Genomic DNA, 72089 nt, shown 5'->3' on the forward strand with positions numbered 1-72089 from the left:
GGTATCTTTCAACCATGGTCTTACACATTTTCTATCGAGAGCACACTCCATGAACCTCATTCTTACAAAGGGATTACCGGTCAGGCTAAATCCTCAGAATATAAACTCATAGAGTATTGTCGATTACCACCCAAAGCTAAATCCTCGCAACGACAATTACTCTAATGAGCTTGGATCTGAATTACCACCCGAAGCTAAATTCAGATCCTAATTCAGATTACCGTCCGGCTAAATCCATTTTACACATATTCTTCTGAGGGCTATATCAAGATAGGATCACCCATCCGGTGCTAGATCCTTTTACCGTCAATTCCTTTTCGAGATCCATCGAATTTTCCTTTCATTCAAACGGATTTCTTCCCATTTTATCAAATATATCAATGTTTCATAAATTTCCATATAATGAACATTCAAATCATATTCACATCAATAACATACAGTCTCAAGCATTTAAGAATATAATTCAAGTTACACGAACTTACCTCATTGATTGTTCGTGTTTATGATTTCATTATTCTGATATATTTTCTTTTCCATGATCAAGTCTCGTATTTGTGTCGTCCGGATCTTTATAAATAAATTTGATCATCATTTTCATTCATTTCATATTCTAATGCATTTAATTAATGCTCCAGCAAAAATTACCATTTTCCCTAAACTTTTAATTAATGACGATTTCATCCTTAGGGTCAAGAAAATAAAATTCTTGCAATTTAATCCTTATTTCCAGCTATTATTATCATACATATCGATAATAGTCCATGAATTCTATAAAATATCAAAATTTTCACAATTTCAACACTTTTCAATTTAATCCCTAAAACATGTTTTCCCCGATCTTGAACTGAATTGATAATTTCATTAAATTTTGTAATTTAAATAATAAAATAATCTATTTCATGCAATTTAGTCATTTCTAACATTTTTACAAAATTTCCCATAAAGTTTTACTTTTATTCAATTTAGTCCCTAAGCCTAAAACATGCAAATTAGCCATGCTAGATGAATATTCATACATATTTTCCTCCTCCTCCTCTCCATTCCACATCCTTAATTTATATAACATGCAACAAGTAACATTATCAATAATTTCACTATTTACTTATATGTACATTCAAAACTGTCCATTTGTGTCATAGTCACTAAATTATTTATATATTAAGCTACAGAACTCAAAATTAAGATCCCTTAATTTTTCCTGAAACTAGACTCACATGTATTCTTATCATAAAATTTTCAGAATTTTTGGTTTAGCCAATTAGTACAGTTTATTTATTAAAGTCTCCCCTATTTTGCTATTTGACAGTTCTGACCACTCTTCACTAAAGTTTAATTATCTCTTTAAACAGAATTCAAATGATGTTATAATTTGTTTCTTATAAAAATAGACTCATTAAGGAATTTAACCATATAAAGTATGTAACAAAATTATTTTTTATAATTTTAGTGATTTTTACAAGTCAGAACAAGGGTTCTTAAAATCATTCTAAACCAGTCTCACAAAATATAAATATCTCAGAATAAAGATTTACTTTACTTTCTCTATTTATTTTATATAAAATAGACTCAATAAGATTTAATTCCATATCACCCTTAGCTTCTAATTCAATTTCTATCATTTGTGGTGATTTTTCAAAGTTAGCCTATTACTACTGTCTAAAACTACTTTAGTGCAACATATTGATTACCAAGTTTATAACACTCCTATTTCCATTTTCTACCATATTTCCCATTATTTTCTCTCATTTCCCTTCACTAATATATCAAAAACATGGAACCATATAAAAGAAAACTCTACATTAACATCAATTCCATGTTTTTCAACAATATTAGACTTAAAAATATATTGAAATCTTAATGTTCTTACTTTTTCTTATTAACTTCAATCTTTAACTTGATTTTCTCTCTCCTCCAGCTTCTATTTCTTGAATCCAACTTGATATTCTTGCTCCCCATCATCTCCTTGCTATCTTTCTCTCTTGATGGCTATGGAAATTCTTTCAATTTTAGGTGAGAATAATGAATTTTGGTGAAAGGACTAAATTGTAAAGAAAGAAAACTTCTTTTCTTCTTACTCTTTCTCATGTTGGTTTGCATGGAAAGGAAAGATGATGAAAATTCTTCATCTTTCTTTCCTTATATACTAAATAAATAATAATAAAATAATATTAAATATCTCATAAAATATTAATAAAATAATATTTATCTAATTAATTAATTTAAAATATCATCAACATAATCATTAGATTCTAGAATTCTCTCTCTTACTAATTGATTATTTTTCCCTTCATGATCTTTTAGAATTCCATCCTTGAGTCATCATTTAATTTAGTAAAATTACAATTTAGTCCCTCATAGTTCTTCATTTATTCAATTTGGTCCTAATTTATGTGACAGCCTAAATTGACCCTAGTCGGAAAGTGGTTTCGGGACCACTAAACCGAGTCATAAAAATAATTAGCCATCATAGTGGATGCTCATTATATGTACATATGCATGTGTGAAAATTTCATGTTTGAATTTGTTAATTGTAAGTGAATTTTATCAAATAGGACTTATGTGAGAAAATTTAGAAATGTGCTAGGCAAATGTAAAGTGGCCTGTTAATGCATGTTGTGAAAATGATGGGCTTGCATGTCAAATTTCCCTAAATTAAAGCCTAGTGGCCGGCCATGACAAAGGGTGATGGGCAAAACATGTCATAAAACATGTTGTGTAAATGGGTTATGTTGGAATAAATAAAATAAGGAGTATGGGTAATAAAGAAATGGAAAAAAGAAAGAAGGTGTGTGATCCCCCCCCATTGTCATGAGTTGAGGGAAAGGAAACAAAAAAAAAAAGTGTGTTCATCCTTTTCATTTCTTTTGGCCGAAAATTCTAAGGAAGAAAGAAGGAGTTCTTGCTCCATGTTTGGTTTAGAAGAGGATTAGGAGGAGGTTCGGCCATACTTGTATCAAGATTAAGGTATGTTTGATGTTGTGCCATGAGATTCATGCATGTTTTTTTTTAGTTGCTAGCTTGATGTTCTTATTAGCCCATGGTTCAAATCTTTGCTATGTCATGGGGATGGTATTCGGCCAAGGTGGATTTTGTGTTGATATCATTGCATGCTAAATGTGAAGCTTGTTAATGATGCATGTGATGGTGGATTGATAACTCTTGAATCTCCTTTTTAGCATCCTTGAGTGAGGCATTAAGTTCCTTGTTCAACCATGACCAAAATTGAAATGGTAAGGTGTTGTGATGCATTCGGCCGTGGTAGGATATAGAAGAGAAATAAGGTTGTTGTTAGATGAAGTAGAGTCTAACAAATGAGCTCGTATGTGCATTAGTTGCTAGATGGAGAAGAATCGGCTAGCAAGTTGTGTGCTAAGGCGAATGTAATTTGGTATATTATGGGTAATGCATGTGTTGAATTAGTGTAAAGGAGAGGATGCTTTAATAGTGTATATATGTGTATTAGCCAAGTTTTGAACTTGAAACAAATGGTGTTTAGTCAACACAAGTGACCATACTTGTAGAATGTATTAAGTGTTGCAATCGGCCTTAGCATAGATGTGTATGTTCGGCCATTGGTAGCCTATTGATGGCTTTAGCTTGACTTAGAAAATTCGGCTAAGGGGAAATATTAGCTAGTATGTTGAATTCGATTTGTGATTTCGTACATATGTGACTCTAATGTCTAATGTATATATAGGCTAAGTACCTTGAGCTTCTCTTTTGATGTTCGAATGAATTGTATTAAATTGTTGATGTGATTAAAAAAAGCGTATGATCATTGTGTATTTGAGCTAAAAGGTGGCCATATGACCTATCAAACTCCTTGTCATATTCGGCCATAAGCTAGCAAAATGAGACTTTGATAAGTTAAATTTATTTGAATTAGCTCAAGAGCTTAGGGACCACAGTTGGATAAGGGAAAGGAAAAAGTGATCGAATAGCCGTTGAAGCCGTTCGACAACATCCGAGGTAAGTTTTCGAGTAATGGAACTTAAATTATGATTCGATTAGATTATGTCTTAAGTAAATCAAAATCATGCTCTTTGTATGTGGCTATTGAGCCGAAATTGTAAATATGATAAGTGTCTTGTGTTGAGCTTTAGTAATGAAAATGAAATATGGATGTGTCATGATTTATTGATATATGTGTGCATGGTTCTTCAATGATGTCCGGCTAAGTCCCAAGGCTTTGTGCTAAGTGACTATATCCGGACTAAGATCCAAGGCATTTTTATGAGTTACTAAATCCGGACTAAGATCCAAGGCATTTGTGCGAGTTACTAAATCTGGTTAAGTCCCAAGGCATTTGTGCGAGCTACTATAACCGGGCTATGTCCCGAAGGTATTTGAACGAGTAGCTATATCCGGTTAAACTCCGAAGGTATGTGATTCGGGAATGAATGAACTTGCTGTAAAAATTTCAGTTAATACGCTTGTGAAATCCCAACAATGAGGTATGTTTCGTATGTGCTTTGAATTAGTTGAGCCCTTACAAATAAGTATTCGCTCAGTTGATAAACGAGCTACCGGCCTTTGGCTAAGTTGATCTTTTGTGTATGAACATAAGGGTTGGTAATGTGAAGTAAGTATGATATTGAGAATTTGTGCATATGAAATTATCCGTTTAGCTATATGAATGCTATGCTCTTGTTGTGCTGGAATCCCTTGCTCAAAACTTACTAAGCATAAATTGCTTACTCCGTTTCTTTGTTTCTCTGTTTTATAGATTTTGGCTCGTCACCATCGGACTCGGGATTTTTGAAGTCGAAGTCTCCCACACTATCAAAGCCCCTTTTGGTACAATTTTGGTTGAACTTTGAAATGGCATGTATAGGGCTACCCTTTTGTTGTTGGTCATGTACCCATGGATTTTGTGTAAATTTGGATAGCCATGCGAAAATGGCTTATATATGCTTTTAGCATAGTACTATAATTGTTTTGTATGTTGATCACTAAGAGGTATGGAAATGTTTGGAAATGATTAGCCATTGGAATGGTTAATCATGATTATACTTTGTGCTATGTATGCAAAAAGGGCTAATTGAATCATGGAAACTATGAAATAGGTAAAGTCTACCTTAAAGGCAGATGCCGACAGCAGTAGCGATGTGGATGTGAAAAATCACTAAAAATAGTAGGAATGGAATTAAATAGTTAATAAATTATTTAAATGAACCTTGATGAATCTACTTTCATATGGAAGAAACGAAACGGTCATATGAGTTGTATGTTAAGAGATATTTAGGTTTTCATGAAACAGGGCCAGAACAGTTTCTGGATTCCCTGTTCCAACTTTGGAAATTCATTATAAATTAACCAGAGATAATTAGGAGTCATGCCATATATTTATAGCTTCCTCTTTGAGTATAGTTTCTATAGAAACAAACGGTATCAGTATTGAAGCCCTGTACAGGGAGATATCCAAGTCGTAATGCGCGAAGGTCAGTGTAGTTGATCCCTGTAACATGGGAGACTTTAACTAATAAACTGTACTAATTGGCCCCACTAAAAATTCTAGAAAAAAATTTGTAGATGCATATATGAGTCTAGTTTCAGGGAAAAATCACAAAACTGATTTTCTAGTTGTGGAACTCAAGATATGATTTTTAAGGTGACAGTGACACAGTTAGCCAAATTGTCTGAAATTTTTAAATGGACTGTGAAAATAAATATATTATGTCTGTTAGCACCTCGTGTTCGACTCCGGCCACGGTCTCGGGTACGGGGTGTTACAATTTATCCATTTTCCTTAGTTTCTAGATCATTCTACCCTTAAAATATTTACACTATTGGTCTTTCAACTTTTCATATTTACACTTTAACCCCTTAAGTCTTGAGTATTTACTCTTAGGTAACAAAACTTTTCTGACTTTCACAATTTAGTCCTTTCCTGAATCAAGATATCATAATTTACTTCTCAATGTTACCATAACTCAAAACTTCCCTTTTTATCACTTTATTTCCTTATTTTATTATATCAAGGATAATATATTACTGTAAAGATTTTCGGGGTATTACATTTTAAAATCTTAGGTTGTTTCCCCAAATTTTAGGTATTACTTTGAGTTGGAATTCACAAGTTTTAAACATAAAAAAGCCATACTTTTTGTGAGATTTTTGAGCCTTTTGAGCATCTATTAATTCTTTCATGCTCACTTTTATTATTGCTTTGAGTGCGTCAGTATTGAACTGTTACTCTAGAACTTGCTTGATTATGCATGTCAAGACCACACCATTTGATTTGATATGTCAAAATGATTAAGGCACTTAGGATTAACCACTGATGCCATGAAAAGCCTATTTCTACGATTAACCCCTAGTAAACCCCCTTGACCCTAACAAATCATTTCTTGTATTACCCTTAATATTAACCCTTAGCCCATTATTGTTGAAATCCCCTAAATTAATTTGATCCCTATTTTTGTCGAGATTTGAATTGAAATAGTTGTTTAACTATGTCTTATTCTATTTTTTAATTTAACTTGTTCTTAAAAAAAATGTATACATATTAGTAGTAGTAATCTTTTGTTTTTGAGCTTAAGTATTTAAATTCCATATTCTGAGAAGAAGCTCTGTTGTACGCAAGTGATATTAAATTTTTTTCTAGTTAAGTGATTTTTCAATTAAATCTCGATTTTAACTTTTGCTTTCAGCCTGTGACCACACCCCCTAGCCAAGCCTCACTACAACCCTCTAAAGACCTTTTGATTGATGTATCATCTCAATTTATAGTGGTGGAGATTTGATTTTCATACAAGCCTTTGGTACTGACTTTTCATTATTGACTATTGAGTGCTTTATTTATTGTCCTTAAACACCTCGAGTGATTTGAGTGAATCTTTAGTGAGGATGTGAAACTCTGTGACATTTTGAATCAAAGGTAATTACTTAGATGAGAGGAGACACCTATGTTTGCATGATTAAATACTCAACTTGGAATGTTCGAAACTTTTATGCTCTTTTAGTTGAATTCTCAATGTATGATTACCTATAGATTATTTTGAGATATTTTCGATAAAGATTATAAGTTGAGAAAGATTTATTTTGATTATGAGTTGAGGATTTTGCTTGAGGACAAGCAAATGCTTAAGTGTGGGGGTATTTGATAAACCGTAATATATACATATTTTTACCCCATGCTTAATGCATTTTATAGATGATTTTCCCTTGGAATTGGTGAATTCGATGCTCCTAATGCTTTAATTTCATGTTTATAGGAGAGCAAAAGGAACGAGAAACAGGCCAAAAATAGAGAAAATGGGCCAAATACAAAATCAACTCGGCCTGGACTTCCTCACACGGGTAGACCACATGACCATGTCAATTTGGCAGATTCGAAACATGATTCACACGGGCGTGTCCCTACCGAGCCCAAGTTGAGTCCAATTCGGAAAAGGCTAATTTTGAGGGCTCATAGGCATTCCAAAGCCTATAAATACACCCTAGAAGAGGAGAATAAGGGGACACACAGAATAGGGGTAAGAAATTACTCCAAGGAAGCCGATTGATTCATCTCAGAAGCCAGATTCATCATCAAGACTGAAGATCTCTCCTCAATTCCCCTTCAGGAGTTTTGGGTTTTATTTATGTTTTGTATTCTTTTTTATTCTGAGATGTTTTCTTATTTAGTTATGAACTAAATCCCCTAAATACCTAAGGGGAATGAAACTTAAGACGAATCTTGTTATTATTTTTTGAATTGTATGATAAATATTTAACTTGTTCTTAATTATGTGTTCTTAATTCTTGTTTAGATATCCCAGGATATTGATTCAAGATAAGCTCTTATTCAGAGGAGGAATAGACCTTGTCTAAGAGTACATTTATCATAATTAAGCGGAGTTGATTGCGCGCCTAGACATAGGGTGACAAGATTTTGCCGGATTAGGGTGAAACCTCATAAGGGGATCCATAGATCGAGTTAATACAACCCTAGAGTGTTAATTAGAGAAAAGCTCAGTTAGTCAATCTAGAGATTAGACGTTATTAGCCTTGAATAGGGATAATAACATAACTTAGGGATCTCTACGGAACAAGTTAAATGAATAAATCGTCCGATTCGGAGCCAGAATAACAAGTATAGTCTAGGTGGATTTTTCCTTAGGTATTGTCTTAATTCTATCGTTTTCCAAAAGTAATCCCCCAATTCCATTCTCTGTGAATTCTTAGATTAGTTAATTAGTTAGTTAAAACAAAACCCTCTTATTCTTAGGCTAGATAATAAAAAGATAGTCATTACTAGTACTTTTAGTTCCTTTAGGTTCGACAATCCGGTCTTGCTAAAACTATACTACTGTTCGATAGGTACACTTGCCTGCATCACGATAATAGTTAGTTTCAAGAACGATTAATTATAAATATTTTAAACTTATCACACAAAATCACGCGATCAGTTTCTCGGAAACGGTGCCAAAAACTTGATACATGATATTCGTGACATGTTTTTAAAAATTTATAATTAATCATTCTTGAAACTAACTATTATCACGATGAAGGCAAGTGTACCTATCGAACAGTAGTATAGCTTTAGCAAGACCGGATTGTTGAACCCAAAGGAACCAAGAGTACTAGTAATTACTTTCTTTTTATTATCTAGCCTAAAAATTAAGGGAATTATTTATCTACACTAATGAACAAAACTAAGAGTGCACAGAGAGAAATTAGGGAAAAGCTTTTGGGAAAACTCGATTGATTAAGACAATACCCAAGGAAAAATCCACCTAGACTTCACTTGTTATTTGACTCTAAATCAGACGATTTATTCATTTGACTTGATCCGTAGAAATCCCTAAATTATATTATTCTCTCTCGACACTAATAACGTCTAATTTAAATCTCTTTCTAATTAACACCTAGTGTTGCATTAACTCGATCTATGGAATCCCTTATTAGGTTTCACCCTAATCTGGCAAAATCTTGTCACCCTATCTCAGGCGTCCAATCAACTCCGCTTAATTATGACAAATTTACTCTTAGATAGGGACTTTTGCTCATCTGAATAAGTGCATTAACTTGAATCAATATCCTGGAATATTATGACAAGAATTAAGAACACATAATTAAGAACAAGTCAAATATTTATCATACAATTCATATAATAATAACAAGATCTGTCTTAGTTTTCATTCCCCTTAGGTATTTAGGGGGTTTAGTTCATAATTATAGAAGAAAACATCTCAAAAGAATAATGAATACAAAACATAAAGAAAACCCAAAACCCCTGAATGGAAATTGAAGGGAGATCTTCAGTCTTGACGATGAATCCGGCTTCTGAGATGGATCAATCGGCTTCCCTTGAGTAATTCCTTGCCTCCTACTCCATGTCTCTGTTCTAAGTGCCTCCTCAGGTGTTTAAATAGGCTTTAGAATGCCTAAGAGCCCTCAAAAGTGGCATTTTCCGAATAGGACTATACTTGGGCTTGACAGAGACACGGCCGTGTGACACGTCCGTGTGCGATTGCTCCAGCCTGTGGTTAAGGCTGTTAAATGGGGACGGGCGTGTTGTCTACCCGTGTAAGTCGTGCATCGATCCTTCAAATGGACACGGCCGTGTGGCTTACCCGTGTGAGGAAGTCCAGGCCGTGTTGATTTCCCATGTGGCTCCATTTTCTCCGTTTTCAGCTAGTTTCTTTCTCTTTTTACTTTCCTATGCTCACCTAAGTATAAAACATGAAATTAAAGAATTAGAAGCATCAAATTCACCAAATCTAAGGAGAAACCATCCATAAATGTGCTAATCATGAGATAAAAATATGTATAAATTACGGTTTATTAGTACGATTACACTCTATTATACTACAAAGCGTGGGTTAAAAAACAGAAGGCTATCGATAAATTGCATCACATTTGGGATAGTTCATACAATTATCTATGGAAATGGTGTCAAATGTTGGATCGGTATGTCCCAGGTTTCATAACTGATCTCAAAATGCACCCAGTGTACTTCGACGATCGATTGGACTTTGGAAAAAAAATATTTCATTGATTCTTTTAGACCTTTGAGCAATACAGAGAAGCTTTCCAACACTGCAAACCTTTAATGAAAATTGATGGCACCTGGTTGTGCGAAAGGTATTAGTATCGATTGTTGATTATCATTTCTTAGAAAGATAATCAGAGGATTGTGCCAATTGCATTTGCAATAACTTCTAGAGAAAAGGAAGATGACTAAGATTTCTTCCTGAGTAGGTTGTGTCACCATATTTACCGGTAGCCCTACATATGTGTCATATCAGACAAGGGAACCAGAATTCTATCCACTATTGAGCATCAGGGTAGCCTTTGGGAGCGCACCCATCACAGGTACTGCATACGACATTTCAATCTAACTACCACTAAAAATGGCCTGCAGAAAGTGAACGAGATGAAATCATCGACATGGGTATGTAATTGGCACTAACTGCACAGTCATGTTGTACCTTATTTCATTCATAGTTTACATTCATGGGTATGCTTTTTCTCGAAAGGGTTACGAGCACGTCCAACATCGTTTTCATGAAATTTTGAACAACTTGGCCACCACCAACAGCTATGGTGCGACATACCTCATCAACATACCTTCGAATAGTGGATGCAATCGTATTATGGGAGTTTACTGTACAGGCACATGACGTCAAGCTTAGCCTAGTATATCAATTCCATACGAAAGGGAATGCATCATTTGTCAATAAACTTGGTTGTGAAAGAAACATAGTTTCATCTACCTGGCTTATTTCTCAAAAGGGTATCGGCATACACTGGACAGATAGCAAGCGACTATACTTGGTGTGAAGATGTAATGAAATAAATCAGACAAAATACGATGAGAGTGAACACTATATATGTAGTGTGTCACTCATGTCGGAACCTAAAATTTTGAGTTACGGAGCACGCTAGGTTGAACCAAGGCATGTCAGGGGCATCATATTGTGTCAAGCTAACAGGAGAGACTTGTAATTGTAAAAGGTTCTAAGCACTTCGGTTCTTATTCGCAGATGTAATTACCGTATGTGGGAACCTATGAATTGAGTATACACCTTACATCAATGATGTATACAACCTAGAATGCATGTATAGTGTATGGAGTCCTAAATTCCCATTCGTCTCTAATAAGAGTAGAAGGTCACCAGTATCTACTCTATCGTACGAGTTGGCACCTAACATGAACCTACGTTGTGTTCCCAATCGTCGATAGCATTATTTTCTTTCAGAGAATATATTCATTACAATGTTTCCATTATTCTAGTATTCCAAATTTGTTATTTCTTATTAATTTACGCATAACTTACTTTAGAATGTAATTGATAAACCGTAATTTATACATATTTTTACCCTATGTTTAAAGTATTTTATGGATGATTTTCCATTAGAATTGGTGAATTCGACGCTCCTAATACTTTAATTTCATGTTTTATACTTAGGAGAGCATAGGAGAGCGAAAGGAACGAGAAACGGGGTAAAAACAGAGAAAATGAGCCAAAGTACTAAATCAACACGGCCTGGACCTCCTCACACGGGCAGACCACACGGCCGTGTCAATTTACTAGGCTCGAGCACGGCCTAAAGTAATCGCACACTGGCTTGTCACATGGACGTGTCCCTGCCGAGCCCAAGTTGAGTCCAATTCGGAAAAGGCTAATTTTAAGGGCTCATAGGCATTCCAAAGCCTATAAATACACCCTAGAAAAGGAGAATAAGGGGACACACAGAATAAGGGGTAAGGAATTACTCCAAGGAAGCTGATTGATTCATTTCAGAAGCTGGATTCATCATCAAGACTGAAGATCTCTCCTCAATTCCCCTTCAGGAGTTTTGGGTTTTCTTTATGTTTTGTATTCTTTATGTTTTGTATTCTTTATTATTCTGAGATGTTTTCTTATTTAGTTATGAACTAAATCCCCTAAATACCTAAGGGGAATAAAACCTAAGACGAATCTTGTTATTATTTTCTAAATTGTATGATAAATATTTAACTTGTTCTTAATTATGTGTTCTTAATTCTTGTTTAGATATCCCATGATATTGATTCAAGATAAGCTCTTATTCAGAGGAGGAATAGACCTTTTCTAAGAGTACATTTATCATAATTAAGCAGAGTTGATTGCACGCCTAGACATAGGGTGACAAGATTTTGCCAGATTAGGGTGAAACCTAATAAGGGGATCCATAGATCGAGTTAATGCAACCCTAGAGTGTTAATTAGAGAAAATTTTCGGTTATTCAATCTAGGGATTAGACGTTATTAGTCTTGAATAGGGATAATAACATAACTTAGGAATCTTTACGGAATAAGTTAAATGAATAAATCGTCCGATTCGGAGCCAGAATAACAAGTACAATCTAGGTGGATTTTTCCTTAGGTATTGTCTTCATTCAATCGATTTTTCCAAAAGCAATTCCCCAATTCCATTCTCTGTGCGTTCTTAGTTTAGATAATTAGTTAAGTTAAAACAAAAACCTCTTTATTCTTAGGCTAGATAATAAAAAGACAGTCATTACTAGTACTTTTAGTTCCTTTGGGTTCGACAATCCAGTCTTGCTAAAAGTATACTACTGTTCGATAGGTACACTTGCCTAAATCACGATAATAGTTAGTTTCAAGAACGATTAATTATAAATTTTTAAAACCTATCATGAAATAATGCGATCAAGTTTTGGCGCCGCTGCCGGGGAACTAAGATATTAGGAACGCTCAATTTTTATTACTTTAGCCATTTATTTTTCTTGCAATTTAATTTTATATTATTATTATTATTACTTACTTATTTACTTTTTCCTTCTCTTGGCAGGTTTTTTATAGTTTATGACTAGAAGAAACCCGTCGGGGCCACTACTTTTTGACGAAGAAATCAATCGCACAGTTCGTAGAAACCAAAGAGAAATAAGGCGAAGCTTAAGATACACAGAGATCGAGCAAGAAGACGATACTCAACCCCTAACCGAAGAGATGGCTGAAAACCAAGGCAATTAGCTACCTCCTGCGATTGTGGTTAATCAAAATCCTGCTCTATGCACTATGTATGATTATGCTAAACCTTCTTTAACAGGAACTGAATCAAGCATAGTTAGACCTGCTGTAGCTGAAAATACTTTTGAATTAAAACCTAACACTATTCAAATGGTACAACAATTTGTTCAGTTTGATAGTTTGCATGATGAGGATCCCAACACTCATTTATTCAACTTCTTAAAACTATACGATACATTTAAAATTAATGGTGTTTCTGATGATGCCATATATCTTTGATTGTTTCCCTTTTCATTGAGGAACAAAGCTAAACAGTGGTCGAACTCGTTACCACGAGGGTTAATTACTACTTGAGAACAAATGACCGAAAAAATTTTACTAAAATATTTTTCGCCGGCTAAAACGGCTAAATTACGTAATGATATCTCTTCTTTTGTGCAGATGGATTTAGAAACACTCTACGATGCATGGGAGAGATACAAGGACCTTTTGAGAAGATGCCCCCACCATGGGTTACCGCTTTGGCTCCAAGTACAAACATTTCACAATGGTCTGAATCCTTCGACTCGGTAAATGGTTGACGCAGCGACGGGTGGAACCATTAACAATAAAACACCGGAAGATGCCTATGAGTTTATAGAGGAGATGTTACTGAATAACTATCAGTGGCAAGTCATGAGGACAAAGCCAACGAAAACAGTCGGCGTCTACAACATCGATTCGGTCACCATGCTCTCTAATCTGGTAGAACTCTTAAATAAAAAGATTGATGGTTTTCTTAATTCTTCACAGGTTCACCCAGTAATGCAGTGCAAAGCAAGTGGAGGTAGAACAAACTATTCAGAATACCAACCTTATGGCCACAACATGGATAACGAGCAATTAAACTACATAGGTAATAATCCTCGACCTCAAAACAATACATATAGTAACACTTATAATGCAGGTTAGAGGAACCACCCCAATTTTTCGTGGGGAAGTTAAGGAAATCAAAGATAACAACATCCTCCGGGCTACCAACAACCACCTTACCAATAGGAAAAGAAGCTAAACCTTGAAGAGATGCTCTCAAAGTTTATATCAGTGTCAAAAACCTATTTTTAGAACACCGAGACAGCACCTAAAAATCAACAAGCGTCGATCCAAGGGCTCAAAACTTAGATAGGCCAGCTTTCCAAACTAATCTTCGAACAACCACAAGCTAGTTTGCCAAGTAATACCAAACCAAACCCAAGGGAACAACTCAACGCAATTAATATTCAAGATGACGAAGGAGTTGTTGAGCCTAAACTAGAACCGAGGTAAGAAACTGTGGTAAGCAAAGGTCAAGGTGAGGTAGATCAAAATACAAACAAACCAGTGACTGTCGAATATAAACCTCGTGTGCCATACCCCAATGCGACAAGGAAAGACCGCTCAGATGAACAATTTGGTAAATTCCTTAAACTCTTAAAAAAATTACATATTAACTTACCATTTATTGAAGCTTTATCGCAAATGCCAAACGCAATGAAATTTTTAAAGGAGCTTTTAGCAAATAGGCGGAAGTTGGACGAGGCGTCACATGTAGAGCTGAACACAGTTTGCTCGGCCATTCTCCAAAATAAACTACCCAACAAACTAAAAGACCTAGGGAGCTTTACTATTCCCTGCTTAATTGGTAGTTTAGATGTTAATCATGCATTAGCTAATCTAGGGGCTAGTATCAACGTCATGCCTTACAAAATGTTTAAGCAACTAGGTCTCGGGAAACCCAAATAGACTAGGATGAGCATTCAATTAGCAGATAAAACTATAAGTTTCCCTAAAGGTATTATTGAAGATGTGCTAGTTAAAATCGATAAATTTATATTTCTCATTAACTTTATTGTTCTAGACATAGAAGAGGATAGCAATACTCCCTTAATTCTAGGAAGGCCCTTTTTAGCAACTACTAAAATGATCATTGATGTTGGCACAAGTGAACTCACACTCCGGGTGGGAGATGAAACAATTACCCTTCAAACTCGCAATTCTGGCAACACATCAGGAATTGAAGGTGATCATTTAAACCATTCTACTAAAACTAACAATATGGTGCAACCTACTTTGCAGAAAATAAGTCTGAAGGAAGCACACGAGACATTCTCAAGCACCAGTGGAGGACCTATACATGAAGATCGAAGATTACAAATCGAGGAACTCGATGACAAATCGAAACTACGCCAAAACGAGCTCGATACCTCTCCAAATAAACTTAAGGTTGGTGATAAGGTCTTATTAGATGCCGCAAATCCCCACATTGTCACTACCATACCGAATAAGGAAATCTCTCTTACGATCTCAGTATTTTTCCATTCGGTACGGTGGAGGTGAATCATCCCAAGTTTGGCACTTTTAAGGTAAACAACACCCGATTAAAACCTTATTTTGATGAGATTGATAGTAGGAATGAGAAGTATAAGCTCCTCAAACCACCATGACCATTCACTGGAAAGGTAAGTTGAGCTTAGACTATAAATAAGCGTTTCTCGGGAGGCAACCTGAGCACTAACAATATTAATTTCTTTAAATTTTGGTATTTAACTCCTAACTTATTAATAGAAATCTTGAATATAGGTGTTTCCACAGAGACACGGCAAAGCACACGGGCGTGCTTAAGGCCGTGTGAAAACAAAGCAAAAGATTTCCCCAACACGGGCTACGATTAAACGCCACGACCGTGCGATATGGCCGTGGTCGAGCCTACCAAAACAACACGGGTGTGAGACACGCCCGTGTGGAAGAATCGTGGGTGAACTTGTTAAAACAACACGGGTATTCGACACGCCCGTGTGGAACACTCGTGGTCGAACTTGTTAAATTAACACGAGCGTGGGGCTTGCACACACGGGCGTGGGAGAAGTAAACGAAGCTAGACACGGTCGTGTGACACGGCGTGTGAACCCACACGCCCGAGTAATACGGGCTTGTACTAAATGTCAGACGCGCCCAAATTTGAAATTCATGAATCACACGGGCTGAAATTGGGGAACACGAGCGTGTGCCATGGCCGTGTGCTCCAAAATCTATAAATATCCTGCACTATTCACTTTTTTCCTCATTCAAAAACCCTAACCCCCGCCGCTGCAACTCCACATGATCTCCATGTCACGCCCGTGCGTCGCCTCTAACTTTATTTTTAACGCTCAATCTCTCTCCCTTAGCATTTGTTTACTCCTTTTACTTCTATTTTACTTATTACTAATGCTTATTATTAGCATAATCTTTATTACTTTCAAACTATTTTTCATTTTCTCATTATTTTATCATTTAGTTTGCATTCTTAGGTTAGTTATTATACATTGCGTGTTAAATCAAGTTATTAGGGAAACCTCATACCCATGACTTTACCATGCTCAATCTCATGATATTTCCATGCCAATGTCTATCATTCAATTTGTATTTTTCAATCATGTTGTTGGAAAAGCCTCACTCTTTTGTCCTATACATGCTATTACTATGCCCATTTTCATACAATGATAAGGTCACGAAATTATTACATTAGTTATGTTTGGTTGTGGCTGAAATTCTGCTTTTATTTGAAAATCGTATTCCTTTTACTTTGACCACTCATCAAGATGACTTGATGATTCTAAACGCAGGTACCATGTCATCTTCACGTGGTAAAAAGGCCACCGTACCTGCCTCGAAGAAGAGGAAGGGAGCGTCATCTTCCACGGGTCCAACCACGAAAATTTGTCAACCCCTCTTGCAGTTCCCCCGAGGGCCTCAAAAAGAGCTTTTCCAAATACTTCGGGCCCAACCCTTAATTGCGGGCCTCTGTATCGACTCGGCTGTCGTAGAACAAGTTCAGATGGCTGATGCGATTCGGGCCCTCCTAACCACCGACCCTTGGGAGCTGTTCTTTGGGATTATCGAGCCGACGTATCTCGAGCTTACGATGGAACTATGCTTTACATTCCATCTTCAGACCGTAATGACAAATTACGATGATCCCAGCACGGTCCAGTTTCGCCTAGGTAGGTTAGTCCGCTAGCTAAGCATCCCAGAGTTCGGTGCTGCACTAGGCTTATATACGGAGGAGTTCAAGGAGGAAAATAAACTATATGCTCTCACTCGCCACATACATTTTTCTCCCTCGAAGTGCTGGCACACTTTGGCCCCTGGCGTAGCCTCCTACAATCCTAGCCGCTCCAAGGCATCAGTTCTCCCACCATCCCTGAGGTACCTACACGGTATTTTGGCTTACACGATTGCAGGGAGACGAGAGAGCACGGGCATCGTCAACACTCACGACGCCTACTTCTTATGGTGTATGTCGCAAGGGCATGCCATCGACCTTGCCTATTTCATCGCCCTTGCAATTCAGCACTAGACGGAGCGGCATCGGAAGGGGGTTATCTCCATTGGCCCCTACATGACTCAAATGGCGTGACACTTTGGGCTCTTCAACACCGAGGCCTAAGAATCATCCCTCACCCTCATCGGCCAGATGTCTCCACAAGGCATCTCGAGCATGCTTAGCATGAGGATGATCGAGAGGCGCCGAGGAACCTACCCTCCCCAGTATTGTCTTACCCAATCTACCGAGGAGGAGGCCTACGAGGACATTCCTGATGATGTCCCCCCACAGCACAAGGACCCACCGACTCAGCCACCACCACCCTCTCGTCCAGTTCATGCGGCGGCTTCATATGCTGACATCTTTAAGCTCCTCACTCGATTCGAGCAACAGTGTTTTCAATGATTTGACAACATTGATGCTACTCTATAGCAGATTTGTCAGCACCTCCACATCTCATTGCCAGTCCCACCTCTCGAACCATCCAGTGATGAAGATGTTTAAAAATATTTATTTATTATTTTATGTTTTTGATTTTTATTGAAACTACTTTTTATTTTTATTAGATTTTAGAAATTTTATTTTTAATTATTAATTTCGGTTATTTCTTTTTGAGTAATTATTCTTCCTCATATCCCCTAAAAAGTTTCTGATTTTATCACAGTTATATAGAGTTCTTAAGCTCATCATCACATAGGAACTAAAACTCCACCAGGAAAGGTTCTCCACGACTGTCATGTCCTGATCGACCACGACCATAGCTACCACTAGATATAATATTCTTTTGGCGCAGGACTTATGGACTAATGAACCTTTACGACCGCCGGAGTATCCTCCTCCACTCTCGAACCGATTACTCTCCAAAACTCTAGTTCGAGGAATTCATCATACAGAAAGTTTCACTTCTCTCCCTATCTTATTTTTATTCTATAATACCTATCTTTGTACATTGAGGGCAATGTGCATCTTAAGTGTGGGGGGGTATTCATGTCATTATCAGAAAAATCCTTGAATGATTACCTTGTTCTCTTGAAAATCTCTCATATCATATTTAGGATAAATTTTAATTGATTTATGATTTTGATTGATATATCTTGAATTAATACATAGGGATTTATGCATTGATTGTTTAAACTTTAAGACATTAGAGAATCAAGCATGATAAGTTGATTTTTAAGAATTTAAAATTATATTTTGTTTCCCCAAGTCTAGGTATTACTTCGAATTGGAATTCACGAGTCTAAACATCAAAAAGGCATAATTTTTGTGAGATTTTTAAGCCTTTTGAGCATCTATTAATCCTTTCATGCTCACTTTTATTATTGTTTTGAGTGCGTCAGTATTAAACTGTTATTCTAGAACTTGCTTGATTATGCATGTCAAGACCACGCCATTTGATTTGATATATCAAAATCAATAAGGCACTTAGGCTTAACCCACTCATGCCATGAAAAGCCTACCTCCACAATTAACCCTTAGTAAACCCATTTGAGCCTAACAAGTCATTCCTTGTATTAACCTCAATATTAACCCTTAACCCATTATTGTTGAAATCCCCTAAATTAATTTGATTCCTATTTTTGTCGAGATTTGAGTTTAAGAAATTACTTAGCTATGTCTTTTTTGTAATAAGCTATTCTATGGTTATTTAACTTGTTCCTAAAAAAAACTATATATACATATCTGTAATTTCATATTCTGAGAAGAAGCTCTGTTGTACGCAAGTGAAGATTAACTTTTTTTCTAGTTAGGCAATTTTTCAATTCAATCTCGATTCTAACCCTTAATTTCAGCTTATGACCACACCCCCCTAACCAAGCCTTACTATAACCTTCTAAAGACTTTTTGATTGATGTATCATCTGAAATTATAGTGGTGGAGATTTAATTTTCATGCAAGCCTATGGTAATAACTTTTAGTTATTGACTATTGAGTGGTTCATTTATTATCCTTAAACACCTCGAGTGATTTGAGTGAATCTTCAGTGAGGATGTGAAACTCTGTGATATTCTGAATCAAAGGCAATTACTCAGATGAGGAGAGACACCTATGTTTGCATGATTAAATACTCAACTCAGAATGTTTGAAACTTTTATGTTCTTTCAGTTGAAATTCTCAATGTATGATTACTTATGGATTAATTTGAGATATTATCGATAGAAATTATAAGTTGAGAAGAATTTATTTTGATTATGAATTGAGAATTTTGCTTGAGGACAAGCAAATGCTTAAGTGTGGGGGTATTTGATAAACCATAATTTATACATATTTTTACCTCATGTTTAAAGCATTTTATGGATGATTTTCCATTAGAATCGGTGAATTCGATGCTCCTAATGCTTTAATTTCATGTTTTGTACTTAGGAGAGTATAAGAGAGCGAAAGGAACAAGAAACGGGGTAAAAACGGAGAAAATGGGCCAAAGTACTAAATCAACTCGGCCTAGACCTCTTCACATAGGCAGACGACAGGGCCGTGTCAATTTGGCAGGCTCGAGCACAGCCTAAAGTAATCGCACACGGGCGTGTCACACGGGCATGTCCCTGCTGAGCCCAAGTTGAGTCCAATTCGGAAAAGGCTAATTTTTAGGCTCATAGGCATTCCAAAGCCTATAAATACTCCCTAGAAGAGGAGAATAAGGGGACACACAGAATAGGGGGTAAGGAATTACTCCAAGGAAGCAGATTGATTCATCTCAGAAGTCGAATTCATCATCAAGACTGAAGATCTCTCCTCAATTCCCCTTCAAGAGTTTTGGGTTTTCTTTATGTTTTGTATTCTTTATTATTCTAAGATGTTTTCTTATTTAGTTATGAACTAAATCCCCTAAATACCTAAGGGGAATGAAACCTAAGACGAATCTTGTTATTGTTTTTTGAATTGTATGATAAATATTTAACTTGTTCTTAATTATGTGTTCTTAATTCTTGTTTAGATATCCCAGGATATTGATTCAAGATAAGCTCTTATTCAGAGGAGGAATAGACTCTGTCTAAGAGTACATTTATCATAATTAAGTGGAGTTGATTGTGTGCCTAGACATAGGATGACAAGATTTTGCCAGATTAGGGTGAAACCTAATAAGGGGATCCATAGATCGAGTTAATGCAACCCTAGAGTGTTAATTAGAGAAAAGTCTCGGTTATTCAATCTAGGGATTAGACATTATTAGTCTTGAATAGGGATAATAACATAACTTAGGGATCTCTAAGGAACAAGTTAAATGAATAAATCGTCCGACTCGGAGCCAGAATAACAAGTACAGTCTAGGTGGATTTTTCCTTAGGTATTGTCTTCTTTCATTCGAATTTTCCAAAAGCAATTCCCCAATTCTATTCTCTATGCGTTCTTAGTTTAGATAATTAGTTAAGTTAAAACAAAAACCTCTTTATTCTTAGGTTAGATAATACTTTTAGTTCCTTTGGGTTCGACAATCTGGTCTTGTTAAAACTATACTACTATTCGATAGGTACATTTGCCTACATCGCGATAATAGTTAGTTTCAAGAACGATTAATTATAAATTTTTAAAACCTATCACGAAATAACACGATCAGTAACGAAGACAAATGTAGTGTTGGAATGAAAATTTATGGTCTTTTTATTTATGTTATATATATTTACATCGTTCTTTTTATCCTCATCATCATCACCTTCACCCTCACCATCTTGCTCATCTCCATCTCCACCTTCTTCATTGTGTTCGCCTTCATCTCCATCGCCTTCGTGCTCAAGTGTGGTGTCGTTCTAGCCTCCTATCATGTATCTTTCACTCCACTAGTAGATAGTTGCGCCAATGACCTACCCTGATAAAATAATGATACGAACGATGTTTGTGTCATTATCAACATGTAATCGTAAGGTGCCATAAAACTCAAGATATATCGGCATTGACTCGGGTATCGCACTAACATCGGTTGTTGAATTGGAATTTGTATCAGTGTCATCATTGGTGATGGTGCATGCATTGGCCCGACATTTGGGTCGACATCGATGTCTGCATAGGGGTACAGAATATGGAGGATGTTAGTGGCCCAAAATATGTACCTACGGGAGCAGAAGAATTTGGCACATGCAGTGGTGGTTTGTGTTGCGGTGCTTGTGAAAAAAACAAGGGGTTAGTGAAATGAACCTGAATAAGTAGAGTGAACTGGCCGAGATATTACATAAACATAGGCGGTGCTTCTTCGAGCGGAGCCGATAACAAACCTATCATGTGACCGCCTCTAGCCATATGCTGCTACTGGGGCAGTCGTCATTGCCTCTTTTGACAAAGTTGCTTACTCCTTACCTTCACTGATGGTAGATATGACTTGTCAAGGAATCTGAACCATAACAAGTACTCTAAACAAGTTGTCGTGTCTGTTAAGAAAAATGGTTCACAGATGGGTAAGAATTTCATCCTACGATCCCAAGCGTCGATGTAGTCCTTGTAAACCTCTCGCCAATCCTTGTTGTTCTTCCCCCGTATGTTCACCTTGTGCAACTTTTTAAGTCTCGAAGTGGTGGCAGAATTTGTTGCCTCAATTCGAATTATCGTATCACCAAACCTGATTCATGCATTTTCACCATTGCGTACACTATCAATGGCACTTTCGAGTCCCATATATCCGATTGGCCAACACTTTTGACGAGATGCAAGATATGATATCGGTGTCAACGTATGACATCTATTCAAAATAAAATGTACAATTGTAAAATTCGATATGTATGAAATTTTATTTTACAAATTATTGTGTAATTAATATAGGTTCAAAAGAATAACTAACCTCAACTTCCGAGCGTTGATATAATAGCAGCCTAATATCTTCCAAGTCCTCAGGTAGTCCTACGTATCCGGTCCATGGTTCCACCTATAAAAGTAATATATTAGTTCAAACATATAATAAATAAAAACATTTATTGTACAAACTACGTATTTATTAATAAATAATTTTTACCTTGTCACTAACGAAAACATGTATGGGTCGTTCACTCAGGGATGTAGAAATGGTAGCTGCCATCATGCCCACCACTACAACAAGAGCAGGCAACCACCAATTGACATCTTATCTGATTCAATGGTCCAATACAACTCCCAGTATAATGTGGCCAAAATAGCTGATCCCCAACTGAGTTTTCCATATTTTTTGAAGTCTACTAAGTGTAGTAGCCACCTTACATGCACCAAATTTTGAGATTTATCGGGCATTAAAATGCCCCTGATTAACTGAAGGACGAATGTTCGAGTGTATTGTTCTTTGACGACCTATGTCGTGTACGGAGGAAACTCTCAAAATTTTTCGCCAACCAATTCATCGATATCCAACCACCATCAAGATTAATCAGGACCTTCCCTAATAATGTCGTGTAGAGATCCTCTTTAACGGGAACGATAGCTACTCCTGTGACGATTGTTCAATTCACTGACAGACCGAGTTGTAACACCACGTACTCGAGTGTGGTTGTACATTCGCCGCATGGAAGATAGAAAATGTGTGTCTTGGGCGTTCATCTTTCCACTAACGCACTGATGAGTCTAAGTTTGATTTTGTAGCCCCCGAGCATATGAGACATACGCAAGAATCCCACCTCTTGCAAGTAACCATGATTTTCTGTGATCAGAAGCTTTGCCAAATTATGTATGAACGCCTCCAAATCACAATCATCTGCCTATTTATAATGAAAAAGAATATTTTAATTTAAAAATAATTTAAATTTAACATAATCGAAAATAACAAGAATTAAATTTGTCTTACCATTACTGCTTGAGTAGTAGAAAAATAATTATCATCAAAACAAATTAGAGAAATTACCATTCGTGAAAACTTAATCCAAATGAATAAAATACTAATAATTAAAAAACTAATATTTTTAAACGAGAATATCGAAAATTTTAGAACAAGAATTTGAGAAAATTAAGAAAATTGAGAGAGTTAGGAAATTATAAAAAATTGAGAGAATAGGATGTGAATGAAAAAAATAAATTTTTGGGTATTTATAGGTAAAAAAATTTATCGTTGGCCTCATTTTAATTTTTTTTACTATTGCACGGCTAACGGTCAACTTGACAATTTCTCACTTGAAAAATGACCTATTTCTTTAAATAAAAAAAATCTTATAAACCTAATTTTAAAAAAATTACATATATAACTAATTTAACCCGGATAATGAAGGGTGGTAATGGCCTCCTATTGTCAGAAAAACGAATATGTACCTGACTCTTTTGTTAAAGAGGCCCTAGCTACTATACAAGCCCTATATTTTGCTGATGAATTATGTTTTTGTAATATAAAGCTAGAGGAGGATTCATTAACGGTTGTGCGAAAGTGAAAGGAACCTATTGAGAATCGGTCTTGTATTAGTGCATTGATGAAGGACAAGAAAGAAATTGGGAAAAAAATTTCTTTTTACATTGCCGTTACCTGCATGTGGCTACAGAAGGGAATAGGGTGGCTAATATTTTGGCTAAAGAGGGACTCCGACGAGATCAGGTGACTTATTGGATGGAGGAAGTCCCTATGGAAGCTGTACTTTCCAATCGACAAGAGCCTCTAGTTCCATCAAAGTTTTCTTTTAGGGTTCTGGTTTTTGGAGAAATTTATCTAATTGTGTTGAAGCTGCGTCTAGATTTCTATAAATATTCAAGTTGTTTGTGGAGGAAGGATGCAGAAGGTGTATAGCTGTTTTGAGTTTTCAAGATCGTTTTTAATTTTAGAGAGCATTGTTTTTTTAAGGGTAAATTACACCAACAGTCACTTAACTTTGGGGTAGCTAAAAAAACAGTCACCTAGGTTTCATTTCAGTCACTCAACTTTGAAAAAATAACAAAACAATTACTAACATTATTGAAAAGTGACAAATCAGTCACTCATTAACATTTTTCATCACAGGTTTAATGGGATAGCTAACGTGGCCAGTTAACTAGCTGATATGGCCAGTTAACTTGCCATGTTGGACGAGTACTCAAAGGGTCACACAAGAAAAGAAAAGATGATTGGTCAGAATGATTTTTCTTCTTTTTCTTCATCTTCTTCTCTCTCAACATCTTTCTCTTTATGCTTCTTTTATTTTTTCTTGTTCTTCTCCCCTTTCTCTTCATCTTCTTTCTCTCTCAACCTCATCTTTTACCATCTCCTGAATTTGGGCCTTTTTCTTTCAATCCAAATGGGTTGTTGCTCGACAAAAACCAAAGGGTCAAACCCACAACAGAATAATGGTACAAATCAGGAGCCACAACAATAGTTACTGGACAACCCAAGCCACTCGCATCCCTAAAAAACCAAGCACTCAAGCACCATGGAAGCCAGTGGTTCCAATCAAACATAAACAGACTATAGGATTCAAAGAAAAAGAAAGGACATGCACTCAACTTGTGCAGCAGAAGGCGTTGGCCATGAAGGTGTCAGTGCTGTGGAAGCGTAGTCGTCTTTGAGTTCTTGAATTTTGACCCTTCCATTTTCTCTTATTCTTTTTCTCCTCTTCTTCTTTTCTTTTTCTTCTTCTTCTTCTTCCTTCTTCTTCTTCTCTATTTCTTCTCTTATTTTTTTTATTCTCTTCTTCTTTTACTGCCCAGGGCTGTTTAGGGTTAAAAAGGATTGTTAAAATGACAGCTAACCCCACCGTTAAATGCCATGTCATTTTCTTATTACGTCTGTAACGAAAAATGGTTAAAAAAAACTATTTTATTATTTTTTTCAAAATTGAGTGACTGAAATGAAATCTAGGTGATTATTTTGTTAGCTACCCTAAAGTTGAGTGACTATGTATGAATTTATCCTTTTTTAATTTAATTTTCTTATTTAAAACTTATTTAGTTGTTTTTTGGCTCTCGTACAGAGTACAAACTACATTTTTATATTTAACATGTTTTAATAATTTAATTTTTATATTAATTAATCCGTATAGCATTCAAAAACAGCTTACATCGCAAACATATACAATATTCATTAAATTCATAATCTATAATAGTCTGTTATTAAAAATTCTTTTCATATCATTTATTTGAAAATATCTGCACGAATTGGTTCTATTTAATATTTTCATACTTATCATTTTTACTAATCAACTTAGGAAATTAAAATAAACTAATTAAATTTAGATGTTATTTAATATTTTTAATATTTTACGTTTTTATTGTTTTCAACCATATTACTCCAAAAAATAATATATCATTACAATATAATTAATAAATACTCTTTTATAAACCTTTATTGGATCAATACTAGAATAAAAAACAAAGTACTTCACAAAGAATTTTACATTATATCAACGGAAAAATTTAATCGCAACTAATATTTTAATTTAACTAAAATAGATTTTTTTTTTTGACTATTATTATACTTCATCCACCTCAAGACATGTGACAAGCCAAAAAGATACTCAAATAGTAGGCCTATCACCAACAAACTGGGAGGTCCCCGACGGGTATTCCCTTCCAAATTGACCATTCGAGCAAATGAAAGTCATTTGTTGTCCAAGTTTCAAAGTCTTCATCAAGAACGTAAAATTGTTGGTCACCAAATACCATGTGAGTTCAACTAGTCCATCTTATCAAGCCAGAATAAATGACAAGATCTATCCCATCACAGACATCATTGTCCCATCAAAGACATTTACCCCACACGTTCTATAATAATGGTTTAATGATAAGTTCAACATGTTAACATCACCTTACACGAAACTCTCACTTATAAATACCTTCAGGAACAAGGAAGAGGGGATCAACTCTCCAGGATAACAAGCCTACACCCTCCTAACTCACCTTTAGCCATCAATCTTCATACTCTTTTTATCTTCATTCTTTACAACCTCAGCCTCTCTGCCCCGACTGGGTGAATCGGCCTCTATAGCAACCACCACTCTCTTCTTTATATTCCCTTCTTATTGTATCATTATATCAACAATTAGTATGGTGACCGTGGACAACATGTAACACCCATTACCCATATTCGTCGCCGGAACAAGGTTATGGAGCATTACCGGAGTTTACAGAACAAATATAATTAATTCATATCATTTACTATTCATATCTGAATCTAATCATATTGTCACTTAAATGGACCCTCGAGGCCTAATTTATGCATCAGAAACAAGTTGGGACTAAATTGGAAACTCAAAGAATTTTTTGTGAGATTTCAAAATTTTTCTTAGATGCATGGGACACACACTCGTGTGGGTAGGCTGTGTGGGCATTCGATGTAAGGTACACGGTCGTGTCCCAACCCGTGCTCAAAATTAGGGTAGCTACTGACTTGGGTCACACAGCCAAGCTACATGCCCGTGTGCTAGGCCGTGTGAGCATATTGACTTGCATTAATTAGGTGCAGGGTTCACACGGCCAAGCCACACGCCCATGTGTTAGGCAGTGTGTCACACACGGCTGAGACACATGCTTGTGCATCTGCCCGTGTGAAAATTCCTGGACATTCTGTTTCTCAATTTTAATGATGTAGAAGACACACAACCAAACCACACGCCCGTGTGCATAGCCGTGTGTCACAGACGGTTGAGACACACTCCCGTGTGTCTACCCGTGTGGACGAAAATAGGTTATTTTCAAGGCCACTTTTCTTACCCAAATTTGCCTTCAACCTATAACAACACTTAAATACATTCACCAACCAATTCAAGACATTAAAACCAAGCCAAAACCAATCTTATACATGATATATCATCACATGTATTTAAGTATTCAAACTTACCTATTTGTATAATCATATAAGTTTATCAAAATTTCAATCTATCATACCAAGCACATATATATTAAACATGATTATAATCTCCTACACAAACATCACATATATTATCACTAGCTATTCCAATCGCTAGTTACCAACCATATACATGCCATCATTGGGCAATTTAACCTATACATGCTATTATACCAAAATAAGTTTGTTATTTATACTAAAATGAGCTGAAGGATAATGTGATGATGCTCCGACTGACTTCCAACCTTTACAAGCTTCCGAGCACTATAAAACAGAGGAAAAAAATATAGTAAGCATATAATACTTAGTAAGTTCGTATAACTGAAAATTTAACTTACCATTTATTTCTATTAAAATAAACATGCAAAATGCATCAAATAAGTTTAGCTAATTGCCAAGAAACATGAATGAGCTCATCATGTAATAACTTTCATACACATATCCTTTTCTTATCATATTTACATATAACATATACATTTCTATGATAAATCATCTCCAGTTCAGTTTAGCTATGTCAGAACTTTGCCTGTTGAATTTATTTGAAATACACATGTAGTACACTTAAAGTGTACAAAATTGTAATCCATCAATTTATATTTAGGGGTACTCATTAGAGCACATAATCAAGAAGCACTCTCTTAAGCCATATAAAAGGAAGCTCGTGTGAGCCATGTAACAGGAACTTATCCTGGCTTAATAATAAGAAACTCATAAGAGTTTAAAACAGAAAGCTCATGTGAGCTTAATGGGATAACTCCGAAGAGTTATTATTAGGAAGCTCCGGATAGCCATATAATCGGAAGTTCAAGAGAGCCATATCAGGAAGCTCTCAAAGAGCCTATATCAGGACGCTCATAAAAAGCTGTGGTATGTCCGCAATACATGCAGGATCAATACTGATCATATAACAGGATGCCCACAAAGAGCTGCGACATATCTGCAACACATGCAGGATCAATACCGATCGGGATGCTCTCAGGAACCATATAACGGAAAGCTCAAGAGGGCTTATAATAGGATGCTCTTCCGAGCTATGATGTGCCCGCAACATATACAGGACTACAACTCATTTGTTTAAACAAAACTTAGCATTTATCGGCCATTTTCGAATATTTAATCACTTTCACATATATGGAAATTATACAATTTTACATGTATAACATTTAATTTAAACATATAAATACACAAAACTTAATTACACAAACTTACCTCGATACTTGTTTGTATACGAGAATCTACTAATCTGATACTTTTTGTTTTCCTTGATCCAACTCTGTTCTAGGTTTATCCGGATCTATACGAGTAAATTTAACTCAATTTAATACAAATCATATTCAATTCAACTTAATTCTCATCTTAGGCAAAAGTATCATTTTGTCTCTATACTTTTAATTAATTCTAATTTCGTCCCTAGGCTTGGAAAATGAAATTCGTGCAATTTAGTCCTTATTCCAAGCCTAGCCGATTTTTGCATATAACATTTACAGCTCATGTATTTTACAAAAATAAAAAATTTTTCATGAATTTTACATCTTTTCAATTTAGTCCCTAAATCACAATTTCATGGAAATTTCCTTTACAAAAGTTGTTTATCTATCAACAACCTTTCACTTTCTACCATAAATTTCAAAATTTCAGCATACTTATCTATGGAAAAATTTTAAAACTTTAATAACTTTGCAAATTGATCCCAAAAATAGATCGATTAAGTTATTGCGATCTCGAAAATGTAAAAATTACTAAAAACAAGTCCAGATTGCTTACCTAATTAAGCTTGCTTGAAATTCTCTCTCTTAGCTAAGGTTTCCATAGAAAAGTTTTGGGAAGATGATGATATGAAATTATTTTATTCATTTAATTAACTTATCATCCATTAATTTTTAACTTTCCAATTTAGTCCTTTTCTTTTTCTAATCTTCCATGGATGAATCATCATAAATATCTACTAACTTTTCTTAATGGTTTATTTGCCTTATAAGGACCTCAAATTTTGAATTCCATAGCTATTTGATCCTTCTAGCTACCAGAATTCAACTTTTGCACTTTATGCAATTTGGTCATTTCCTCCTAATTAAATATGAAATCGGTAAAATTTTCTTAACGAAATTTTAATATGTTATTCCTATCATAATGCAAACCATACAATAATATTAAAATAATTTTTCTTTCTGACTCAAATTTGTGGTCCTAAAACCATTGTTCCAATTCCACTAAAAACGGGTTTTTACACAACATGTCTTCACAATCTCAAACTGGCACCCCCATAAACCAAACCAACGACCCTGCCAACCAGATCAACTCCTCTACTCAACTCATTACCCCTATTTCACATGCCTCAGGAACTCTCATTGGTTTAAACTCTACCCAGACTCTTTTTCCTTCCACCCCTATAGGAGCCCCTCTACAATATGCAAGTATCCTTCTCCTCACCCTTTGGTTTCCAACCTTGTCAATCTCGTTGCACCAACATGAACCATTTCTTCAGCTGCTTTGACTCCACCAGTTACAACAATGCCTTAACCACAACCTTGTGTGTCCCTTCTTGAACACTTGGACCATAAAACTAGTTGTTTACATTAGGCTATAACTTGTCTCACAGCCACGTCTGCTCCACCAACTGTGACCTTCACTTCTTTGGACCAATGTTCTCACCAACAGGTGTCAGGTCCTCAGCCTCATGTCTCAAAAACTCCAAAAATGTTCTAACGCTTAAAATAGCAATTTTCCCAACAGGACTGTCGCTTTCTAAACAACTAGAATGTTAGAATTGAGTGACTCAAATCCTTATTTAAATAAAATACAGTGGTAAAATAAAATAAAAGTAAAATCCATATAGAACTACACTTCTTTTATTTTATTTTAGAATAAGGTTTTTTAAACCTTATTAAACTTTATTTATTTGATATTAATTAGAATAAGGTGTTTCAATCTTACTACACTCCTTTTATTAGAATATGGTTTTACAAGCCTATAAATAGACATAGTCTACTCTTGTAATCGTTCGAATTCAACATAGTGAATTAGCTTATCTTCTGCCTGTGGTTTTTTCCCGAAAGGGTTTCCATGTAAAATTTTGTGTTTTTATTTTTCATTCTCTTTTTTCTTTGCGATACATTGTCATTACCAATGTTTTATTTTTTCACAAAGAAGAAAAACAACGCCTCCTTGATCAAATGAACACCTAGAATAAACAGCTTACTACTGAGTTGAAAGTTTCACAATAAGCTCTTAGGCGAGAAAACTCGGGTCATTAAGAAGATGAAGCTTAGTCTACACTCCTTGGAGAACGCAAACATAATAATTTGAATGACCTTTATAGGAACAATGTTAACCTCCCAATACTATCTCAACATTTCTAGGGCAACAACAATATTTCTGTAGAAGAACAACTCAAAGCCTTCAAGGTGGAGTTGATGTAGGAAGTAAATTGAGCAAAACAAATGAATCTGTCTAGAATTGCTCCAACAAATTGTTGACTCTAGAAGTCCTCAACAATCATATCTTGGCATCTTTCAAGTTCCTAATGTTTTTGTACAATGGATCAGGGGATTCAGAGGACCATTTAACCTGATACAATAATCATATGAACATGTTAGGAGCACCAAATAGAGTTAATATAAAGCCTTCTTTATAACCCTCTCACAAACAGCTTGATACCAGTACATGTTGCTTCTTGGAGGTTTCGTCCACTCTTTCAAGCAACTAACTGGACAATTCTTTAGTTGTTTTCTGGCCAAAAAGAAATTCCAACAATCCCCAACTTATTTTATGACCATCGTCAAGAGGCAAATGAGTCCCTCTGTGATTATGTCAAAAAGATTTAGTGTTGCCACTATGATCACAAAGGAAGACACCGACGAATAGGCAATTCAAGCTTTCATTGCCAGAACGACCCACCAACATCTCAAATACATCATCATCAAGAATCTCCTGAGCAAACTCTTCTACCACTACGAAATAAATAAAAGTTCAAAATTCATCCTTAATATTTTTACATAATTTCATAAAAGCTTTTTACTTTTAGTTTATTATAAGTTACTTTTTCATAAGTCTATTAAAAGATTTTATTTCCCACAGTTAAACATATTGTCTTCATTCTTTCAACAATAATTTTATATATTTACCTATATTAGATTTATATATCAAATATTCTCACACAAAAGTTATATCAATACATATTTTAAGGGTTTAGTTTTAATAATTTAATGCCTCAACATTAAAGTGTATAATATATTCAAAATAATACAAGTATTCTATATTCCAAAAAACAATTATACATCTTCAAAAAAATTATTTACACTCAACCCATACATTGTATACTATTTATATTTATATTGAGCTATAAGTTGAAAAAGGAATTTTAAACACAATCTAAGATTATATTTGTTATTATAAAAAAATTTATATTTATTTTTAAAATTTAAGAAAAAACTTATAACTCTAGTTTTAGATTTAATAAGACATGATTTATGTTTATTTGAAATCTGGTATATAACTGGATATTTTTAATAAATTTATTATAAAATATAATTAATACTATTCAAAATTAGTAAATACTTTTTAAAAATATTTTAGGTTTAAATTAAAATATTGAATATTACCTAATTTTTGAATATTAAACTTTTGATATGTCGATAAAATTTTGTATACATTATTGTTAATAAATCATTTTTATAAAATTAAATAAAATAATTTTAAATTTTAAATGGTTAAATTACGATTTTTTTTCATCTTTGACAGTCAAAGATGATCTGCATCTCAGTCGTTTGGAAACCACCAAACAGAGAGGTCCCTTAAGTTGAAAACGGATGGATCCTCAATGCGAAATCCCGAGTCAGCGGGAGCAAAGGCTGTTATCTGGGACCACGCCAGTTCTTGGATTGTTGGTTTTCATTGACGCATTCCTCTCTCAACAACTATGGAAGTAGAATTTTGGGCATTACTAGACAGAAAGAATTTGAAGATTAGGCAATTAAAAATTGCTACTTTCATTAACAAATTCTAATCTAACATTTCACATGCTTATTGAGGAGGTAACAAGTGTGCCACTTTTTTTTTTATTAAAGATTATTTTTGTATTTATAATCACCTTCCTCATGCCCTCTTTTGTTTTCTCTATGCTCTATTTATGAAGTTCCCTTCTTGAAAAAAAAAAAGAGAGAAATGAAAGCCGCCACGTGCAATTGCTTTAGATACAAATATTTGCTTTAAAAATTATAATATAATGAAGTGTACTTTAAGTGTTAACAACTAAAAAGGAAAAATCAAAATCCTTTATTTTCTCTCAGATCCTAACTTCCAACTCCTCTACCGCGATATCTCTCTCCCGTCCCAAGGGTCAAGATTTTTTCTCACTCACAAGAATAAGAAAGAAAGTAGGGAATGGCAATGGCGGCAGAAAAAGAATCAACGTCGATTCCACTGAGTCAAGCCGAAAGTGGTAGTTCCGATCCCGAAGATCTGGCTAAGTCTCCACCTAGCTCCCCCAATTCCTCCACTCGCAAGGTTTTTTTTTTTTTTTTTCACTTTTAAATTTAGGATCAATCACTGAGTTTTCAGATCTTCGGCTTCCTCTTGAGATTATTACTCCGAATGCAACTGTAACTGAATCGTCTCAAATAATGTACTTTGTGACTAACTACAAATAACGTGGGAAGTGAAAATTGTTAATACAACTCAAGTTTTTTTCATTCTCTCGTATCCAGTGTGTTTAATTGCTATGAACTGGTTGAGTTCAAAGCAGAAATTTTGTTGTTTTTTGAATATCTCCGCCGATAGGCTTCTGTTTAAACAATGGAAAATCTTGATATTCTGATTATGTTTTTAGCTATTTGAGTGTCAGAAACTAATTGACAGCAGTGTATTAGGAGGATGGGAATGCTAAGGAGTTGGGATGCATGTTTGCAGTTTAGAAAATATTGTGAATTTGAATGACCTGTATGATGGAGTGCTTTCAAGTTCAAATTTGTTCATTTTCCTATGTTGAAATCATTTATGGAAATTCAAGTGCTCTAATTTTCGAGGAATTTAAATATTTTTCAAGTCATTGTAATGAAAGATTCAGAGTTTGACTACTTTAGTGGTTCTAAAATCATGTTTGAAGTGAACCAAATAATAAATATGTGCTAGTTTCAATGAATTCTTAGAAAGAATGGCAGCGATTAAAGAACTTTTAGAATCTTACTTCTGTGCTGATAATGAATGAAAGGGATTCAAATCTATTTTTAAGTCTGAAATTAATGTTTCAATGATTCTTCAGGCATGTTGTTTTGTTCTCCAGAGTTGGTTCTCGAAGAAGTTCATGACTGGATGGTATTAAACTTTGGTATCTTCCGAAAGTTTTCATTTCTCTTTGTACCTTGTGATATTTCAAGACTGACCATGTTTAACATGAAAAATTGCAGCGTGGTCCTTTTTCCTGTTGCAGTTACATTTTTCATTACTTGGTGGTTTATTCAGTTTGTTGATGGTTTCTTCAGTCCATTATACGAGCGACTTGGCGTTGACATATTTGGTAATTCCATCTGTATCACTCATGGCTTTGATGTTTGTTGAGTCTTCAAGTGTTAGTAAGTTTATGAGTACTTTCCTCCTATTATCAATAAATAACTATGCTTCCCTCTTATCAAATCCCAAAATTCTTCATAATTTTAAATATTTCATTAAAAAAAATAAACCAGCTTATAATCGTATTAAGTTCTATAAAGAAATTTAAAAAAAGATAGAACTCAAGATAATCATTATTAAGGTTGTTCACTCCATAGTTATTAAGATTGCTGCTAGAAGTTGTGGCCTGCGGTTTTAGGGGTATCGTTGTTTCCCTTTTCCTAAATATCATCAAAACATTTATGATTTGTCTAACATTTTACTCAGTAAATTTTATGATCTATTTGATATGATTATTTATTATCTGGTTCATTCAAAACATACTGCTTCATCAAAGAAAAACTTCTTTCTCTTCATTCTTGCATTGTATGCAGATTTCTTTAGTGATTTTTGTGCTCTGAGCAATCATTGTCTTAGCCACAGTTTATATTTGCAGGACTGGGATTTATCACATCCCTGCTCTTTGTCTTCTTTGTTGGTGTTTTTGTTTCATCATGGATGGGAGCTGCTGTTTTCTCAGTGGGAGAATGGGTCATAAAGCAAATGCCCTTTGTTAGGCATATATACTCAGCCTCGAAACAAATAAGTGCTGCAATATCTCCAGGTTACACCTAATTAACTTGTATATTAATATGATTTTTACTCTAAATTTAGTTAAACAATGATTTGCATTCGCTTAAGTATAAACTGCTTTATCGACTTGGAATTAGTCTAGTGTGTTACCGTTGATAGTTTTTTTAACGATTCAGAATTCAGAGAATTCTTCCCAATGTTTTTAGGATCGGACCGGTGGTTGAACTGGACCGATTCAATTAAAAAATCATTAAAAATTCAAAATATTAAAAAATATTTTTAAAAAAGCTTAATTCTCAATTTAGCCTCTAAAGTATACTCGTTTTCCCACTTTGGTACCTAAACCTTTTTTTTTGTCCAAATTGGTACTTAAAAGTACACTTACTTCCCAATTTGGTACATAAAGTATGTCTCGGTTATATTTTTAATCTAATTTTGACAGCCTTAATTTTTTTTTTTATAATCAATCACAAAATACCAAGCGGTGTCTTTATGTAAAAAACAAATATTTTCTTTTATTAAATGTATATACATATTAAAAAAATATAAAATGTAAATAAATATATAAAAATTCAGAAAAATATATATAAAATCTAGAAAAAAATATAAATTTTGAAAAGTTTATAAAAATAAAATTTACGAAAGAAAAACGATAATTGAAAAGAAATTAGTTGAAATTAATAATATTATTACAAAAATGTAAAAAATTGTAAAAAAAATATTTTTAAAAATTTTAAAATAAAATATTTTTATAAATTCTAAAACATACAATTATAAAATTCTAAAAAGGTATTTAAATTTCAAGTTTTAAATTTAAATACCTATTTTAATTTTTATAACAATTTTCAATTTGTATATATTATTTTGAATTTTTAAAATTTATAATTATGTATGATTTTGTTATTTTAATCAATATAATATATATAATATTAAAATAAAAAAGACACATGGCGTGTTCTAATAGCGCCACGTGCCTGGTCAACGGTTGGTCAAAGTAATTTTTTTAATATTTAAATATTTAAAATTATAATTTTTTAGTTTTTAATTTAAATGTAATGTTTTTGTTTTAAATAAACTTAATTTTCATGTAGCATTTTTTCATTGGCCAAAACATGCCACATGGCGCTTTTTCATTGGCCAAAGTTGCCTAACAAATTTTTTTAATGTCCTTTACAGAATGGACCAAAAATGGAAGAAATTGATACTTTAGGTATCTAATTGGGACAAAATAAAGTTTAGGTACCAAAGTGGGAAAATAGGTATCCTTCAGGGGCTAAATCGTGAATTAAGCCTTTTAAAAAAGACCTGGTTCAACTGGTTTTTTTAGCCAGTTCAACCGCTCCATACTGGCTCTTGGTCCAACCTGTTGAATGCCATTCTCTAGACTGGTACCCCGGGTGGTTCCCATTCCAACCAGCCAGTCCGGTCACGTTCAAACATCATTGCTTCCTCCTGTTGTTAAATGTCGAATTAATTATCCAAGGGATTTTAAAGAAATTTTGCTATATTTGCACAAGTAAGTGACTCAATTTGGTTTGTGTGTTTTGCGAATATATACATTCTGCTTCTGAGTTTGGTAGTTCAAGGGTCAGTACTCTACTCGTATCCTTTAAAGAAATATTTACAATATGGACATATCATTTCACAGCTTGGCAACTAAGGAATTTTCAATTTTGCTTGAAACACACAATGACTTTATCCTATTTCTTTTAGATCAAAATACTACAGCATTTAAGGAGGTGGCTATCATTCGTCATCCACGTGTAGGTGAATATGCGTTTGGCTTCATTACATCTACTGTCATCCTTCAGGTGCTATTTTTAAGTTCATCTCTTCTTTTCAAAACATGCATTGTTTTTCCATGTATACCATTTCAGCTTGACATGCAATCATGGATTATTCAAGGGGAGTTTAAAAATGTAATTTACCTCTTCTATGCCTGCGAATTGTTTTAACATGAAAAGAATATTATCAAGGGTTTTATTAGGGTAAATAATACTTCATAAAACAACTTGGCATGAGAAGGTCTCTTGGGTGCCTATCAAGTTGGGTGTTTATTGCGTTCTCTTAGCTTATTTCTGCTCTAGAGGAATGGGATTTGATGATATAATCTGCATTTGTTCACATTAGTTGAAGATATCATTTTCTCTAGCTGGTAATCAAAATTTTCAAACAAATGCATTCTTTGTGATGGCTTGCTTATTTTTCAAATGATCCTTTTTGAAGGAAGTTTGTATTGTATGTCCAAGGATTCTGAAAGAGACTTATTTCCCTGAAGACCTTAAACCTTTATTGTCAATCCAAAATCTTTACAGTTGCATGTATAAAATGAACTGCATTTGGCAGCCAACACATATGTGGATAGACTCATGGGCATCCTCGTATCTTTGAAAGGCCTCCTTTGTCTATGGGAGAAGAGCAGGGCATAACCACCACTACTGGGAGAGAGAACACTAACCTTAATTTCTCATTGGTAGAATTTATGCTTTCTGTGTGTGGGGTGGAATGTCTTTGGATGGATGGGTGGGTAGGATGGGTTGTGTGTTCGATTAATTAAAAATATAAGAATGTGCCTTATGCATTAATTCCAGCACAATCTTCAGTTTAGTAAATTTCTAGTCTTAGGGAAGATGGTTCATCCCTTTCTAGTTTGATACTTTATAATCTAGTTTGCTCTGTAACAGACTTGGTCACAGTCATGGAAGACACAAAATCTCCATAAATGAATGGTTTTCCTAACTTTACTTGGATATATAGTATGCAAAACTTGTTCTTGTGACTCCATTTGAATGAACATTGTTATCTTGGTTATAATTTTTGAGTCATGTAATAGCCAAATTCTCCTTCAAGGAATTTTTGCTTTTTCCCCTACAAGGTCCTTTAGTGGTTCTGCTTGTTGATTGTGTATTTGTATTGTAGAGAGAAAACGAAGATGAAGAGCTATGCAGTGTTTTTGTCCCAACAAATCATCTATACATTGGAGATATCTTCCTAGTGAACTCCAAAGAGATCATAAGGCCAAATCTCTCAATCCGAGAAGGCATAGGTATGTCTGTATTTTACTTGGCGGTTTTGTTGTTTGTATATGCCATAAAGAGCTTAACTATAGAAAACGATTTGTTTATGGTTGAGATTAAGGCTTAATTGAACTTACATGACATCTTAGTGGACCTTTCATTTACTCTTGACATAATCTAGTATTTATCATTCAGTTATTCGTGTATGTTAGGGTGCATATAGAGAGAGGGGGTGGATGGAAAATATAATATTCTTTATCGATATATAAATAAATTATTTAAAATGACTTTGTTTCTTAGTCCCATACTCTCATGGACAACCTGTGAATGTCAGTTTTACACCTTGGACGCTTCAATCATTAACCATGTATCTTCATTGTTCTTTATTTATGTGCAGAGATCATTGTTTCCGGAGGAATGACAATGCCACAAGTAATATCTCCCCAAGAAAGGGTTGCTCGGCCAAATGAAAGAATCCCAATGAACAGAATGGTGTAATACAATACTGAAGAGGAACAATGTAAGGTAGCTCAATATGATTTACTTTGATTCACTGTTAAGGTTGGTGGACAGCATGCTATGCTGGTATTAGGTTGTTGACTTTGTTGATTGTTTATACCTACCATTGAATTTGCGTGTCTCGCCTTTTCTTGTTAGTGTATTTCTTTGTTGCATCAAGCTCTGCATAAATATAATTCCAAAAAATTAATGTGATTGATTGATTAACAATTAACCAAAAAATGTGACAAACTTTTGTGTCGAAATGTGTTTCTCATCATTTTGTAGTAATGATATTTTGAAAGCTGTAGTGTTTGTTAAATCAAATATATTAGCAAAGTTTCTTTAAACTAGGCTTAACTTATAAAATAATTAGTGTTTAGCCAATAAACAAATGATTTCGGATGTGTTTATCTTTGTTTCTTCCCCGTCTTTAAATCTAATATGAAGTTGTTAGAGAGAGAAAGTTTCTCTCTTGTTTTCGAGGGGAGCCTATTCACTGAAACCTTATTACGGCCACAATAGCATTTTTTGCATGATCATTTTACCAAACAAGAGGATTATTGTAGTATGATGAAATAGAATATCTATTTCATCTAACCAAATATGTCCTAGTGATTTTAATTATTCTTTTTATTTATATATTTATTTATTTTTTGCTATAGGGTGAATTCTTTAACAAATGAATAAATAGTCATGACACATGAACATGTTGCATACAATACATAAAATAAAGTTGATGCACAAATATTATTCTACTTAGAAAAAGCCTAGATAGGAGAGAAAAATAAATTAACTATAACCGCATCACTGAAAAGATTAAGAAGCAATCTAGAGATGTCTCACTTTGATTAAACTATTGATATTTGCATCGTAACCTAGTCATCATTAGATCAACCTGACGACAAATATCGTCAGTTAAGAACTCATTATCAAAAGTCCTAAGAGACTCGCTGTATAGATGTTGCATAAAAGTCAAGTCTCAAATGGCCTTTTCTCCTCAAGATCTCCAAGTCTAATTTTGTGAACACTCTCTTGATAAGATTCTTCAAGAATGATTTTGAATAAATTTGAGAGTGCCCTTGTCTTGATAAATCTCATATATATAAGTCACAACATAACTAGAGACAAAATTAAAAATAAAAAAACTAACTAAAAATAAAAGGCATAATTGTAAAAAAAGCCCTCAACCTTTGGGGGATTTTGGATATATGCCTTTAACATTTTTTTTTCCTAATTTCGGCCTTCAACGTTACGGATTTTTCATACATCAACCCAGTTGAAACGGTAACTGTTAGTCAACAGTCGGTCAAAAAATTGGTCTATGTGGCGTTCCAGTTGACTAATGATGTTGCAAAGATTTAAATAATAACATTGATGTGGCAAAAAATTTAAACAAATTTAATAAACATAAAAAAAAAACCTTAAATCTCCCAAATCATCTCAAACCCCCCAAATTCGAAACTTTTTTTTTTCCAAATTTTAAAATCCCCAACTTGTTAAATCCTCTAAATTGTGAAATCCCCAAATCCATAACATTCGAAATTTTCATTGAATCCTTGAAATCTTAAAATCCCCAAATCTTGAAATTCCTAAATCGTTAGCATTCCAAAATATTCTTGAAATCCCTAAAACTTTTACGAACCAAATCATTGAATCCTTAAAACTTTTAGGAACCAAAAAGCTTCAACAATCGTGAGCAGTTTCCATAACCCAAAATCGAAAGGTAGGTGCTTTCTTATTTGTTTGTTGGAAAAGTAAATTCCATTTTCGACTTGGTTTGTTGGTTATTTTTTTATTTATTATTGCAATTTCCGTGCCACAATGTAAGGTTTGTTTTGTCAATTTGTGATGCAACAGTGGTCCCAATGTTGTCGATTTCTGTTACCCAAGCAAAAAGATGTTAAAATTGTATACATGTGTTACTGTTTTGTATTGTATTTAAAGAAGTGGTCTCAATGTAGGTTGTGAGGTTTGTTTTTTATTTTTTTGAATTTTTTTACTTAGAAAATTGTTTATTTATGCTTTGGATATGCCATCAGGTGAGGAATATTATATTATTTTGCACTTGGGTTGGCACTTTGTAAAGGACCCAAATGTTAGATTTTTAGGTAGGGAAGTGATTAGGCTTAAAGAGGACCCAGACATAATATCTTATTTTGAATTATGTAAAATAGTGAAAATTGGGTAGGGTTTAATACTGTCATGTTAATATATTTTCATGAGCATGGTACAGTAGGGTACAAAATAATCTAAGGGTGATTTATGATGACACTTCCACCATGGCTATGTCAGACTTTTGGGTCAAGTTACCTATATGTTGAACATAAGGTTGATAACCCTATAATTGTAAACGAAATGTTTTTTTTTTTACTACTGGGGAAGGTGATGTTAAAGGGGTAGAAGTTAATAGGGAGGGTGATGATGAAGGGGTAGAATGTGATGGTGAAGCTGATTTGGAAAGTGTAGAATTTGTTGGGGAAGGTGATGTAGGAGGGGTACAAGCTGATGCGGAGGGTGTGTCTGCTATTGATATTGAGTAAATGAGTGGTGGTATGGAAAGTGGTGGACAAACTAGTTTAGGGTCTATTGTTGGAGAGGATAATAATAGAGAAGTTGTTGTTGATGAATATGCTGGTGATGTTGCAAACATCAGATAGAGTGGATAATGTTGCCGATGAATATGCTGGTGATTTTGTAACATCAGATATGCTGGTGATTTTGCAACGTCAGATAGAGTGGATAATGTTGTAAGTTGTGGAAAAGAGGAGGATGGGAATGAGACTGAGGTATAAGACTCAGATGAACATGGAAACTTGGTTGGGTCCGATGAAGATGAAGAACATGAAGATAGTGAGAGAAGGAGGAGCAAGTTTCTCTTATACAGTTATAAGTTAAAATTTAGTTTGGGAATGTTGTTTAAAGATGACAAATAGTTTAAGAGTGTAAATCGAAAGTACCCCAAAGAATGTAGAAAACAACTGAAGTTTATTAAGAATGAACCAAAAAGGGTGGTTGTAAGGTGCATTGTTTCCTCTAACTATCCATAGAGAATTAGGGCTAGCTACAGTCCTGTAGTGAAATGCTTGTAAATAAAGACATTTCAGGATGAGCACCATTGTTCGGTTAGTTTTAAAAACAAAATGGTGATTGTTGCTATGATTGCCTAACATTTTGAAGCAACTATCAAGAATCACCCTAAGACGAAGCTGAAGGAAATTCAAAGAAAATGTGCTTCTGAGATGCATGTAAATGTGACCATTGACTGTTGTTATAGAGCGAAAAAAATAGTGAAGGAGAAAATGGCTGGAAATCATAAGGAGGAATTTGGTCTGCTATGGGACTATGCTTATGAGTTAAGGTCAAAGATGCCAATAAGCACAATAAAAATGGCTTTTCAAAGGGTGACAGCAGACTTCCTTCCTCATTTTAAGAGGTATTATGTGTGCTTTGATGCACTAAAGAGAGGCTGAAAAGTAGGGTGTAGGCAACTCATTGGGCTAGATGGTTGCTTCTTAAAATACCTATTTAAGAATGAATTTTTCATAGCTGTTGGAAGGGACACAAACAACCAGATGTTTCCTATTGCATGAGTTGTGGTTGAAGTGGAATACACTGATTCATGGGCCTAGTTTCTCAGTCTCCTATCAAATAATTTGGGCTTGAAAGATGGGTAAAGGTACACAATTATTAGTGACCAACAAAAGGTTAGTGAATATGCAAATTTAAGTTTGGTATTGTTTTTTTATTCAATTATTTGTATTTAACTAAAATTTTCTAACAATCTATCTGGTTCATTATTTTGAATTAGGGCCTTGAGATTGCAATTTCTAACATATTGCCAAAGGTGGAGCATAGGAATTGCGAGGGTGTTTGCATATTGGTCAAAGAGGAAGTTAAGGAAATCTTGTGAGTGTGATTTCTAGCAGATTATGAAGTGCAAAACTGATAGGGATTGGGATGATCTATGTTCAACACTGGAGAAGAAATATAAGGATGTTTACGATAATTTGATGAAAAAGTCTCCAAATATGTAGACTAGGGCATTTTGATGGACTATTTGTAAATCAGATATAGTTGATAACAATTTGTATGAAGCATTCAATTCAAGAATTGTTGAAGCTAAGTTCAAAAGCATTATTAGAATGCTTGAGGATATTAGGACCAAGATGATGACTAGGATAGTACAAAAAGTGAAGTTATGTAATGGATGGAAGCAAAATTATGGTCCATTGGTGAAAGCTAAGTTTGATGCCAATAGGAAAGACTGTGTAGAGTGGCAACTGATATGGAATAATAAAAATAGATGTGTGTTGAGGAAAAGAACTTATCAATATATAGTGGACCTAAGTTAAAAGATATGTAGTCGTAAAAGTTGGCATATTAGTAGGATTCCATATTCTCATATATGTGCTACCATGTATCACTTAGGGCTTCAGCCAGATGGATATTTGTATGAATGTTATCACATCGATACCTACAAGAAAGCTTACAATTTTCCAATGCATTAGGAAAAAACTAGTATTAAGCCAGTGCTATCTCTTATTGAAAGAAAGATACCTAGAAGGCTCAAAAAGAATAGGAGGATGGCCAAAGATAAACAAAAAAAAATTGAAGCTTGACCACTTGAGTAGGAAAGGTTTACTCATGACATGTACTCAATGTAACCAACATGGCCATAACAAGCAGTTTTGCACAAATTCAAAATAGGTACAGTGCTGTTCTTCAGTTATATATATTGAGTAAATTTTTTATTTTATTTTTTCTAACCAATGATTATGATCCATTTTTTTGCAGCAAGATGCACAACCATCCAAACAAAAGAGGAAATCTCCCATTAAAAGGTCAACTACCTAAGATAAATCTAAGGGAAAGCAAACATTTTATGTGAGTTTCTTCCTTTAACTATTGATCAAACATTGTATACTGTTTTAATATTAATATAAAATACTCTTGTAGTCTGGTAGAACCACAAGGAGCATGATGATAGCTTCATGCTAAGATGGTAGTGGATAAACTTCTTCAACACCCAATTCGTGAAATAACAAGCGACAGGCTCTCCTCGACCATCTAGGAACACAAGAATTAGTTGTAGGAAACATGAGTAAATCATCGCTATTTTGTTTTGAATGACTTTTGCTGTTTGTCTTGTGATTCACAGTAATAACTTGCTATTGAACTTGTGTAATTACATGGAAAAAAATGTAACTTCATTATATATATTGTTGTGTTTTCTTTAGAATTGGGGATTGTAAGGCCCAAATTTTGCCCGAGGCCCAATAAACCAAATAAATAAATACAATACCCAATTACAGCCCAAATATTAAAACCCTAAAAGCCCAATTAGCCTACAACCTTAACTAATTTTTAGTAAAAAAAAAAAAGAGAAAAAAAAACCTACCCACCTCCACTTGCTCCACTTACACCTGCAAAAGCCAAAAGAAGAAAAAACAAAAAAGTGGCATAAAAGAAGCAAGAAAACAAGGAATAGATAATAGCAAATCCATGGTATTTTGGCTATAAAGCCTGAAATCCCGGATTTTTTTTGGGTACAAAAACAAGAATATTGTAAAAGGGGGGAGGGATTTTTTTTTTGATAAAAAAAAGAGATTGAAGAAAAAAAAGTGTAATCTCTCTGAAGATTTTTCTTTAAAAAAAACAGCAAGCAAAACAAAAAAAAAAGATAATAACAAAGCCATAAAAAAAAAAGAAGTGCAAACCGCTTAAGGTTTTTTTTTTTTTTTATTTTATTATTCAATCTATCTCTTCTCATTCATGTATTAAAATATATCAAGGTATATATATAAGAAATATATAAAAAGAAAAATAAAAAAAACCTTTTGAAATTTTCACCACTGTCAGCGTGGGTGGCTATGATGGGCAACCAGCGGCGGATGGCGTGACGGAGCCGGAGTTTGGTCGGAGGAGAAGGCCTTGAGAGAGTTTGAGAGAAAGGGTTAGTTTTTTTTTATGAAATGGGAAAAATGAGTTTTTTAGGAATTTTAACTTATATAGCCCCATCAAAACGACGCGTTTTGGGTTTAAGCCACTAATGCCAAAACGGCGCTGCTTTGGCTCTTAACCCATGGCCGACCAGTGACCCGACCCGCCCAACTTCAGGATCCGCGTGTTTTCATTGGAGGGGCTATTTTCGCGTTTAGCCCCTCCGCTTTTTATTACTTTGCAATTAAATTATTTTTTATTTTTAATTTGGAACCAAAATTTGTCGCAATTTTCAATTTAATCCTAGCTGATGCTGTGCATTTTATAAAGGGGGTTATTGCACTTTAGGCCCTCTGTTGTTTCACGAGCATTTAAATAGGCCCTTTTCTTTTCTTTTTTTTTAATTTGCCCCAAAACTTCGCTTTTAATTCAATTTAGTCTCTTTTTAATTTAAGTTGATTTTATATTATCTTTGCTACTTTAATTTTAATATTAGTTCCAATAATATTATATATATGCTTTTAAATACACTCTTTTATTTTCTTTTATTATAAATATTATTATTTTATTTTCTTTACGTTATTATTATATCGTATCGTTTTTTTTATCATATCATTATTATTTTCATGTACACATTATTTTCATGATTATTATTGTGTTTATTTTTACTACTATTATTGTATTTATTATTAGTATTAGTATTATAATTACTATTATCATACTTATATGTATATATATTTATATGTAAAGTTATCAATGGCTATTTTAATATTATCATCATCTTAATATTAGTATGTATATATTTATGAAGTATTATTAATAATTGTTTTGTAACATTATTATTATTGTTTCTAATATGTATGTATTATATATATTTTAATACTATATTATGTATATATTTTTAATATCACATTATTCATATGTTTTTTTATATATTATCCCATGTAAATACTTTCAATACTACATTATGCATATATTTTTGTCTCTATTATATATATACTTTTAATATTCAATACTATTATTATGAATATGTCTTTGGTATACGTATGTATATATATGTATATATTTTTAATTCATATATTATTATCATTATTTTCTACGTTATATTATTATTATTATTATTATTATTATTATTATTATTATTATTATTATTATTATTATTATCATTGTCATTGCCATTTTGTTGTTCCATGTTTTATTCATTTTCATTTATTCGTTAATTTGCTTATGTCTTCGATCATTTCATTTTCCTCATGCATTTGTTTATATTTACATATTACTAGTCTTGCTATTACTTCATCTTTTATAATTACTCATATTATCGCTTTTTGACACTTCGCACCTATTATGTTATTATTCACATTAATATTATAATTTGCTTTTATGTTTTACTATAAATCACGTTATTTTTCTTACTCAATATATTAAAATAATTCTTTCATAAAAGTAATATTCCGTATTAGGTAATTCGAGATAATCGTACCCTAACTTACTGGGTTTCGATTTTTTCTTATTTAACCTAAATAATGGAATATTCCTTTTAATCACAATGTGAGTTTTAAAAAAATGTTTATTTTTGGAGATACGAGGTGTGGTGCTCTAACTTACCGGGTATGACATGTTGTTACCTCGAAATAAGATTTTTCGCAAATAAAGGCAATACTCGGTGCTTGATGATTCGAGAATCATACCTTATCGTGCTGGGTTGTGATTTCTCGTTTGCTAAAAAACAATCGAATATTCCTTTAGGTTTTCACCCATGCTTATTAAAAACCTTTCAAAACAAAGGATGTTCGATGATTGGATATTTGAGAATCGTGCCTTATCGTGTTGGGTTGCGCTTTTTCATTTATTCTAAGCAATCGAAGATTCCTTTGAAGTTTCATACACGTTTTCTAAAAGCCGTTTAAAACGAAAGAAGTGTTTGATGTTTGGGCAGTTCGGGGAATAGTGCCCTATCGTGCTGGGTTGCAATCTCCCGTCTGACCGAAATAATCAAATATCTCTCCGGGATTTCACTCGTATTTTCCAAAGTGAGGCAATGATCAATGTTTGGGAATTCGAAGAATCGTGCCCTACTGTGTGGGTTTCGATTTTTCGTTGGACTAAATAGTTGAGCATCCTTTCGTGATTTTCGAATTATAAATTTCCGGACATCGAAACAAGAAAATTTTTGACGATTAACTCGGGTTATTCAAATTTTATTAAAAAAAAGCCACATTTCAAAAACATTTTTAATTTTAGACACAAGGACAATATTTAATCGATTTGGTACCAATTTTGGGCGTAGTGAGGATACTAATCCTTCCTCATGCGTAACCGACTCCTGAGCCCGTTTTCTAAAATTTTTGTAGACCAAAATTGTTGTTTTAGTAAATCATAAATGTTTTATTAAAATAACCAAATTTTTAGGTGATCCGATCACACCAAAACAAAAGATCGGTGGCGACTCCATGCATTTGTTTTTCAAAAGTCGATTACCCCTTTTTTAAAATTTTTAAATTTTTAAATCAAGGAATGATTTCGACAGCTTGGCGACTCCACTGGGGAATTTGAGAGTCGAGCCATAAAAATCAATTATTTACTGTCTTTTTGTCGAAAATCGAAAATTCATTTAAAAAAAAAATCATGTATCTTTCGATTGCATTTGATTGTGTGATTGTTTTAGTCTGGGTCTTGTAAAAAAGCACTGCATTTCATTGCATGACCACCGTGGTCACACCTTCTAAGTGGGAGTAAGAAACTACGCTTTCGTGAGGTTTTCACCTCCGCATGGGATAGTGGATTGCTTCCGGGGTATATCCGTACCTATGATTTCGTGAGATTTTCATCTCCGCATGGTCATAGGGAAATGTATCCCCCCGAACCGAACTCGATCTATATGAGCCTATAATAGGTGACGATTGAGGAATCTGCTGGTTCGGGTACCTTATCTCTAGAACTAAACCGCATATAGTAAACCTTAGGAACCGTCCTTGGATGAAGCCGCGTCGAGCCTTAGTACTTACCCCTATATGCGTCATAATTATCATTTATGTGCTTGCATTCTATCGCTATTATTTGACACTAACCGGTGTTTTGTTTGGTTTTGTATTTTTTGCATAACATTGCATACTAAAGGAGCCGTTAATCCGTATTCAATTACTAAGTTAGAAAATTTGACATGGAGAATGAATTTCTTAGTAAAGTCGAGGATAATGCGGCCATTCGTGCATGGTCGGAGAGGCTGCAATCGGAGAGAGGGGATAGCTTGGCAGAAGGGTATGTATCGGAGTTGCAAGATTTCACTTGCGTCAATGTAATATAGAACGAGCTGCAAGAGTTGAGAGACATTTGGGCTAGTTGGAATGAAGGAATCAAGCAATTGTTTTACCAAAATTATGGTGACGTATCCTACCTGCAAGACATTAGAGTGGATAAGAATTTGTTTCGAGCCTTGGTGCAGTTTTGGAATTCTGCGTGCAAGTGTTTCACTTTTGGAGAAGTGGATTTGGTACCTACCATGGAGGAATACACTACTTTGCTCAGGTGTCCCAAAATTCAGGTCTGGAAGACTTATGCTCGGGTTTTTAGTAGTCAGACTTTCGTGAAGAAACTGATGAGCATTTCTGGGATGAGCGAGCCTTGGGTCATTACTCGGATTCAGCAAAAAGGAGATAGCAAATGTATCCCTTGGGAGAATTTGCGAGATTTGATCTTGACACATCCAGATGAAAGGAAGAGGGTTGATATATTTGCCTTAAGCATCTATAGATTAGTGATTTTTCCTAAGGCTTTGAGGCACGTGGACGAGGCGGTCATTGACTTGTTTGATCGCCTTGAAAAGGGAATCACACCGGTACCGGCAATATTGGCAGAAACGTTCAGATCTTTGAGCTCATGTAGGAAGACAGGCAAGGGGCGATTCATTGGATGTGCACAATTATTGATGGCATGGTTCCACGGGCACTTTTGGAAGGTAGACAAAGTTTCCTATCGAGTCTTCTCTGAGGGTTATTTTCCATTGAAAGAAGAAGCAGCTATACAGAAGAGAGAGGATATCTCAGAGGAGAATTGGATGGACATTCTTCAGAACCTCAAGGAGGGAGATATCGAGTGGAGAGCTTATTGGATGGTTCCTGACGAGATCATGTACCGATGTGGTAACTTCGATTGGGTGCCATTGTTAGGAATTTGGGGAGCTACTGGGTATACTCCACTGTTAGCCTTGAGGTAATATAAGTCGAGGCAATTTGTACCCACGACCTATGGGCTTGCTCAGAGTGAGTTCTCATTTAAAGGTGCTCATTATAAGAAGAGAGTTCAGGTTAGCCGTCGGTTCCATAGTAACGCCCGATATAGCGAGTGGTTTAGGAAGAGGATTAATGATAATATTCCTAGGCCAAGCTTGGAGAATGCTCGACCTATCGGGGAACAATTACAAATCGCCCCATCAGAATTAGAAATTATAAGGCAAGATTTCAAGAAAAAGAGTTCGGAGCTCAGGAAGAAGATCGAACAGTTAGAAGAAGAGAAGATGCATCTAAGGTTAGACGCTGATGTTCAGAGGTCAGAGGCTGAGAAATGTAGAAAAGGAAAAACTAAGGCCGAAGAAGACCTAAACAGCTTGAAGACAGACTACAAGAAGCTGTGCCTATCTATGAGGACTGCGGGTTTAGGTAATACTTCCGAACAATGGCGCCACGAAATTCGAGAAGAAAAAGCCAATACCGATCGGTGGGAAAGAAAATTTCGAGAAGCTCAGGCACGAAACGAAGATTTGGAAAAGAGTCTGTCGAAGAGCAAAAGCGAGCGAGGTAAACTAAGGGCTAGAGTGGCAGAACTCGAGAAGTCTCTGCATCAGTACCGAAACCGCAACACCGCAATAGAGCTGAGGGCAAGCTTGAGCCAGATAGAAGAGATGAAAGGAAGAATAGGAGAGTTAGAGGCATCACTGCAGAACTGTGAGATGCGGATCTAGTTTTTCGAGGCAAACGAGGATCGTTGAAAAGAGCAGCTTCACCATGCGCAAGACCAAGTCAGAAACAGAGATTACCTTATGGGGGAAGCCATAACGCAAATTCGAGAGGTAGCAGACTACTTGCAAACTTTAGCGGTTCAAGCGAACATACTAAGCGTGAAGTATGAGTTAGAGTCGGATCGCGGACAAGAGTTGGCCTCGTTGCTTAGAAAAATTAGGACTTTAAGTGTTAGAGCGGAATTTTATTTGTAATTCGACTTTATGTAAAAGATTTTATTTTCGAGTGAAATTTTCTAAGGGCAATTGAATCAAAATTGATGCCTCCTTTACATTCATGCATTTGCATTACATCATATCATTATGCATTAAAGGCCATAAGAGTTTTCTAATTAATTAATTAAAAATTATTTCAGTAACCTGAAAACTAACGAAAACCAACCAACTACGCACTCCTACGGTACAAGAAAAAAATCAATGGATAAGAGACTCGAGAAATTGGAGCAAATGCAAAAGGACATGCAAGAACAAATGCAGTCTCAGATGGAAGAGCAGCAAGCCAAGATTCAACGAGAGATGAAGGAGCAAATGATGGAGTCCCAGAGAGAAATGATGTCCCAGTTATCCAAATTACTGTTGGGAGGAATGGATAAGGGAAAGGGCACCATGGACCAAGTTGAGGAAACGAATGAAGATCTTCAATACCCCCTGGCTTTACTCCGACGCATGTATCGATGAAGCCCTAGATTAACCTACAAAAACCATCGGTCACAATCATACCCCAGCAAGTTCAGGCTGGAGCTTCAATTCCGATGAACTTCCAAGCCATCTTAAGATCTAAATTTGTCAACAACCCGAACTATCCACCCGTTCCCGACTTGGATGAAGCTGCTGAAGAGGAAAAGGTGAGGATGGATTCGCAAAAACAATTGGAAGAACGTTGTAGATGGCTCGAGGAAAAATTCAAAGCCATGGAGAGCGCGGATCATCATCTAGGGATTGATGCTAAGGATCTGAGTCTGGTCCCAGATTTAGTCCTCCCCCCTAAATTCAAAATGCCTGAATTCGAGAAATACAATGGAACAAGTTGCCCTGAAGGCCACATCACCATGTTCTGCAAGCGAATGATGTGATATGTTAACAATGACCAGCTACTAATCCACTGCTTTCAAGATAGTCTGGTTGGAGCGGCGTCTAAGTGGTATAATCAACTGAGCCGAGCCAAGATTAACTCATGGAAGGACCTGGCTTAGGCCTTTATGAAGCAATACAATCATGTGACGGACATGACCCCTGACAGAATCACTCTCCAGAATATGGAAAAAAAGTCAAATGAAAGCTTCAGACAGTATGCACAAAGGTGGAGAGAGGTGGCCATACAAGTTCAGCCACCACTTCTAGAAAAGGAGACGACAATGCTCTTTATCAACACCTTGAAAGCCCCTTTTATCACCCATATATTAGGAAGCGCCACAAAAAGCTTCTCTGACATAGTGATGACGGGGGAAATGATCGAGAATGCTGTGAAGAGCGGCAAAATAGAGTCAGGAGAGAGTGCCAGAAAGTCAGCCCCAAGGAAAAGGGACAATGAAGTGAACAACACGAGCACATTCAACAAGGGGCAGTCCAAGTCAATTACCGTGAATCAACCCAAAACGGTGACTACCAATCAACAAAGCTCTGTAAGACAAGAATCCAATTCGAGAAAGAATACAGAAAGGCCACAATTCACTCATATACCCATGACATATAGGGAGTTGTACCAGAATTTGTTCAACGCTCATGTAGTATCCCCTTTTACCTAGAGCCACTGCAGCCCCCGTATCCCAAATAGTATGACACAAACGCCCAATGTGAATACTACGTGAGAATTACTGGGCACTCAATCGAGAATTGCACTGCATTCAAGAAAGTAGTCGAAAGACTCATTAAGGTAGGGATTGTGAGATTTCATGACCCAGCCACGCTCAATGTAGCAGGAAACCCACTCCCCAATCATACCGACCAAGGAGTGAATGGGATAAGTGAAGGCTTGAACAAGAAGACCAAATATGAGGTGGCAGAAGTCAAGACCCCGTTGAGGCGGGTATGGAAGGAGATGGCCAAGAGAGGATTGATTGTGTTGGACTCGAGGGAAGAATCCAAAAAAGAGAGAAACTAATGTGAGTTTCACGACAAGGTGGGGCATGAAATCCAAGATTGCGTGGAGTTCAGAGCCCTAGTACAAAACATGATGAACAATAAAGAAATTAAATTCTATGAAGATACCGAAAACCCCGTAGAGGGAGATATATGTACATCGGAGGGAGAATCGACGGCACAAAATCGAACGCCTAACTATCCCGTGGTGATCATTTCGAGACCCAAAAATAATGAAGCCGGAGTACAAATGCCACCGAGGATCATAATCCAAAGACTTGCAGTTTTCCCTTACAAAGACAGCAAAAAGGTCCCATGGAATTATGATTGCAGTGTGATGATACCGGGAAAGGAGAGCCCGGTTGACGCTTCAAGAGGGGACCAAGGCAAGGGTTTCTATACACGTAGCGGAAGGCGTTACGATACGGTGAATGAGGAGGTGCAGCCCACAAAAGGAAAAGCCCAGGTGGTTGAGGAAATGAAGGGAAAAGCAACCAAACCTATTAATGAGCCAGTTAACGAAGAGGAGGCCAAGGAGTTTTTAAAATTCCTAAAGCATAGCGAATACAGCGTGGTGGAACAGCTACGTAAACAACCAGCCCGTATTTCGGTGTTGGCCTTACTTCTAAGCTCGGAAGTTCATTGTAGCGCACTAATGAAGGTCTTAAATGAGACATACATTGCCAATGACATCTTCGTTAACAAGCTGGACCGTTTGGTGAACAACATAAGTGTCGACAATTATATCTTCTTTAATGACGACGAGATACCACCCGGGGGCATGAGGTCGACTAAAGCTTTGCATATCACCACGCGCTGTAAAGGGTACACGCTGCCGGCGTACTGATTGACAATGGGTCGACTTTGAACGTCTTACCTTTGACCACACTGAATAGATTACCTATAGACAGATCTCACATGAAGGAGTGCCAGAACATCGTAAAAGCATTTGATGGCACGGAGAGAAAGGTGATGGGCAAAATTGAGGTACCTCTTCAGATTGGGCCAAACACATATGAGGTGGATTTCCTCGTAATAGACATCAAGCCCTCATACAATTGCTTGTTGGGAAGGCCCTGGATACATTCGGCTGGGGCAGTGCCTTCCTCGTTGCATCAGAAATTGAAGCTAGTATCGGAAGGGAGATTGATAACGATCAAGGCTGAAGAGGATATTATTGCAACTGTGAGCAATAATGCACCCTATTTGGAGACAGATGACGAAGCAATCGAATGCTCATTTCGATCTTTGGAATTTGTTAATGCGATGTTCATCGCCGAAGGAAGCAAAATTCTGGTGCTAAAATTGTCCAAAACCACGAGGATGAGCCTCCAGCTGACGATCGGAAGAGGGGCCCTACCCGGAAGGGGACTTGAGAGACATCTGCAAGGAAGGGTTAAAACGTCAATGCCGAAAGACAAGAGAGACCGCTTCGTTTTAGGATTTAAGCCGGATGCAAAACAAAAGAGAAGGGAGCTGGAAAAGAAGCAAGAAAGAAGAAGAGCTCGATTAACGAGGAAGGAAATTAAGTGGGAACCAATGACATTCCCCCATATATCGAAAACATTTGTGTCCGGAGGAATTATTCATCCCGAGAGAGACACACCAATGACGGGAGCTATAGAAGATTGGCTGGAAAGTTTGGACATCAACGTCATATGCGAAGAGGAGATCGGAAGAGAGAATTTGTCAGGCATTTGCCTCTGCAAGCCTGGAAATGTTCTGGACAACTGGACTGCGGAAGAGATTCCTGTAGCTTTTAGAACGGATTCAGAGTAATGTCCAAAACACACTTATTGCTCTAGGCCTAGGAGTAATAAGAATCTTTTATGAAATAGGCCGATGTTTAAAAATGACATTTCAATAAAATGCACGGTTATTATCATTTTTGAGCAAATGTTATCTCGACCTTTCAATTCCATTCATAACCATACAAATGATTACTTTCGAATTCTTTTATTCTTGAAACATTCTTCTAAATATTCTTTCATTCGTCATTCATAATCATATCACGTAAATAAATGTTTCGAATTCTTTTGATTCTTTGTATCTGCCTTCGTCCTCATAACAGGTCCCAGATATTAATGATACGAGTGACACTGCTAGCAACTCAAAATTTCTTTTTAAGCAAGATGTGTGTATGGATGATTCTCAGGATTTTGAAGATGACCAAGGCTGTAACCTATCTCATGATTTGTTGAAGATGGTAGAACAAGACGAGAAACAAATCCTACCTCACAAAGAATCAGTTGAAATTGTGAGTTTAGGAGAAGGACAAGAGGTGAAGATCGGAACATGTATCACCGCGAAGATGAAGCGAGACCTCATTGAATTACTTCAAGAATTCAAAGATGTCTTCGCACGGTCATACCAAGATATGCCTAAGTTAGACACTGACATTGTGGTGCACCGACTCCTCATAAAAGAAGAGTGTAAGCCTGTTCAGCAAAAACTCCAAAAAACGAGGCCCGACGTCTTGCTAAAAATAAAGGAAGAAGTTCGAAAGCAATTTGATGCTGGATTCCTGAAGGTGGTAAAATACTCAGATTGGGTAGCCAACATCATCCTTGTCCCTAAGAAAAATGGAAAAGTGCGAATGTGTGTGGACTACAGAGATTTGAATAAAGCCAACCCAAAAGACAATTTCCCACTACCTCATATTGACACCCTAGTGGACAACACGGCGGGACACTCACTGTTTTCATTCATGGAGGGTTTCTCGGGATATAACTAGATTAAGATGCATCCTGAAGATATGGAGAAAACCATATTTGTAACTATGTGGGGCACGTTCTGCTACAAGGTGATGTCGTTTGGACTGAAGAATGCGGGGGCAACTTATCAAAGAGCCATGGTAACCCTTTTTCACGACATGATGCATAAAGAAATTGAGGTCTATGTTGATGACATGATAGCTAAGTCTCGAACAGAGAAGGAGCATATACAAGTCCTGGGGAAATTGGTCTTGAGGTTGAACAAGTTTCAGCTAAAACTCAACCCCGCCAAAAGTACCTTTGGAGCCAAGTCTGGAAAGTTACTCGGATTCGTGGTTAGTGAGAAAGGGATCGAGATTGATCTAGAAAAAGTTAAAGCCATACAAGAGCTATCCCCGCCGCGTACTCAGAAAGAAGTTCGAGGCTTTCTAGGAAGATTAAATTACATTGCTCGGTTCATTTTACAATTGACCGAGAAATGTGACCCTGTCTTTCGCCTCCTTAAGAAACATAACCCAGGTGAATGGAATGAAGAATGCCAAAGGGCTTTCGACAAGGTCAAACAGTATTTATCCAACGCCTCGGTACTGATGCCACCTAACCCCGATAAGCCGTTGATACTATATTTGGTAGTATTCGAGAACTCTATGGGATGCGTATTGGGTCAGCATGACGAGTCGGGGAGGAAAGAAAAAGCTATTTACTATCTCAGTAAAAAGTTCACGGAATGTGAGGTAAGGTACCCGCCGATAGAGAAGTTGTGTTGTGCCCTAATTTGGACAACCCGAAGACTGAGGCAGTATATGTTATATCACACCACTTGGCTTATCTCAAAATTGGACCCCTTAAAGTACATGATGGAGTCAACAGCTTTGAATGGAAGGATGGCCCGATGGCAGATTCTACTTTCTGAATTCGACATAGTCTATGTGAACCAGAAAGCAGTAAAAGGAAGTGCAATAGCAGATTTTCTGGCCAGTAGAGCCTTGGAAGACTACGAGCCTTTTAACTTTGACTTCCCGAATGAAGACCTAATGTGTGTTGGCACCATTGAAGAAGGTGCCCTAGAAAAACTTCTTTGGAAATTGAACTTCGATGGGGCGTCAAATGCTGTAGGCAATGGAATCGGGGCCGTCTTGGTATCCCCAAATGGAGATCATTATCCATTCACTAGTAAATTGGATTTTGATTGTACGAATAACATGGCGGAATACGAGGCGTGTATCATGGGAGTCCGTGCAGCTACAGAATGCAAGATTAAAGTGCTAGAGGTGTATGGAGATTCTGCGCTAGTGATTTATCAACTCAAGGGAGAATGGGAGACCAGAGACCCTAAGTTAATCGATTATCGGAAGCTGGTCCTGGAATTGGTTAAAGAGTTTGATGACATTACCTTCCACTACTTTCCACGATACGAAAATTAGATGGCTGATGCTTTGGCTACCTTAGCCTCCATGATCAAGGTGAACAAACAAGAAGATGTCAAACCCATCCGGATGAGCATTTATGAAACTCCAGCCCACTGTTATAATATTGAAGAAGATGAAGAGAGAGATGATCACCCTTGGTATCACGATATATTGCAATACATAAAGAATCGTGAATACCCAGACCAGGCAAGCGAGAATGACAAAAGAATGCTAAGAAGATTAGCCATCGACTATGTCTTAGATGGAGATATCCTATACAAAAGAAGAAAGGATCAAGTGCTACTAAGATGTGTAGATGCTGTAGAGGCTAAGAAAATCTTGGAAGAAGTCCATGAAGGCGTCTGTGGGACACATGCTAATGACTTTACAATGGCCAGGCAAATTATGAGATTCGGGTACTATTGGTCCACCATGGAAGGAGACTGTGTCAATTACGCTAAGAGATGTCATAAGTGTCAAATCTACGGAGACAAAATTCATGTGCCTCCTTCACCGCTGCATGTCATGGTTTCTCCATGGCCATTCTCTATGTGGGGCATGGATGTGATTGGACCAATATCGCCGAAAGCTTCTAATGGGTATCGGTTCATCTTCGCGGTTATCGACTACTTCACCAAATGGGTAGAAGCCGCTTCGTATGCTAGTGTGACCAAGTCGGCAGTGAGCAAGTTTCTGAAAAAGGAGATTATATGTCGATATGGAATGCCAGAGAGGATTATATCTGACAATGCATTAAACTTGAACAATAGTACGATAGCGGAAGTCTGTAGTCAATTCAAGATCAGACATCACAACTCGTCACCATATCGCCCAAAGATGAATGGGGCAGTGGAAGCGGCCAATAAAAATATTAAGAAAATTGTGGGGAAGATGACCGAAACCTACAGAGACTGGCATGAGAAGTTACCATTTGCCCTCTTTGCTTATCGAACGTCAGTCAGAACTTCAACTGGGGCAACCCCTTTCTCTTTGGTCTACGGAATGGAAGCGGTGTTGCCAATCGAAGTCGAGATCCCGTCTCTTCGAGTGTTGTCAGAGTTAAAGTTAGAAGAAGCTGAATAGATCCAGTCTCGATATGATCAATTGAACCTAATTGAGGAAAAGAGGTTAAGAGCTATCCGTCATGGTCAGATGTACCAAAAGCGAATGATGCGGGCTTATGACAAAAAGGTTCTCCCTAGAGAATTCCACGAGGGAGACCTGGTTTTGAAAAAGATCCTTCTCATACAGAAGGACTTTCGAGGGAAATGGATGCCTAATTGGGAAGGGCCTTACGTGGTGAAGAAAGCTTTCTCTGGAGGAGCATTAATTCTAGCTGAGATGGACGGTAGAAACTTGCCCAATCCTGTAAACTCGGATTATGTTAAGAAGTATTTCACCTGAAGAAAGGGCGGCCAGAGTGAAAACCCGCAAAGGGCGCTCTGAATTCGTAAAAAAAAAAAAGAGGCAAAGGTGAAAACCCGCAAAGGTCACTTTGGAACCAAAAGGGCCTTTGAGTTGAAAACCCGAAAACGGGCAGTTCAAATTTTGAATATGGGGCATATGACAGTCTTGTCCTCCCGAAATTAGCAAGACAGAAGAATGTTACACCTTGGAGCATCAACAAAAAACGCGGGATCTCCTGAACACACATTTGGTTCGAATGAGCCTTTGAGAAACTAGAATAGTGAAGCTCGTGCTGCGATATCTGGGGCACCTTTTTCTCATTTTATTTTGAGCCTTACCAGATTTGTTGTCCTGTTTAATGTATTCACTTCAAGTTTTGCTCAATAAAATTCCATCTTGTCTATTATGATAATCTCTTTCGAGCATTTTTTTGTTGAAATCACGATTTTTGGACTTATAACATTCACATAAAAGAGGTTACACATATTACTCTGAAAAGTTTCTAAACAGTACAAGGACTTGAAGCAGGGCCACTAGGCAGAATTAACCAGACTCAAAAGCGGGAAACATTGGAGAAAGAATAGTCCAAGTTGTGACTATTTCTTTGAATCTTCTATCAAAGATAATGACTAAGCAGGAAGACACGATAGTGCATCGATGATAGAACCCGGATGAACTATTAACAACGATACCTTAAACATTTAAAAAGAAACCACTCTCATGATATTTATACATTCGTAATCATTATTTAGTTAGGAGTATTTGGCTCATTCGAGTCATGGCATCCTAATAATTAGGCATGAACTCATATGCATTATACAGGTTAAGTCCTTCAAGGGACAATGAAGATCGATGTGCCTTTATCCCCTAAACAGTAGGGTAACATGCTAAAGCATAGTAGATCTGACCTTCCTTGAAACAGATAATAGATTTGGCGTCTCTGTAGCGGCGGAGAGCAGATCGAAGATGATTTGGCATCTCTGTAGCGGCGGAGAGTAGATCGAAGATAACAGATTTAGCATCTCTGTAGCGGCAGAGAGCAAATCGAAGATAACAGATTTGACGTCTCTGTAGCGGCGGAGAGTAGATCGAAGATGATTTAGCATCTCTGTAGTGGCGGAGAGCAAATCGAAGATAACAGATTTGGCGTCTCTGTAGCGGCAGAGAGCAGAACGAAGATAGCAGATTTGGCGTCTCTGTAGCGGCGGAGAGCAGATTGAAGATAACAGATTTGGCATCTTTATAGCGGCAGAGAGTAGATTGAAGATAACAGATTTGGCGTCTCCGTAGCGGCGGAGAACAGATTGAAGATAACAGATTTGGCATCTCTGTAGCGGCGGAGAGCAGATCGAAGATGATTTGGCATCTCTGTAGCGGCGGAGAACGGATCGAAGATAATGATTTTGCGTCTCAGAGCAGCAGAGAGCGATCAAGATAATGATTTGGCGTCTCAGAAGCGGCGGAGAGCAGATTGAAGATAATGATTTGGCGCCTCAGAGCGTAAGAGGCGATCAAGATAATGATTTGGCGTCTCTTTAGTGGCGAGAGCGATCGAAGATAATGATTTGGCGCCTCAGTAGTGGCGGAGAGCGATCGAAAATAACAGATAGGTGTTCCTGAATTTTCAAGAAGCAAGTTAAAGATAGCAAATTTGACACTCCTAAAGACATCGAATACCTTTAGGGAAGATGAGGAGCAAGATTTTGAGATTTAACTGCACCGCAAATTTGGTCCTTTTATAGTCTTTGCTCCATTCTCGTTACGACAATGAGTAAAGAGGGCAATTGTAAGGCCCAAATTTTGCCCGAGGCCCAATAAACCAAATAAATAAATACAATACCCAATTACATTTCAAATATTAAAACCCTAAAAGCCCAATTAGCCTACAACCTTAACTAATTTTCAAGAAAAAAGAGAAAAAAACCTAGCCACCTCCACTTGCTCCACTTACACCGCAAAAGCCAAAAGAAGAAAAACAAAAAAGGGCGAAAAGAAGCAAGAAAACAAGGAAATAGATAATAGCAAATCCATGGTATTTCGGCTATAAAGTCTGAAATCCCGGATTTTTTTTGGGTACAAAAACAAGAATATTGTAAAAGGGGTGAGGGATTTTTTTTTGATAAAAAAAAAAGAGATTGAAGAAAAAAAAGTGTAATCTCTCTGAAGATTTTTCTTTAAAAAAAAACAACAAGCAATACACAAAAAAAAGATAATAACAAAGCCATAAAAAAAGAAGAAGTGCAAACCGGCTTAAGGTTTTTTTCTTTTCTTATTCTTTTCTTATTCTTTTCTTTTTTATTTTATTATTCGAATCCATCTCTTCTCATTCATGTATTAAAATATATCAAGGTATATATATAATAAATATATAAAAAAAAAGAAAAAAAACTTTTTGAAATTTTCGGCCACCGTGCGCGGTGGCCGGCAGACGGAGCCGGAGTTTGGTCGGAGGGAGAAGGCCTTAAGAGAGTTTGAGAGAAAGGGGTTAGTTTTTTTTTTTTATGAAATGGGAAAAATGAGTTTTTTTTTAGGAATTTTAACTTATATAGCCCCATCAAAACGATGTCGTTTTGGGTTTAAGCCACTAATGGCAAAACGACGTCGTTTTGGCTCTTAACCTATGGCCGACTCATGACCCGACCCGCTCCAACTTCGTGATCCGCAGTGTTTTCATTGGAGGCTATTTTCGCTTAGCCCTCCGCTTTTTATTACTTTGCAATTAAATTATTTTTTATTTTTAATTTGGAACCAAAATTTGTCGCAATTTTCAATTTAATCCTAGCTGATGCTGTGCATTTTATAAAGGGGGTTATTGCACTTTAGGCCCTCTGTTGTTTCACGAGCATTTAAATAGGCCCTTTTCTTTTCTTTTTTTTTTAAATTTGCCCCAAAACTTCGTTTTTAATTCGAATTTAGTCTCTTTTTTAATTTAAGTTGATTTTTATATTATCTTTGCTACTTTAATTTTTAATATTAGTTCCAATAATATTATATATATGCTTTTAAATACACTCTTTTATTTTCTTTTATTATAAATATTATTATTTTATTTTCTTTACGTTATTATTATATCGTATCGTTTTTTTTATCATATCATTATTATTTTCACGTATACACTATTTTCATGGTTATTATTGTGTTTATTTTTACTACTATTATTGTATTTATTATTAGTATTAGTATTATAATTACTATTATCATACTTATATGTATATATATTTATATGTAAAGTTATCAATGGTTATTTTAATATTATCATCATCATCTTAATATTAATATGTACTTATTTTAACACACACACACACACACACATATATATATATATATATATATATATATATATATATATATGTATGTATATATTTATGAAGTATTATTAATAATTGTTTTGTAACATTATTATTATGGTTTCTAATGTGTATGTATTATATATATATTTTAATACTATATTATGTATATATTATATTATATATATATTTATTATATTTTATGTATATATTTCTAATATCACATTATTCATATGATTTTTATACATTATCCCATGTAAATACTTTCAATACTACATTATGCATATATTTTGTCTCTATTATATATATACTTTTAATATTCAATACTATTATTATGAATATGTCTTTGGTATACGTATATATATATATATATATATATATATATATATATATATATTTTAATTCATATATTATTATCATTATTTTCTACGTTATATTATTATTATTATTATTATTATTATTATTATTATTATTATTATTATCATTGTCATTGTCATTTTGTTGTTCCATGTTTTATTCATTTTCATTTATTCGTTAATTTGCTTATGTCTTCGATCATTTCATTTTCCTCATGCATTTGTTTATATTTACATATTACTAGTCTTGCTATTACTTCATCTTTTATAATTACTCATATTATCGTTTTTGACACTGTCATTATGTTATTATTCACATTAATATTATAATTTGCTTTTATGTTTTACTATAAATCACGTTATTTTTCTTACTCAATATATTAAAACAATTCTTTCATAAAAGTAATATTCCGTATTAGGTAATTCGAGATAACCGTACCCTAACTTACTGGGTTTCGATTTTTTCTTATTTAACCTAAATAATGGAATATTCCTTTTAATCACAATGTGAGTTTTAAAAAAATGTTTATTTTTGGAGATACGAGGTGTAACACCCCGTACCCGAGACCGTCGCCGGAGTCGGACATGAGGGGTTAACGGGCTTAATCCACTTACTTGCACAGTTCATTTTAAAAATTTCCAGACAGCTGGCTAACTGTGTCACTGTCACCTTAAAAATCATATCTTGAGTTCCACAACTCGAAAATCAGTTTCATGATTTTTCCCTGAAACTAGACTCATATATGCATCTACAAATTTTTTCTAGAATTTTTGGTCAGGCCAATTAGTACAGTTTATTAGTTAAAGTCTCCCATGTTACAGGGATCGACTACACTGACCTTTGCACATTACGACTTGGATATCTCCCTGTACAGGGCTTCAATACTGATTCCGTTTGTTTCTACAGAAACTAGACTCGAAAAGGAATCTGTACATTTATGGCATGACTTCTAATTTTCTCTGGTCAATTTATAATGAATTTCTAAAGTTGGAACAGAGACTCCAGAAACTGTTCTGGCCCTGTCTCACGAAAACTTAAATATCTCTTAACATACTGTTCATATGATCTTTTCATTACTTTCCTATGAAAATAGATTCATCAAGGTTCGTTTACATAATTTATTCACTATTTAATTCCATTCCTACTATTTTTAGTGAATTTTCAAATCTACATCACTGCTGCTGTCAGCACCTGCCTTTAAGGTAGACTTTACCTACTTCATAGTTTCCACGATTCATCTAGCCCTTTTTGCATAAATAGCACAATTTATGATAGTGATTAACCATTCCATACCATATGATTATAACATTATGCTCAAAACATATATAAGCCATTTTTGCATGGCTATCCAAAATTATACAAATCCAAAGGGGTCCATGACCCACAACAAAAAGGGGTAGTCCTATACATGCCATTTCAAAGTTCAACCAAAAATATACCAAAAGGAGCTTTGATAGTGTGGGCGACTTCGACTTCAAAAATCCCGAGTCCGATAGCTGAAGAACCAAAATCTATAAAACAGAGAATCAAAGAAATGGAGTAAGCATTTAATGCTTAGTAAGTTTGAGTCATGAATTTAGACACAACCAAATTATAGCATTTATGTAGCTAAACAGATAATTTCATATGCACAAATTCTCAATATCATACTTACTTCACATTACCAACCCTTATATTCATACGCAAAGATCAACTTAGCCAAAGGCCGGTAGCTCATTTATCAACTGAGCGAATACTTATTTGTAAGGGCTCAACTAATTCAAAGCACATACAAAACATACCTCATTGTTGGGTTTCACAAGCGTATTAACTGAAATTTTTACAGCAAGTTCATTCATTCCTGAATCACGTACCTTCGGAGTTTAACCGGATATAGCTACTCATTCAAATGCCTTCGGGACTTAACCCGGATTTAGTAACCCGCACAAATGCCTTCGGGACTTAACCCGGATTTAGTAACTCGCACAAATGCCTTCGGATCTTAGTCCGGATATAGTCACTTAGCACAAAGCCTTCGGGACTTAGCCCGACATCATTCAATAACCATGCACATTTATCAATAAATCATGACACATTCAGTATTTCATTTTCATTAGCAAAACTCAAACACAAGGCACTTTTCACACTTGCAATTTCGCTCAATAGCCACACACAAAAGAGCATGATTTTGATTTGCTTAAAACATGATCTAATCAAATCATAATCTAAGTTCCATTACTCGAAAACTTACCTCGGATGTTGTCGAACGGCTCCAACGGCTATTCGATCACTTTTTCCTTTCCCTTATCCAACTGTGGTCCTCTAAGCTCTTGAGCTAATTCAAACAAATTTAACTTATTAAAGTCTCATTTTGCTAGCTTATGGCCGAATATGACAAGGAGTTTGATAGGTCATATGGCCACCTTTTAGTTCAAATACACAATGATCATACGCATTTTTAATCACATCAAGCAATTTAATACAATTCATTCGAACATAGCCCATATATACATTAGACATTAAAGTCCCATATGTACGAAATCACGAATCGAATTCAACATATTTGCTAATATTCCCCTTAGCCGAATTTTCTAAGTCAAGATAAAGCCATCAATATGCTTACCTATGGCCGAACATACACATCCATGCTAAGGCCGATTGCAACACTTAATACATTCTACAAGTATGGTCACTTGTATTGACTAAACACCATTTTGTTTCAAGTTCAAAACTTGGCTAATACACATATATACACTTTTAAAGCATCCTCTCCCTTTCCATCAATTCAACACATGTATTACCCATTAATATACAAAATTATATTCGGCCTTAGTACACAACTTGCTAGCCGATTCTTCTCCATCTAGCAACTAATGCACATATGTGCTCATTTGTTAGACTCTACTTCATCTAACAACAACCATGTTTTTCCTCTACTTTCTACCGTGGCCGAATGCATCACAACACCATACCATTTCGATTTTGGTCATGGTTAAACAAAGAACTTAATGTCTCACTCAAAAAAAATGCTAAAAAGAAGATTTAAGAGTCATCAATCCACATTCACATGCATCATTACAAAGCTTCATTTTTAGCAAGTAAATGACATCAACACCAAGCAAGAATGATGCATCCATGGCCGAGTGTCATTTCCATCACCTAGCAAGATTTAGACCATGGGCTAGGTAGAACTCAAGCTACCAACTAAAACATGCATGCATCTCATGGACAACATCAAACATACCTTAGTCTAGCAAATCACCATAGCCGATTGTTTCAAGCTCCTCCCCTTCCTTTCTTTCCTCTATTCGGCCAAGGATGAACCAAAGGATGAACACCCTTTTTTTTTTTGTTTTTCTTTCCTTCAACTCACGGCAATATGGGGGCATGGATGAGACCCTTTTTTTTTTCTTCCCATTTCTTTATTACTAACTTTATTTTATTGTTTCCTCCCATGATGCACCAACACAACATGTCTATGACATGTTTTGCCCATCACCCTTTGTCATGGCCGGCCACTAGTAATTAGGGGGGGAAAATTTGACATGCAAGTCCTCCCCTTTGATTACATGCACTATTTGATCCTTGTAGATTAGCCTATCATATTTCAAAAGTGTCACACAAGTCTTATGTACTACATTCACATATAATTAACTAAATCGAAGCTTAAAATTTCCGCACATTCATATTCATATATTTTAGACCATAAATATCACATTCAAATAATTTGGTGACTCGGTTTAGCGGTCCCGAAACCGCTTTCCGACTAGGGTCACTATAGGGCTGTCACACGAGGTGTGGTGCCCTAACTTACCGGGTATGACATGTTGTTACCTCGAAATAAGATTTTTCGCAAATAAAGGCAATACTCGGTGTTTGATGATTCGAGAATCATACCTTATCGTGCTGGGTTGTGATTTCTTGTTTGCTAAAAAACAATCGAATATTCCTTTAGGTTTTCACCCATGCTTATTAAAAACCTTTCAAAACAAAAGATGTTCGATGATTGGATATTTGAGAATCGTGCCCTATCGTGTTGGGTTGCAGTTTTTCATTTATTCTAAGCAATCGAAGATCCCTTTGAAGTTTCATCCACGTTTTCTAAAAACCCTTTAAAACGAAAGAAGTGTTTGATGTTTGGGCAGTTCGGGGAATAGTGCCCTATCGTGCTGGGTTGCAATCTCCTGTCTGACCGAAAAAATCAAATATCTCTCCGGGATTTCACTCGTATTTTCCAAAGTGAGGCAATGATCAATGTTTGGGAATTCGAAGAATCGTGCCCTACTGTGCTGGGTTTCGATTTTTCATTGGACTAAATAGTTGAGCATCCTTTCGTGATTTTCGAATTATAAATTTCCGGACATCGAAACAAGAAATTTTTGACGATTAACTCGGGTTATTCAACTTTTATTAAAAAAAAGCCACATTTCAAAAACATTTTTAATTTTAGACATAAGGATAATATTTAATCGATTTGGTACCAATTTTGGGCGTAGTGAGGGTGCTAATCCTTCCTCATGCGTAACCGACTCCCGAGCCCGTTTTCTAAAATTTTTGTAGACCAAAATTGTTGTTTTAGTAAATCATAAAAGTTTTATTAAAATAACCAAATTTTTAGGTGATCCGATCACACCAAAACAAAAGATCGGTGGCGACTCCATGCATTTGTTTTTCAAAAGTCGATTACCCCTTTTTTAAAATTTTTAAATTTTTAAATCAAGGAATGGTTTCGACAGGGATGCTATCCTTTTCTTTATATGTTGTATGCCAATCATGCCATAATTCACTTCATGACTGTGCATATAACCTTCTGCAAATAGGTCATACAAAACAAGTCTCTTATTGCAACAATTTTCTGTCTGCAAAGTTTCTTTGTCAAACAAATCATTTTATCTAGGGTGTCATAATTTCATTTATCTGTTTGCATCTCATATGCTGATTATACGTGCCAAAACTAGCTTGGCCTACAACATTTATCTTGTATCTGTTTTCTATTTCGCAGAACCATCTCTCGGCAGCTCGTGATCTAAAAAAGACTCTGTAAGGTATTCTGCCTACAACATTTTGAGCCTACAACATTCTGGTTTTGGAACAAAAGATAATAGTCATATTTTGAGCCTACAACATTCTAGTTTTGGAATACACCAATGTTGAATGTTATTTTGTTGTATTGAAACCAATATGTTGGTTTTTTCTTTTTTGTGGTTCATGTATAGCTCACTCACATTCTGATTTTTGGCTGGTATAGCGTGAATGGTGTATTGGCTAATCAGATGCTTTTGTAAAGTACATTTATTCAAATTGCAATGGGGAAATTATATGCTTAAATGATCAAATTTTTCTTTCAGTCTTATGTTTATTGTCACTGCATTATTTACTAACCTAAATTAAATTAGGCGTAAACAACCAATATTGGTCATTACTTCCAAGCATAATGGTAAATTACATTAAAAAAAACTAAAATTGGTCATTAGTTCCAAACATAAGGAAACATATGTTGGATCATTTTACATTCAATCAACATTTGCAATTGATAGTTGTATACACTACTGTCAAAAAAGAAACCTATGGTGATGCATGCAATACATAACATAAAGCAAAAAAAATAATATCTTATACATTAACTTCTCTTTCTTGATAACTTTAATTTTTTGCTTTATGGTCAACATTTTCTTCCTTAATGCTGCTTTTCCTTCAACATCACAAACTAATCTACCTCCTTCAACCTCAATGTCAACAGCACTACTGCCACCATTATGGTTACCATCAAATGCAACCAAATCTATGACATTCTTTCTAAGTGCTAAATTCCTTCAAAAGATTCCGTTCACTGTCACATAATTGACGCAGTAACTCAGTCGCACGGTCACACATTTTCCCATTGTACCACTTGAAGAAATCACAACCACCGTCCTACAAACAAACTCCAATTTAGCCAAATTGAAATAATCCAAATTGAAAACAAAACAAATTATGAGATTTATGAAATCATCAAAATTGAGCTCAAGCTCAATTTGTAAATAAAAAATCTTCACTTACCTGAAAATCTAAACAACCATTAAATCTCCTTTTCGGATTTAAATCGCTCAATGAAGTGTGTATTGGAGCTAACTTATTGAAGTGACATTTTATTGTTAGTCCATCGTAGACATGCTCTCTCCGCAATGAAGTAACAATATTTGCATATGACGATTTTTTCTTCGAACCATGCATTGCCCAACCTCTAGACTGACAATTCGAACTATGTGAATCCATGATTTCAGACGACAAGGAAGAAAAATAAAAATTTCCGAAAAGATTAGAGATTTTACGATTTGGCTCTAAGGGATTAAGGATGTAAAAAAATCCCTCAATCAATAATTCAAAAAGGAGATTGCTGAAGATTTTAGGGATTCAATGAAGATTTGGAATGTTATGGATTTGGGGATTTCACAATTTAGGGAATTTGATGAGTTGGGAATTTTAGAATTTGGGGAAAGTTTTGAATTTAGGGGTTTGAGATTATTTGGTAGATTTAAGGTTTTTTTTTGTTTTATGTTTATTAAATTTATTTAATTTTTTTTACCATGTCAGCGTTATTATTTAAATGTCTGTCACGTCATCAGTCAACTGGCACGCCACATAAACTAATATTTTTCACCGACTGTTGAGTGACGATCAACTAACGATTATCGTTTCAATTGGGTTGATGTTTGAAAAATCTATTACGTTGAAGACTGAAATCAAAAAAAAAAAAAAAAAGAAGTTAGGGGCATATATCCAAAAGCCCCAAAAGATTAAGAGCTTCTTTTACAATTATGCCAAACTAAAACCATCACTGCTTTTAAAAAACACATGATGGACAACAACCACCACAACTTTCAGAATATTAAAATTTTGTTTTATATGTTACATTAATATTAGAAATTACATATATAACATTTACAATATAACTCCTAAAGTAATATATCAAATACGTATCTATATATTTGAAAAAAAAATATATATATATATATATATATATATATATATATATATGTCTAAACACACGTATATATACACATATTACTTATTAATAAATGTAACCCACTTCATGTTAAGAAATATGTTATGACAAAATACAAATGAAATATATATTATCTCAACAATCATATTCAACTATATATACACACAAATATATTTGCATGATAATAAAAAATACTTATAAATTCTGAATAATGAAAATGATAATCAATTTTCATATACTAAATATTCAAAATTTTGTGAAACTAAAGGCATAAAAATTTAATTTGAATAAAATTATGAGTAAATATGATACTTAGTCATAAGTCAAACAAAAATTAATTATTAAAAAAATTAAATATTTTTATAAGAACTTATACTATGCATAAGTTGTAGGTTTAGACTCTGTATTTTTCTTTTATTTTGGTTATTAATCCCTATACATTTAGAATGGATCGATTTTAATCTTTTTACTTTTTAAAATTTTAATTTTTACTGAATGGTAACAATTAAATTCATTTTATAAAATTTTGCTATTAGTCCTATTCTATTCCTAAAGTTATAGATTTAGTCCTGTATCCTCTCTGCCATACCACACGAAGACGATGATACACTGCCCAAATTTCAGCTTCCAATACTGAGCAAATGCCCAACTTTGCAGTAGAAACCAACTAGAAACTCACCACTTCCATCGCGCAATGACCCTCCAGCTGCAGCAGCTCTTGAGCTAACCATTACTGATCCATCAACATTCAGCTTAGTCCACCCTGATGGTGGAGCCTTCCAACCAATCTCTCGTCTCCCCCTACACTATGACTAAGTTCACTTGCCATAGCTATTTGTACCCTCTTCCCCAAGTGAAACATCTTCTAGCAATCTACAAACTAGACTGTTGGAAAACAAACATGTTCCTTTGCTGCCAAATGCATTCAAAGGAATAATGCTGGTCCAACCTAGAGAAACTATAGGAGAATCCCGCGTTAAATGAATGCAAGACTCTCAACTCCAAACTGCACAAACTACAGAATCCTACTAAGATCTCCTGCATCTACTATAGTTCGTTAGCAGCTTCTCCTTTTTGCTAAAAGCCAGAGAAAGTGTCGAGTTCTCTGGACTCTGGGGAACTTTCAAACTTTCACTTTCCATATACTCTTCTAGATTTGGTTCATGGGATCCAAAGATCCTTGCAAAAGACATTTGTAAGCATTCGCAACAGTATCTTTCCACGTTTTAGACTAGCGATAATCAATTCTATCAGGGAACCTTGGCCACCATTGAACCTAAAAGACTTTTAATTGCCTGAACTGACACAAAATTTATTTTTAACTCCTATAGACAAAAAAATGCAAATGATGTAGCCCACTTTTATTGATGTGGCGAGTCTCGTCATCAAAATTGGACTAGATTGTCAAATAATATAAAATTACGCCATTTGGCTAAAAAAATTTATCAGTAAAAAAAAAATCCTTATATTGCTCGTTTAGAACTACTTTTTTTAAATATTCTGTTATGTACACTATATTCTACATTATTTACTAGGCTCATATGATCAACCTTTCATGCCATCACATATTGCAGCTTTTGGTATTCATGCAAGTTACTCACTTGTACAAACCCATCATCTTCCCCTTAAAGAGTCCTATGATTAAGACAATTAGATCCTCTTATTAATAACTTAAAAGGTGTCTTCGGTTTTAGTCCACTCCTCTCCCTCGATTTCTCCTATAAATAACCTCTTCATAGTCCAGGGCTCTTCATCCATTACATTCAAAAGCAAAAAAAAAAAATAAAGAAAAAGAAAAAAGAAGAAGTTGATCATGGCTGTCAGATATTTGTTTCATGTTTTGGTCCTCGTCTATGTCTTGGCTACTGTAACTGCTGCACGCCAACTGCCCATCTCCAGCAAGCCAGGCCGCCTGGAGGAGAATGGAGGGCTTGCCGAGTGCTGGAATGCACTAAATGAGCTGAAATCATGCACAGATGAGATCATTCTGTTCTTTGTTAATGGCCAAACTGACATGGGCCCTGAATGTTGTGGTGGCATCGAGGTTATCACGCGTAAATGTTGGCCTACCATGCTCACTTCCCTTGGTTTCACATCTGAGGAAGGCAACATCCTTAGAGGCTACTGTGATGCATCTTCTACTCCTGCTGCTGCTGCTCCTCTAGCCGCCTCGCCAGTTGGTTAAAGAAGGTGGCACTCTCAAAGTTCTGAGTTTTTATTTGTACTTTGTTTGGTGTTCCGCTACTGTTTGATATGTAATAAAGTTTAAATGAAATTAAACACTTGTCAACCATGAAATCGTTTGGTCTTCCTTAAGCTAGCTAGAATGCTAGATTACCTAGTAAAAGGAGAATGAGTAGGGAGTACCTAGGAAGACCTTTATAAAATCTACCACTCCACCCTCCCTAACAATTATAATGATTTTAATTATTACTTAATTTTTTTTCTCTTTCTTTACCCTGAAATTAAAATCAGATACCTAATACTTAAATTAATTCATTTTAATCTCTTACTAAAAAAATTAAATATAAAGAAAAGATATTATATTATTGTTTTTATTTTAATAGTAAAAATCATTTTAATTTTCATATTCTAAGTTTAAATTAGGAGGTAGATTGGAATGGAATTATGAAACCTACTGCCCTAGTTAAAGGACAAGGTTAGGGCATAGGCCCTTCTTTTAAAATTTCAAAACAAAAATAGTAAAAATTTAACTCAAAACTAATTAAGTACATTTTTATTGCTTTGTCGCCTTGCCAAAAAACCTAACCATCATCATTAAGTACATTTCCCTGGGGTATACCATTGGTCGGTTTTATCTGGCCGGTTCGATTTGGTCCATGTCGGTTTCGTCTGTTTGGTCAATAAAGGAGTCGGTTTTGAAATTGACCGACAAACGGGCTTATAATTTATAATATTTATTAAAGCCGAAGTACACCCAAAAAACTAACCGGCTAACCCAGTTTAAATTTAGCAAACCAATTGATCTTACCCAAAGACTTTAAAACCCAATTTTTTTTCTTTTTAAAAAAAGAGCCCTAGTTGTGTTTGTCTAAACTAAACAGAACAGAACCCCTAATTCCTAAATGTCTTCTTCTTGAAATAGAAAGAAAAAAAAAATAGCAAAGCTGCCCCCTTCGACCTTCGTTGCAATCCAGCGCCTGCGCCTGCCAGCCGGCATTCAACTTTGATCTTCCCCCTTATAATTTGGCATGCAAACATGACCAGCAAGATAAAGTATAGCTGAGATGTTTGTATGCCGCTTGAAAATGGTTTACAGGGACAAAAACTTGGGTTAATCGACCGAACCGACCAACTCGAAGTCAGTTCGATTAGATCGGTTTAGAAAACAAATTTCAAGATTAAATGGATGGTGTGCTCTAAATTCTAACGTTCAACACCTCAAAAGTAGTGGAGTCAAGCCAACTACGTTTAAAATCAGTCTTCCTTTTTATACAATAACCACTATCTCTATCCTCACCAAGAAATGCTGCTAGCAAACATACAAATTCGCAATCTACATTCAACATAAAAAGCAGATCTACTTTCATCATTAACAATTAAGCCTTTTATCCAAAAGACAAAAAAAAAATAATAATAATAATAAATTCAAGAATAATAAACATCATTTTTCAAGTTTTTCTTCTTGATTTAATATTGAGCCTCAAGAATCTAACCCAAGATATACACATAAAGCAATCAATTCCTCTTCTTAAACAACACTGGGGAAAAAATGATCCAAATGAATTAAAAACAAAGCAAGACAACTGTAGAAGAAACCATGAAAGCATAGATCAAGATAAGGAAACCAAAATGCAATGCCCAGTTTCTCTTGAACTTTGCAAAGTAAGTTTCAGGAGGTTCCTGGTAATGAATCTCGAACTCACCCTCTTCTCCAAACCCATCAACGAACTCGCCATTGTTAATCCTCATCTTCATTTCTCTAAGCTTATCAGTAGCCAGGCCAAGAGTCAGCTTGTGGCACCTTCTCTGGTACTTGAACCCATTGATGCACCTCAAGGTCTGGGCCACTGAAACGTAGAAGATAAGATGGGAAAGGGAAAGCAAAGTGATGGGTGCCCAACAATGGCGGCATTGGAGACGTGTGGACTGAGCTTGAGCCATGAAGACGAGGGCTAAGAAGATGAAGAAGAGCTGGAAAAGCTTGTGGAGCTCTTTCTTTTGGAGATCGATAGCTCTTTTCTTTTCCAGGGTTTTCTCAAAATGGAGCTGGATTATAGTGTTTAAGGCTTGAAGAGCCGTTTCCTTGGGGATGGTTTGATGATGTGTTGGCTCATAGTCCGCCATTGATATCCAAAGGAGAGAGATGAGAGGTTTGTGGGGTTAGGAGAATGAAGGCTAAGGCACTGAGCCTCGGAAAATCTGAATGAACGGTGGGTGTGGTTGGGATCTCAAGAAATGTGGTGGTGGTGGAGAGAGGGTTGGTTGATCTTTTTGGTAAGAAATCTGAATGAACGGAATGCAGGGGGTTTCATTGCTGTAAATTGTAAAACTGTAAACTTAGGATTCTTAGTTTATTTACGTTGCTGTGATCTGACATGCGACTTCATCAATTCCTAAGTTCTTACAATTAAACCCAAATATTTTATTCATTCAATTCAAGCACTATCTCTGAATTTAGGGTTTTTTTTTTTTAATTACATAAATAACAATTCAATCTTCCACCCTTGAAATCCCCTTTTCTTTATCAAAGTTTTTACTTTTTGGCCTCTACTAGGGAAGCTTGGTTTTAATGGGCTTTCCTTCTTGTATTTTTCTTTTCCTCATTTGTTGTAATTATTTTTTAAAAATAATTTTCTACCTATTGAACAAAGAATTTAATTTTTTATAAAATCAACTATAAAAACGATAGTAATGTTAATGAGGAAGAAAATTATTTAATCCGATGAAATATATGTTTTTCAATATAAAAAATTCTTTTGATGGTTTAGTTCTATACAACTTTAAACCATTTTAAGAGGTTTATCTTAACATTAGAATTTTTTTATAAATTTGATTAATTTGCAGCAATATAAAAATATAAGATATCAATGGGCTAAATTAGTAGTATATGTAAATTTTTTTAATATATGTCGATTTTTTTAATTGGCTTTTTAGGTTATTTTTTTTAATTTTAGGGAAATAGGTCTTTTTAGAGTGAAAATGTTAAAGCGCACTTAGCTAGACGCGCTTTCATACTCTCTCCTCAATATTTTTATTTTATTTTTTAAGGTTAGGGTTAGAGTTTTTTGAATTA

The 72089-nt window shown here is 35.3% G+C and overlaps 3 protein-coding genes, 1 long non-coding RNA gene and 1 other non-coding gene across 5 annotated transcripts; 3 read left to right on the forward strand and 2 right to left on the reverse strand.

Annotated features, from left to right (window-relative positions):
* Nucleotides 1-13354: 13354 nt before the first annotated feature.
* Nucleotides 13355-13461, reverse strand: LOC128283189 (small nucleolar RNA R71). Its single transcript, XR_008273530.1, has one exon. It is a non-coding gene; the product is annotated as a small nucleolar RNA R71 (small nucleolar RNA).
* An 18617-nt stretch (nt 13462-32078) lies between these two features.
* On the forward strand, nt 32079-37921 carry LOC108468055 (protein LIKE COV 2-like). Its single transcript, XM_017768913.2, has 7 exons — nt 32079-32466; nt 33221-33273; nt 33366-33475; nt 34004-34171; nt 35854-35951; nt 37060-37186; nt 37555-37921. The coding sequence occupies exons 1-7, from the start codon at nt 32344-32346 to the stop codon at nt 37653-37655; spliced, it is 780 nt and encodes a 259-aa protein (XP_017624402.1). The 5' UTR covers nt 32079-32343; the 3' UTR covers nt 37656-37921.
* A 4536-nt stretch (nt 37922-42457) lies between these two features.
* On the forward strand, nt 42458-42875 carry LOC128281598 (uncharacterized). Its single transcript, XR_008271846.1, has 2 exons — nt 42458-42542; nt 42615-42875. It is a non-coding gene; the product is annotated as an uncharacterized LOC128281598 (long non-coding RNA).
* Nucleotides 42876-68451: 25576 nt separating this feature from the next.
* LOC108487515 (egg cell-secreted protein 1.4-like) lies at nt 68452-69130 on the forward strand. The gene has a single exon (XM_017791875.2). It carries the CDS (start codon nt 68646-68648, stop codon nt 69015-69017), a length of 372 nt encoding a protein of 123 aa, XP_017647364.1. The 5' UTR covers nt 68452-68645; the 3' UTR covers nt 69018-69130.
* Nucleotides 69131-70354: 1224 nt separating this feature from the next.
* Nucleotides 70355-71529, reverse strand: LOC108482846 (uncharacterized). The gene has a single exon (XM_017785932.2). It carries the CDS (start codon nt 71138-71140, stop codon nt 70580-70582), a length of 561 nt encoding a protein of 186 aa, XP_017641421.1. The 5' UTR covers nt 71141-71529; the 3' UTR covers nt 70355-70579.
* Nucleotides 71530-72089: the final 560 nt, after the last annotated feature.

The sequence above is a fragment of the Gossypium arboreum genome, chromosome 10 (assembly GCF_025698485.1).
Source record: "Gossypium arboreum isolate Shixiya-1 chromosome 10, ASM2569848v2, whole genome shotgun sequence".
Lineage (NCBI taxonomy): Eukaryota > Viridiplantae > Streptophyta > Magnoliopsida > Malvales > Malvaceae > Gossypium > Gossypium arboreum.

Coding starts and splice junctions, on each gene's coding strand:
- LOC108487515 (XM_017791875.2), top strand. CDS start 68,646: ATGGCTGTCAGATATTTGTTTCATGTTTTGGTCCTCGTCTATGTCTTG.
- LOC108482846 (XM_017785932.2), bottom strand. CDS start 71,140: ATGGCGGACTATGAGCCAACACATCATCAAACCATCCCCAAGGAAACG.
- LOC108468055 (XM_017768913.2), top strand. CDS start 32,344: ATGGCAATGGCGGCAGAAAAAGAATCAACGTCGATTCCACTGAGTCAA. Junction 32,467..33,220: donor CCAATTCCTCCACTCGCAAG/GTTTTTTTTTTT, acceptor ATGATTCTTCAG/GCATGTTGTTTTGTTCTCCA. Junction 33,476..34,003: donor ACTTGGCGTTGACATATTTG/GTAATTCCATCT, acceptor TTATATTTGCAG/GACTGGGATTTATCACATCC.